We start from the raw sequence: 72,089 nt of genomic DNA on the forward strand, positions 1-72,089 counted from the left end.
CACATGGAATAGTTCGACTTGGCTGTCTGAAGGATCTCCACAAATGTGAGGGAATGTCTACTCCAGGTGCCTTGTTTGGGTGCAGGTCTTTCATCATCATGTGAAATTATTCTCTTAGTCTATCTCCCACCTAGTCTTCATCTGTCTCTTATAATATTGTACTCTAATTTCTCTTGTTATAGTAAACAGTTGAAGTAAGAGCCCGTATTCCAACTTTACTCTTTTGATGAATTTTATACACAATCTAATGTACCTTAGGTTAAAGGTAAGTTAAACAATCCCCATTCTTCCTGCTACAATAAAAATATTCAGAAAGAATATGTACAATCTGAATGCCTTGACACAGTGTATTTTTTGGAAAGTGGTCCATACATGAAGGTAGTTACCAGTCCTTTGTGCATTTAATAAAGTTTTTTTCTGCTCTGTTCATATAACACTAAGGTTTTTGGTTAGTCTATCTCTACAATAGGATGCAGCTGGCTTAAATATCCAGAAAGGATATGGAAATAACTTAATCCAACAAAAGTGACTGCTTATGGCAACCTTTATACTTTTGGGGAACCCTGCCTCCTTTTCACGAGTTTGTAAATGACTTTTTTCTTAACCTTCCTTAATGTGGCACAAATCAACTCTTCCATCATAACAGTTACCAGCAACAACAGAGTGAAACTGAAATAAGGTTGTGATACATAAGGAATATCAGTCACACATGTTACCTATGTGGATTGCTAGTGTTTGTAACAGAAGCCTCTTTAAGAAATTTAATAGATCTAAAAGGAAAACTTAGCAGCAGAGTGCAAAATCACATGACATTCAAGGCAAAGGTTTTTAGTTGCATGTGAAACATACCTTGAAGAATATACTTTGCTCCTGCTGATCTAAACCAGTTAAAGGGTTCAAAGTTGTACTGAAGTATCACCATTATGTACTACTACTACTACTAAATGCAGCCTGTTTTGTCGGCTTTGGTGAATAATAGTCAGTAAAAACCTTACTAATTTATATGAAGCTGGTATCTGTACAGATACCATTCGTGATCTTGCAGCTCTCTAAGAATGAAATTATAATGAAATCCCAGACCTTTAGCCACTTACAGGTGTTGATAATTAGGTATATTCTGCACACAATTTCTGATCTGTTATTGCCACATTTCCCATGAAATGATATCTTACACACACACACACACACACACACACACACACACACACACAACTCAGGTCACCAAGCTACAGAATTATTATACAGAAACAAAAAATATAAATATCAATCTATTTTATTGGGCATTTACATATGATTACACCTTATCACAATCAACATTAAAAATATTAAATGAACATAAATCCATCTGTCACACAGCAAAAAAATAAGCTTAAATGGATAATTCAAAATTTAACCTGACACAGAATAGCCTTAAAAATTGAAATTGTATCACGTGTCATCAGTGAAGAACTAAACATTTTTAAGTGTTGACACATGAACTGCAATCCAACATAATGGGTTACAAATACTCAGTTTAAGAATATAAAACATTTCTCCAACCACAGTTTTACTTCACTTGGCTCATACTGGAAGGAAATCCTAGGTTTACCACCTGACAGTGGATCAATACTGTGGCTATGGCAATCTCTTCCACAATCACCAACTGAGGAACTGTTTACAGTTTGTACAGAAAATTTGAAAACTGTTTTTCATATCAATCAGGACACTCATTTCTAAAGCACCTCCTTTAAATGTCTCAAAGATAGCTGAAAGACTATCTCTCTGCTTCTCCAGCAAATCAGCACACACACACACACACACACACACACACACACACACACACACGCTAACAATAGCTTGTAAAGGAAATACAAATTCACGTGCACGATGGAATGACATTATACAGCCAATAATTTGGCTCTAGATACATTTATTGATAATTTCACTGGGACACACATACCAGGTCTAATGAATACTACATTTTACCCCACTGAAAAAAATTATATTCACACATATTGGACCTTGTAACGTACAAATAAAGCATTGTTTGACGAGACTAGATTGCAGAATCATGCTGACGAGTGGCACAAGGAATAAAGCAATCACATGATTTATTACAAACATGGTATAGGTGCCAATGGAGGAGTGAAACCATCACTTTTTTCTATCAGAGCTGTTAGCAAAGAGATCTTTTGAAGAAGTACAGGGATAGTTGTTATATGCAATATACAAAACAACAACACATGATATGCCTTTATTTTTTTATAGCTGTAAAGAGTAATGCGGGTTATTTGGTTTTCTTTTTCATTCAAGTTGAAAATGCGAGATCCATTCATGAAGCACTAGCCATTTTCAAGGATTGGAATCCCATCTACTGGGTTACTGATTTCTTATAGTCTGAGATAAATGCAACTGATCAAGCATTTCCTCAGACAAAAGTGTACTTGTGCCTTTTCAGTCAAACAGGTTTGAGGAAGATGGCTGAATACATACCAAATGACATGAAGAGATTTCTGGGCATGTGGCAAGGAATTTCAGAATCACCAACAGAGAATTTACAGATCATACAAAATAGATAGCGAGGCTTCTCAGAGAAACGAATATGCATCACCGTACGTTTAACAGCAGTGGCTATTGGTACATGAAAAGTGAGTGGAAGCTTATGAGAACAAGGGCAATTTTGATACCATTGACATTACAAGTGGAGTTGAAGCCATGAACAAGATTGTAAACATTTTTTTCCTAAAATGGAACACAGATGGGACCTTCAATGGGGCTACTAGGGATATAAGGAATCAATTTCTTCCAAGCCTAATTAGAAAGTACTGTCTGCAGAATTCTGCCATCAAATCATAACAGACATGTTCCACTGTTTTTTCATTTTTTTTTTTTTTAAATGAAGTTTGTGAAACATGTCATACAGTGATATGCACCAGGGAAGTTGAGTTAACTGCAAGATTAGTGAATGTGAAGTTGGACAATGTTTTGTATGGAGAGTACAATGTTCAAAGACTGTAATTATGTTGTAAGCTTTGCTCTACCAAACTGCGCATGTGAAGATTTTAAGATATATAAATACCCATGCAAGCATTTCTTTGCAATCTTTATTTTCTATCCAGAGTGGGGTTTTGATAAAATACCAGAAAGCTGCAGGAATAGCCCATTAATCTGTCTTCACGAGATGTACAGGTTTGGTTTCAGAAGTGTGTCTGCAGTAATTTCACATGAAGATAGTAGCAATGAGGACACAGTTGAGGAAACACACAGAGCATCACACTGATACCTTAACCATTTCTTTGCAGCAATTTGAAGTGAAGGTGTTGTTCAAACAGGTTTATAATCTCACATACAACTGTATCAACAGTGAAACATTATGAAAAGTACTTGAATCACTCAGCAACTGTGTGCCAGATTTGCAGTTAGCAAACCCTGAAATTTGTGGTCTCCCCACAGCTGTGCCATCAAATTCCCAACAATAATATTAAGTAAGATGCCATTACTTTTACAGGGCCTGGCATAAAGACCCCTCTCATTGTAATGTTCATATATTTGTGCCTTAATGGATAATTAACTACTAAGGAATAGATCACATGGAGGTCATAGCATTCCATTTGAAGGATCAAACAATAAGAGCTATCTAAAAAATACAAATAAGGGAGATCTTTATGCCAAGTTCTGTAAGCAAACTTTGTCACACATTTGAATTTTTAAGTAGCAGTAGTGAAAAATATTTATCTGTGGAAAGTTAATAAGGTAGTTGTATTGACCGTGATTTGTATTTCCTTTACCCAAGCAACAATGTCTACTTCTCATTACAAGAAATTCTTGGATTGTTGAGAAACCTGTCAAAAATTACAATCAAGTTGCAAACATTTATGTGCCACAACAAATGGCAGTTTGATACACACGTGAAATATTACATGGATTGTTTTCCTTCAAGAATACTATCAATCTTCCAAGATATCCTTGGAATATAACAGTCTTGATGCAATCTGGTGTGAATTTTCCCATAGACTGAAGGCCAGAAATCCATCGTAACTGAACCTAACAAATAAATTAACAACAAGTAATTGAGTTATGCAACATGAAGACAACTGATACACATGATTTCAAGGCACAATTCCAAAATTTAGTACTCACTTCTTTTGGTGCCCAATGACATTGCTCACCAGCTGCAATGCCCAGAACTACTTTATAACTGAATTTAATAAACATTACTGGTACTCCAGTAACAGTAATTGCTTCTGTGTGGTATCTGCCGTAACTCTGCAAAGTTATTAAGAACATTAGAACCAAGGTGGTAGATATCCAATATGTAGGTAACTGATACACATTAAGCTTCCAAAGCAAATAAAAAAAGTCAATCCATACTTCATTTGGTCCCAATGGCATTGCTGACCAGATACCATATCAAGGAAACAGCACACTCTTCTGTCAGAGTGATACTGGGCAATCTCACATGTTCATTAACAGGGCAGTCTTTATCTTTTTCTCTGTTTCACGTGAATCACTAGACATGTATTGAAGCAAGTGAGAGCAAGTGCATTCTTACTTGGAAAAAGAAATGCAAAATCTTTTCTCCATCAGTCATACGACATCTCAATGCCACTAACATATATCTTATTTATTTTTTCCACCTTTTCAATTCTCAACATTGTCCCATATTTGAATTAACCTAATTTAAAGTTAAAATCTTTTACTTCATATTTTAAAAAGTTTGCAAGTTCTACACTATCATCTAGTTTAATTCCTCAGAAAAATCTTTTCTCTGGTGAAAATAAAAAAATCCAGGATGGAATGTAACAATATTATGAAAAGGATAGTTGTTGCTGCTCACCAAATAGTGAAGATGCTGAGTCACAGAAAGGCACAACAAAAAGACTGTCGGACTTATCTTTCAGGCAACAAGGGCCTTTTCTAAAGCGCGCGCGCGCACTCACTCACAAACACACACACAAATGTAGCAACTATCCTTTTTATAATATTTTATCTATTGCTACTTCGAAATTCAAATGTGCAACAAAGTTTAAAAGCAGAGACCAACATAAAGACCTCATAGCATTCCATCTCGAGGATCAGAAATGATGGAGCTTATTCGTATTTTACATAGACAAAGAGCTATCTAAAATTCAAATAAACCGTCATTTCATACCCTTCAAATGGAAAGTTATAATGTGTTTAAGAAAGTTCTCTTAAGGCTTTTGGCATCATTCTTCGCTATTGTTTGGAAGTTGATGGCACTGCTAATGGGAGACCACCAACTTCAGGATTTGCTAATTGCAAATCTTGCACACAGTTGCTCAGTGATTCAAGTACTTTTTGTAATGTTTCACTGTTGCTGCAGTTGTATGTGAGATTATAAATTTGTTTACACAGCTCCCTTGCTTCAAACTGCTGCAAAGGAATATTCTGTGTTTGAACAAGACCATCTGTATTTGCTGCCTCGACAGCCTCCTCAACCTCGACAGCCTCCTCAACCTCGACAGCCTCCTCAACCTCGACAGCCTCCTCAGCTACTTCAACTGCCTCCTCAACAGCTTCATCACTACTACTACCTTCGCAGGAAATTACTAAAGAGCCACTTCTAAAGCCCACCCCATACATTTCATCAAGACAGATTAGTGGACTAGTCTTATAGCTTTCTGGCATTTTATCAAAACCCCACTCTGGGTAAAAAATAAAGATTGCACAGAAATGCTTGCATGGGTATTTATATCTCTGAAAATCTTCACATGTGCAATCTGGTATGTCAAAGTTTACAACATAACTACAGTTTTTGGACTTTGCACTCTCCACACAAAATGAACCATCCGATCTCCTACTCACTGATCTTGCAGTTAACTCAACTTTCGCTGATGCATATCGCTGCATGACATGTTTCACAAACTTGTTTGTTTTTTTATGCAAAAACAGTGGAACATCTTTGTTATAAGCTTTGATGGCAGAATTCTGCAGACAGTACTTTCTAATTAGGCTTGGAAGAAACTGGTTTATTATAACCTTAGTAACCCCAGTTAAAGTCCTGTCTGAATTATGTTTAAGGAAGAAATGTTTTACAACCTTGTTCATGGCTTCAACTCCATTTGTAGTGTCAATGGTTGCAAATCTGCCCTTGTCCTCATACGCTTTCACCCATCTTTCACATACCGTTAGCCATTGCTGTTGAAAGTATGGCCAAGCACGCTCGTTTCTCCGAGAAACCTCATGCGTTCGCAACTCTTCTACGCGATCTCTAAATTCTCTCTCTGTTGGTGATTCTGAAATTTCTTGCCACATGTCCAGAAATGTCTTCATGTCAGTTGGTACACTTAGATTATCCTTTTTTTCAACCATCTTCCCCATGCCTGTTTTCGATGGAAAAGGCACAAGTAAACTTTTGTCTGAGGGAATGCTTGCTCAATTGCATTTATCTCCGACTCCGAGAAATCAGTAACCCAATAGAGGGGATTCCAATCCTTGTTCCAGTCCTTGAAAATGTCTAGTGCTTCATGAATGGATCTTGCATTTTCAATTTGAATGAAAAAAAAACCAACAACCAAATAGCCCACATTACTCTTCACAGCTATAAAAAATAAAGGAATATCATATGATGTTGTTTTGTATGTTGCATCTAACAAACAACTACCCCCATATTTCTTCAAAAGATCTCTCTGCCAACTGCTCTGATAGCAAAAAAGTAATGGTTTCACTTCTCCATTGGCTCCCATACAATGTCTATAATAAATCATGTGATTGCTCGAGTCTTTGTGCCACTCATCAACCTGATTCTGCAGTCTAGTCTCGTCAAACAATACTTTATTCGTACCATAAAGGGTCCGATATATGTGACTGTAAATAGTTTTCTCTGTGGGGTAAAAGGTAGTATTCATTTGACCTGGTATGTGTGTCCCAGTGAAATTGATTTCAACAAATCTATCTAGAGCCAACTTAATGACTTTGAGAGATGTCATTCCACTGAGTACTAAGTTTTTGATTTCCTTTACAAGTGAAGGATGTATGTACCCACTTGCTTCAACACTTTCAGTAGCATGTGTGTGTGCACTTGCTGGGGAAGCAGTCAAATAATAACATAGGTAGCTCTTCGGCGGGCATGGCAATGCCAAATCTTTCTGTAGACTTGCAAGAACCTGTAAGACAAAAATGTATCAATTATTTAATTAAGAGCATTAAAAACAATAGATTTTAAAGTATACTGTCAACTGATCATGTAAAATTTTCTCCAAGCAGAACCCAAACTGGATACTTACTTTTGCCTTGGTATCCCTGTGTTCAGTTGCTGAGTGCATACTGTAATCAGGATACACCCTTATACATTTCATATTTAAAGTTGCTGGGCAGTTGGATTTTCTAGTATCCATGATCCTCAATCTCTTACGAGGAGTCACATGGTCTTCCTAAAGAGGGTAAAGAACTACTATAAAATTTATATAATAAACTTTCCCTGTAACGAACTTGTTTTATGGAAAGTAAGTCTATCTTAACACAGCATGATATTACCAAGTGCTCAGGTACACTAGACTCTTTACTTTTATAGTATTTTGGTCCCAAAACACAGTGCCTTGACCAAACACTCTCCACTGCAAATGCACAACCAAAAAAGGGGATAGGGACATGTCCCTGCATTTGCTTGAAGAAATGCTTTGTTTTACCTGGAACAGTTAATATATTTCTCACAGACAAAAACACAAACATTGTTATTGTTAAATAATTCACATATGTTATTGTTAATTAACTAAATACAATGTGAGAAAACATTTCATTCATTTGATAGGTATTGTCAAAGTTCTGAATTGATGGAAGCAGATTGTCTATCTACTTTACATAGTACTGGAGCAAAATTTTACAGGATGTCACACCTATTGTATCTAGCAAAGAAATGGAACTGTCTGCCATGTGCAATGAGGATACCATACTGATTTCGGGCAACTGAAGTGCTTTATTGTGGTTCCAATAAATGTGGAATTAATATTCTTTGTAAACAAAGGAGATGTGAAGAACACTTATGTAGAAAAATGTAATTACTATAAATGTGGAATAACAAAAAATAAATGTAACTAGGAAGACAATAAAGCTAAACATGCCTGTCAATAGGTTCAATGAGCTGACTACTGTTTTACATATCAACACCACAATTATCGAAAACCATAGAAACCATTTCAACATGAACACAGCAGTATAGATTCATTAAAATTATTTGTTAGTTGGCATCTGTCACTTGTTGCTGAAGTGTTAGCACACCGGCTGCTGCTGTATTATAGGCAACAAACAGAGCAGGTCACTCAGCAAGTGCTGTTCAATTTAATTTTCATGTTAAAAAAAGTAGGTTTAGCTCAGTAGAGGCAGAGCACAGGTTGGGATTACAAAAGGATGGGAGACGTATACATGTAACTCTGTGCAGTGTTGGAAGTGGCCATTATGAAATAACATGAATATGAAATGCTCTGCTGACAACTGGTTTTGGAGTGACCAATGGCATAACTGTGGCAGATACGACATTTTATAGCCCAGAATTTAAACTCATTTGATAACCTAACCGTAACATGATGTGCAATATATCCTAGAAAATGGCTGTCAGCATTCTACAGAAGAACTGTTAATCATACTTTGTTCACAACAATTAATACACTGACCACGGGCAGTCGCAGCAGAGCCTCACACCTAATGCTGTTGCCTGGCCTGGCTTGATGGTGAAACATCCAACACTAAGCATGTGGCAGGAAACTAGCTGAAGCTATTCTCTATAAGCAAACTCAAGGAAAAAAAAAAATTGTATTTCAGTGCTAAAAGCAAACTAATTTCTTCCTTTCATTAATTATGGCACCTGAAACTGTCCTCACACAAGCTGCATGGACTGCCAAATTACCAACTGATGAGCAGTCCTGGTTTGTATTCAGTTACATGTTATAGGTGACAAGCTGATTTCAAATGAATTAATGATATGAAGAAGAAATATAAGGAATTAAAAAGTAAATACAATGTCGAAAATGACACAGCAGAGTGTTAGAAATAAAACTGCATCCAAACCTATTAACTGAATAAAAATAATGAAGTAATTTTGATAATATATTAGTATAAAAAATATCAAAGAATCTGTCAAGACTCAAATCCACAACTTTATATGGATCAGGAATGTTTCTTATCCGTTGCACTATGCCACCACTCTACATTACACTAATGTAAGATTATTTGGTCCCAACGATCATGTGCTGCCTTCAACCAGATCAGCCTTTCACATTATGTTACGATGCTAAAGCTAGCTCTAGCACCATAAAGATATTGTCTTAAAATGTTGTTTAAGGCCAATCTGGTTGAAGGCAGCAAATGATTGCATGGCGTTCAAACACATCAAGAAAGGAAGTCAGACAAGAAAATGGAAGTGGATTGATCAGCTGTTGTGGCAGTCAGGAAATGGCGAACAGAGATAGTTTGGACCTGACGCATTCAGCACTCTGGAGGAAACCAGCTCCAACAGGAATTGTCAACCAACTAATAATTTTAATCAGCCTATTATCAAATGCAAGTGTGTAAAAATTACTAAATGTATGGCTGTGAAAATGGATAAATGACAAACAAGTCAACACAGAGGAAAATAATTAATACAATTCTGCCTTGCATATCACAACTATTAACAATAACAAAAAGAGTCAATTCCATCAATTGTTAGTGCAGCTTAGAAAGAAATGTCCATTTAAAGTATATATACTATCCCTAATTCCAGCAAACTAAGTTCTTCCTTCAAGTATACATATATGGACTAAAATGGTAAACCACAGAAAGTAATTAATGCAGCAGTTCACTTACTTTTCATAACATCTGAAGATGGCTCTTTAAAACGACTACTTCTCACGCAGTATGAAAACCCCACAGTTTTCAGCTGGTCGAGAAGTGTTTCCACCTGAGAATAAAGTGACCAGTAGCATAAACTGAGGGTAACTACACTGAAGGTTAACTGGGAAACATGAATGAAGAGGGAAATTTTAGGCTTTACAAAATTCAGTTATTTAATGTACACAGCTTTTCATCACATCTGATGTTTTTGACAGCTAAAGTAAGTGTTATGTTATTAACCATGGATGAGTTAACAAAATTGGGAGTTCATTTGGTTGCTCTTTTGCTTTTATTCCATTGTTATTCACTGACCACAAATTATGTTACTGTTGACTTCAGTTAAAATTGTGATCATAAAATGTTCTTTCAGTTGTGATTATGATGATGAAAAATATTTTCCAAGTGCACATGAAGTTTAATGACCTAGTTTTGGGGTTAACTGATCAGTGCTTCAGTTAACCTCATTTCAAGCACACCTTGCCTTATGTCAACAAAAGCTTTATTAAGCATAATAATTATGCATACTATGAATTCCAGGTTTTATATACTAAGAATAAGACAATCACCAATCAAAACTGTCCAGTACAACTGATGAAAGTTGAAACTGGTTAATACATCCATGAAAAAGTTTTTGTAAAAATTCTCCTACAATTGAAAAATATCAGTTTTCGGCTGTCAAACTCTTAACAAAAGTGGAAGACCTCTGACTACATTACTTCAATACAACATCCATTAAGCTTAATCACAAAATCTGCAAGCATCTTGGCACATTAATTTGCAAAGGGATTGAAATCTGTGACAAAGACCTGGGAAAGAGAGCATGATACGACGAATTGCTCACAGAATTCATGAAACTTCCATTACGTACATGACACACTCCCCTCAAAGACCACAACTTATGATTCTGAATAATCATCGTATGAAAAAAAAACAGCATAATTTTGCATACTCTCCCACATCATACAAGCCATAAGCCATGACTTCTTGTCTTGAAGCCTTACTTAAGTTATTATATGATACAGGAAATTATCTAATGACAAAAGAGCAAAATCAATCACGATCTGGGCTGGTTAGCCATAATTCCTCCTTATCACCAACAGAAATAATACAGCACTTTTAAGACTTATTTGACTGATACACTCCAAACTTAAAAATAATTTGCCATCTATTTCTACTATAGGTATTCCTGACAAGGTTATAGATGCAGACCTCAACATTTCTCCTCCTCGAGAAGTCAACACTATCCAGCAGAAGAACTGAGATAATATCTCCAGAAGACATTTTGCCTCATCCCAAGTCCTATGTTGTGAGAGGAAAAACTAACAAAAATAAATAAATGACTTAATAACTCACTCCCATCAACATCATCTCCAGTAAAAGCCAGATCAATAGAAGAAATTAAAATAAAATCTAGCAGGGCAATAAGAAAAGAGTGTAGATGTGAAAGAACACCTGTAAGAGAGAAGTTTAACTTTGAGGGCTTCAAAGTGTCATAATGTTCTATACCCTATGAGGACCCATATTCACCAACAAGCATTTCTAAAGACTAAAACAGCTTACATTATCATCAAAATTTCAGTGTGGTGCTGAGAAAATTTTAGATCCTGACAGACTTTGTCTACCAATATAATCCAGCAATCCCAATAGAGTTCCAACATTATCCACACATACTTAAGCAGTGGTAATAATTGAAACATCGTAACATGTATTAATTAAGCAGACAGTTATTACTGAGCAATGGTGTGGTGCTGAGAAAATTTTAGATCCTGACAGACTTTGTCTACCAATATAATCCAGCAATCCCAATAGAGTTCCAACATTATCCACACATACTTAAGCAGTGGTAATAACTGAAACATCGTAACATGTATTAATTAAGCAGACAGTTATTACTGAGCAATGGTATCCTGAACAAAAAGTTCTCACTCAGCATCCATCAACAATACACCTTTGCTCAGAATTCAGTAGGGAGGCCAAACATGGTCATGTTTCAACATTTGCATAAAGTGGCATTCATTACAGTGCTATTGATGAAAAAAGTTGTTTCATAGTTGATGTCACTGACCTTGCTGAAACTTTGGTGAGAAACTAAGGATCTTACAGTCATTTGAATTACAGAGCTCCATATCCCTGCATAGACAGTTTTCTAGCTAATCTCTGAATTCAGTACCTCAATGAAATTCAGCTCAGTGCCAGCACAAAGAAAACAGCAGTAATGGATTTGTGCAATTATGCACTGGAGCTGATACTGCAATTAGATAGAACTACGTAAAATTCCTGGGAAAATGCAGGATACTTTTATGTGGAATACAGAGCCCACGCTCTGGCAATGACATTAGCTGCAAATATACTGCTTTTGATTTTCCTTTTGCATGACTGTTCCCAGGCCCTGAGTCCCATTTTCATGTGTGTGTCTTCTAAATTATGCCATTTACTCGAGACGACGTATGCGCTTGAGCTGCTGCAATGTTCAGTTTCTCTTACTGTAATACATAGATGACGAACTCACAAAACGGCGAATTTTGAAACAAAGTTGCCATTAACTTCCTAAACAGCGATCATTAATTACAATATTCCACGTGTATATGTTACAGTAAAGCTAATGTAACAATGCAGAACCTCACAACGAAAACAAATTAAAAAATTGCATAATACATAAAAAAACTCACATAAAAATTGGAATCAGATCGCGGAAAGCGACATATAAAATTTATTAAAATGAAATCTTAACTAGCAGCAGAAAAAATATATTTTCTAGAGTTCCTAATGTCTCTAAAGGCGCATATTTTTGCCAGCCAATTCTAACATAAAATTATTATTACCTCCTCCAACGAATTACAGTAGCCTGAAATCAGGCCATCCTCTGAAACTCTGAAATCTTTCAGAGCGTCACGAAAGATGTTTTCATACACCTGAGACATTTTGCTCGATAGCGAAAACACAACCACACAAGATACACGGTCAGTACTCAGTACGACAGTGAAGAACAAAGCAGACGCTTTTCCCGCTAACTCGATTCGACCACAGATCTCGATCAGTCGACAAGTGTGCAGCGCGTTTATGTATACGTCATTTTGACGTCACTTCCGACTGGTTTTGGACCACAATGATGTGTCTGTTAGGCTTCCCGCGCTACAGGCGGGCAGATAACGAAACATGCAAAATATGCTTTCAAATAAACCCAAAGGATTCTGACGGTCGAAACTATCACGAAGTGCAATAGAGACAGTTTGGAAACAATAACGATCGGTTGTGGTAGCTTCACTCGACGAACATATACTGACGAGCGTATCGTAATCGGTGATGGTCGGCTCAATGCGTGCGAATCGGGGCTTTTGCCGTCACGATACGAGTGGAGATAGCAACGAAGCAAGATGACTGCAATCGTTGACGGCCTCGGTTATATTGTCGATTGTACAAAATGGTTCGGCGGAAAATAACGTCCAAGTACTATTCAGACTTGCACAATAGTGAAAAAATTGACTATCCGAATGCGAAGCAGTCGAAACAGTATCGTCGATAAGAGCGCATTGTCTAACTAGTTGGATAGCATGTCTCTGTCCAGCACTCTAATGACACTTCGTACCTGAATTTAAATCCCGTGTAGAGTGTTGAATGCGCAGTTGTGGAGAACCAATCGTTTCAATTATATGTTCCATGTCCAAAAGAGCCATCTCTTGCGCACTAATATAGGGCGGAATACTGTAATGCACTAGACGAGTGGTACACTACACTGTTGTGACGTTGTTTCAGGTGTGAACACAGTTTGATGCGTTCCACATGAATATTCTTCGTCATAGCGTGGCATGGGAAACAAGGATGGAGGAAAATCTCTGTCAGTTCGCGCGAAAAAAAGTGTAGCGACGGAATGCGATAATGGCGATATTGCCACTGCGCAGTAATGGCTCGGTAGTACAGTGATAATCGGTAATCGGCGTCACCAACGTAGGAACTTGGGTACGGGCGGATGCGAAACTACATGAATCATATATTAGAGTTCACTACTTTATTTATGCCATGTATGTACACTATGTGGACTGCATGTTCTAACGTTAACACATGTCGAGCCCAGACCAAGATGCAGCAGTCTCGAAATCCTTCACTCCTACCATTCCAGAACTCAAGACAGATGACACCAAGTGTTACATCTCGCCATCATATTACTACATATATAGGGCGAGGAAAAATTCGCACACTCAGACTTTCCAGCGCTTTTCCTCGCATGCAAGCAATACAAAAACATCTTCACAAAATTTCGTACTGCACATATTTAGAGCAGTAAATGGACGTTAAATATTGGCAATCTGGCAACACTGTAACCACGAGCAGCGTAACTATCTCAATCAAGCTTTACTGTTAGTGCTGTGCAGTTGGCGCAATGGATAGTGTTTTGGGTTAGCATGCAGTAGATCGAAGGTGCGATTGTCAATCAAGACTTATTAGTTTTAATTTGCTAAATGTAGTATGCATGGTATGCTGTCTAGCATCTTAGTCGTCATACAGCGATTACATGTGTCTTGTACAAAACATTTGCAGTTATGTACTACAAACACAGAAACGGAAATACAATCGTTTCCATTGGTCAGCTTTTATAGAAAACTTCTGTACCTCATGCATACGAATTGTGTCTCCAGTGTATCGCCAAGATTCCAATTTATTTTGTGTGTAGCCTTCCCCAGTGGTCCCATCGACTAATACCGACTATTATTCTTGCCACATTCAGGCCCATTACATATAGTTAGATTTGAAATCTAGTAGATGCAATGGTGGGAAACAATTCGCGTCCACGACTTACAAAAGGCTTCTTTAAAAGCTGACCAATGAAAATCATTTGTACTTCTATTTCTGTCTTCATAACAAGTAACTGCAAATGTTCTGTAGAAGAGCCACTGTACTCGCTGTAAGACGATTAAGACACCAGATACCATTCTAGGCAGACTACCTTTAGAAAATAGAAACAAATAAGCCTCGACCTAAAACTGAACCCTTGGCCTCTTAAATGCTAACCCAGAATGCTACATATTGCATCAACTGCACAGCACTGCCCTGTTTGCTGAGACAGGCAGTTACTGTACATGCAATTACAGTGTTGCTGGGCTGCCGATCTGTAACGTCCATTTACTGTCTGAAGGATATGCAGGACGAAATTATGTGATATAATTTTTGTATTGTTAGTACGTGAGGAATCGCATTGGAAAGTCCGATTGCACGAATTTTTCTTCACCCTGCATAGTACTTTGACACTACAGCCTTGCAAGGGTGCCAGTTGTTGTTACCCACATTTTCCGGAATATTCGAGCTATAAAAAAACAGATGCCGTGTGAGCAGCTTTACTTTCTTGTAAGGAAAAACGAAGAGGCTACTGCAGACTTATTTTGTCAACATTATATGGAAATAAATGACAGACATTATATTTCCAGCTAATTTGTTACGAGTTGTTACAGTGTACAATAAAAATCTGTTTAGCTTCTCATTGTCAGGCAGAAGGTGGTTATCTGTGCCCGGGAACGTATTACAAATAAAATAAACGGAGGTTTTAAATAACGTCCATGCGAGTAATAAACTCGGAGCAACTTGACTCAGTACTTGGATCCTAAAAGAGAAAAGTTTCTTGTACTAGGATTCACAGAAGGAATGTACAAGGCTTAATTAGTATAATCGAGCAGCGTCCGACACTACAGCTGTTTCGTGCTAGTGCGGGGTAATGAAGTGTTCCCTTAGTGTGTCTACGCGCAGTGTCGCGTGATGTAACAGAAGATTCGTGGCTGTCGAGGTAGTTCTACGCTGACCACCAGAGGTGTTGAGTTCCACGTGCAATCACGGAGCTCACTGCGTCTGACAGTGGACCGCTGCTGTCAAAGAGTTCTGCGCCTGGTCGTCAGGAGGGCTGACTTTTTATACACTCCTGGAAATGGAAAAAAGAACACATTGACACCGGTGTGTCAGACCCACCATACTTGCTCCGGACACTGCGAGAGGGCTGTACAAGCAATGATCACACGCACGGCACAGCGGACACACCAGGAACCGCGGTGTTGGCCGTCGAACGGCGCTAGCTGCGCAGCATTTGTGCACCGCCGCCGTCAGTGTCAGCCAGTTTGCCGTGGCATACGGAGCTCCATCGCAGTCTTTAACACTGGTAGCATGCGGCGACAGCGTGGACGTGAACCGTATGTGCAGTTGACGGACTTTGAGCGAGGGCATATAGTGGGCATGCGGGAGGCCGGGTGGACGTACCGCCGAATTGCTCAACACGTGGGGCGTGAGGTCTCCACAGTACATCGATGTTGTCGCCAGTGGTCGGCGGAAGGTGCACGTGCCCGTCGACCTGGGACCGGACCGCAGCGACGCACGGATGCACGCCAAGACCGTAGGATCCTACGCAGTGCCGTAGGGGACCGCACCGCCACTTCCCATCAAATTAGGGACACTGTTGCTCCTGGGGTATCGGCGAGGACCATTCGCAACCGTCTCCATGAAGCTGGGCTACGGTCCCGCACACCGTTAGGCCGTCTTCCGCTCACGCCCCAACATCGTGCAGCCCGCCTCCAGTTGTGTAGCGACAGGCGTGAATGGAGGGACGAATGGAGACGTGTCGTCTTCAGCGATGAGAGTCGCTTCTGCCTTGGTGCCAATGATGGTCGTATGCGTGTTTGGCGCCGTGCAGGTGAGCGCCACAATCAGGACTGCATACGACCGAGGCACACAGGGCCAACACCCGGCATCATGGTGTGGGGAGCGATCTCCTACACTGGCCGTACACCACTGGTGATCGTCGAGGGGACACTGAATAGTGCACGGTACATCGAAACCGTCATTGAACCCATCGTTCTACCATTCCTAGACCGGCAAGGGAACTTGCTGTTCCAACAGGACAATGCACGTCCGCATGTATCCCGTGCCACCCAACGTGCTCTAGAAGGTGTAAGTCAACTACCCTGGCCAGCAAGATCTCCGGATCTGTCCCCCATTGAGCATTTTTGGGACTGGATGAAGCGTCGTCTCACGCGGTCTGCACGTCCAGCACGAACGCTGGTCCAACTGAGGCGCCAGGTGGAAATGGCATGGCAAGCCGTTCCACAGGACTACATCCAGCATCTCTACGATCGTCTCCATGGGAGAATAGCAGCCTGCATTGCTGCGAAAGGTGGATATACACTGTACTAGTGCCGACATTGTGCATGCTCTGTTGCCTGTGTCTATGTGCCTGTGGTTCTGTCAGTGTGATCATGTGTTGTATCTGATCCCAGGAATGTGTCAATAAAGTTTCCCCTTCCTGGGACAATGACTTCACGGTGTTCTTATTTCAATTTCCAGGAGTGTATTTCGTATGTGTTTGTGCATTCTGCCTACGCGATTTTCATTTCTTGTTTTCTTTTTCTTTCTTTAAGTTCCATATTTTTTATTTTGTTTTGTTCTGTATTTACGCTCTGGTTTACAATTCTATTAGCCTTCTGTTTTCACTGAATAAAGAGTTTCCTGTCAAGCTTAAACCTTTAGCGTTGTATTAATCAGAATTATGAAATCGATTAATTTTAATTGCTCCGATCCCGACAAGTGGTTGACTCTGACGTAATCCTCGAACTGAAGGAACTGAACAATAGTCATTTTTTCTATTGAGCTGAGGAGATGTCTGATGAACACAACGTACCGAGACTGTTGGTCCGTTTGCCAACGTTATGGCCCGATATCCCGTCTTAATAGTTTGCGCAGGTGGCAGCAAGCTTATGTTATGCTGGAATTACAGCTGATACCACAATTTCGCACTTATTGCGAGCTAGTTGGTCCACCGTTTCACTGCTGAAATGCAAGGCAAAATCACTTCACCCCCATCGGCGGATTCCTACGAGCAGCTCAAGATGGAACTAATATGGAGAGTCGCTGGTCCACAGGAAGATCGCATTCGACAAGTTCGTACGCAAGAAGATATTGACGGTTGTAAGCCGTCACAGTGTCTGAGGCATCTGTGCAGTAACGTGGACACACTCACTGTGTCAGACTGCCTATTGCACACAGTGTGGAGCAGCAGATTACCGCTTCAAATTAAGGAAATAGTAGCATCACAAAACAACATACCATCGGACGCTGTGGCGTAGTTGGCAGCTATCCAGATTAGCGCAGTCGCGTCGAAAGCAGCAATGCAACAGTCACGGTTACGGTTGCGCGCGCCAATTACGACTCACTCGTAGCAACAGTAGACGTATTATCCGCACAGGTCAACGCATTGTTGTCACAATGTGGCGTTCGAAATAATGAAGGCAGAGGGTGTCATCCAGGCTCCTCGCCTGTTTTCGAGCAATACTAAGTCTTTGCAAGGTGAGCAGCCTGTGTGTAGTTACCGTTGTCGACAATGCGTGAAAATGTACGTCGCCGTACTTCCACACAAATGCCGGCAGCTATCAATTGTATATGCAACAGATTGCCCATCACCATCCAGGCGCCTGTTCATTAGCGATTAGAGGTGGCCTGAAATTTCTCGAAGACGCTCATAGAACTTCAGGATCCTGGAATGGCCTTTGTTGGATTGCTGTAGGCCACCAACTGCCTTCTGTCTAACAGCTCTCAATCATTCGAGTATTGCGTCCTATTGAACCCAGTGAATATAGCTGAACGTAGGCAAACGTTGTCCATTCCCATGAAATTTCACTGCTGTAGATGTCATGGAAGTGATCATCGGTGCAGATCTCCTGGCACATTACAACCTCTTGCTGGACGTGGCAGACACCCAGTTAGTGGACAGTGTTACTGGTTTAACAGTCACTGGTTTTCATCACAGAGCAACCATCCACAGTGCAAAGCTCATGCAGGCACCTGAGGGTGAATATGCTTCACTATTAAAGCAGATTCCGAATTTGACCAGGTCACTGGGTGTCTAAGGAGAATCAACGCAATATAGCATATCACATTAACCCAACAGATGTACCACCATGTTTAGCATTGGATCGTATGGAATCGCGAAAGCTGAATTTGATGCCATCGTGTGGAGCGGCTTTATTAGGCCTTCAAAAAGTCCATTGCCTTGCAGCTGCTACCAAAAAAAGTAGGTCCTGGGACCTGAGTAGAGATTATCATGTGCTGATCACGAAAACAGTATTGGACCAATAGTAGTACGATAAGGACGGAATGAGGACAATTTTGATATCAGATTGATGTGAAAATTAACTAAATTGATCTAATTACCATGGCCCCTACCCCTACCCACCCCTCCCCCACCCATCCTATTGGAGGGACCAATTTTGGTGGGAATATAGAATTTTGATGGGCATTTCAAAAATGGTGGGAATTTCTTTGTCCCATGTCTGTACTGAGGTCCCACCCCACCCACCCCATCAAAAATGGCAGTACCCTTTCTGTGACTCAAACTCTGGCCTTTCTCAATCCCAAGTGCACCCTCCCCCCCCCCCCCCCCAAACATATGGAAATCCTCCAGATGCGGAAGAAGGAGGTTCAGTTAGTGTTATTAACTTATTTTGGTTGGGAAACTGAAATAAATATCGATCCTAATTACGTAATTAATCATAAAGACCAGTCCTTATTACGCAATTGTATGCATAATGCTAACCAAAGAATGCTTAAAATCGCAATGTTGCTCAAAAACTGACGATACTGTACAGCTGATGTTATCCTGTTGGGCAAAAAATTCACAATACAACTAGAAACTAGAGGCAGACACACTCAAATATTACCCTTCATCTACAAGTTGGCAGGAAGAAGACTGGGATGTAAGATATTATCTTTATTCTTTTTGGTGGGAAATATGTTCCGCTCATGAGATGCTGTTACTGGACAGAGAGGAGTTTGATAAGTGCGCAACTTATAAGGATACAGTTGCTGACTGCCTATCGCTGTTTGATATCAGAGTTCGCTACAAATGACTCCTGATGCATTGCTCGATATTCACCTTGCAACCCAGGTGCTCGAAATTCAAGAAGGTCAGTACACACTACAGTAACTGGTGGAAAGTGCCTTACTGTTCTAATTACATATCGCAGCAGTTGTGAAAAAAACCAGCACTCATAATCAACGGTTCATAACGCAGCATATCTTCTGGGGAAACTCGTCATCCCAAAACACTGCAACAGGAAAGATGGGTGGCAGCTGAATGTGCGTTCTCCTCGATTTACAGCTGAGAACTACTGGAATTACAGGAACTCCTACCTGCCCTCATCCTTCCCTCTCCATCGCTTGCTTCCTACATCCACCTATGGTGGGGATACAAGCCTTATCAAATGGCCAGTTGCTGATACCATGCATCGCACCCTACCTTGCAGCATTGAGCCATTGCCCCAGCAGAAGAGTTTGCGGTCACTGGCCACCTAGAAGCGACGATACAAGCATCGGTCCTTTGCCAACACAAAAGAATCATGATTGTTTAGTGACACTAGTCAGAACATGCACCTGTCGTTCTGAGCCTGTCAGCCAAGATCACTTTTGTTATTATGTGAATTCATATTTTACAAATATGATTAATAACAGAGACGACAGATGATGTAAGGGTGTACTATAAAATGATATTGGTTAGGTGACACTTTAAAAATGAATATAAGCATACCTAATTTATTGGTCTCACTGTGGCATTGTTCCATTATAAAGCAGGTGCCAACCCTCTTTGTTTTAATGTTAAATATGAGGGAATTTTAATCTATGGTTATCTACGGTTATCAGCCTGCAAGATCTGGGCAATCGCAGAGGGTGGGACTATTGGTAGTTGGAAGCTCCAACGTTAGGCGCATTATGGGGCCCCTTAGGGACTTGGCTGACAAGGAGGGTAAGAAAACCAATGTGCACTCCGTGGGCAAACCGTGTGGAGTCATTCCAGTTGTGGAAAGGGTCCTTCCGAATGCCATGAAGAGCACAGGGTGCAGCCAACTGCAGGTGGTTGCTCACCTTGGTACCAATGATGTGTGTTGCTTTGGATCAGAAGAGATTCTCTCTGGTTTCGAGCGGCTAACGGAAGTCGTAAAGGCTGCCAGTCTTGCTTGCAAGATGAATTTCGAGCAGTTAGTTCATGAGCCCACGCGAATAGTAAAAGGGTGTGAAAACACACTTGACCACTTAGCAACAAATTATCCTGAGTTAATAACCAGCATCAAAACCGATACAGAGATTAGTGAACACGGGGTTGTCGTAGCGAGATTGAATATTATAATACCCAAATCCTCGAAAAATAAACGAAAAATATACCTATTCAAAAAAGCAGATAAAAATTCACTTGACGCCTTCCTGAGAGACAATCTCCACTCATTCCAAATTAATAATATAAGTCTAGACCAGAGTAGTGGGGCAACCTTCATATCACGAAATGCTGCATTGTTGCCAAATTTATTCAAGATGGCGGCGCTGACGTCAACCAAGATGGCGGTATGTAGACTTTGCAACAGTGTATGACGTTATCTACGATGGCGGCTTTTGGTGGGAAAATAGGTCAATTGGGCTACATCCACTAACCTAAGCCTCCAGAAAAAATGACGGAAAGTTTGGATTTTGGTGGGAAAATAGGCCAATTGCGCTATGTCCACTAACCTGAGCCTCCAGAAGAAATTGGCTCCAAATTCAAATTCCAACAAGATAATGCATGCAAAACCTTACTTTTCTTTATTATTATTCATTATCATTCATTATCACTTATTATTATTTATTATAATAATAATTATTATTATTTATTATTATTGGCCGACCTCCACTAGGAAAATCGCTCCAAATTCCAGCACAATAATGGCTTCAAAACCGTACTTGTCTTTATTATCATTTATTATTATTCATTATCATTCATCATTTATTATTGTTTATTATTATTATTATTGGCCTACCTCCACTAGAAAATTGCGCCAAATTCAAATTCAAACACGATAATGTCTCGAAAACTGTACTTCTGTTTATTTTTATCATTTATTATTTATTCAAGATGTCCGATTTCGGTCGGAAGAAAGCCATTTGCGTTACATCCATGACAAAAAATCTGTCACAATTTCAAATTCTCACACCGTAATCTATCACATGTACGAAATAGCCCACATCCTACAAACTTTCGCGCTCATTTATCCTTTCACTGCGAAGCTATGAAAATCGCGTCAAATAATAAAGTGCACTTATAGTAACCTAATTGACATCCTTTAATCTTGTGCGTGAAAAGAAGCGCTTATGTCTTAATTTCAAGCAGTACGGCCATCACTTGTTCTCCAACACAATCAGTACACATCTTCGAGATCCCAGTTCAGTCGCCACGACGTCCTCGCTACAACTGAATTAGTTGAAATCGTCGCCACACCTGGCCCTGTCTCCCAGGCGCCACGGCCGCCGAGAGAGCGGCCGCATAATAAAGGCCGGTTCCCACTAGAGCGCGGCAGCGCGGCGTGCGGCAACGGCAGCGGCAAGCGTTTTCCGCGTTGACGCGGCGGCTCGCGGAATTGGCGTTCCCATCTGGAAGCGGCAGACGTTAGCGGTAGCCAATGACGGACAGCCACTGAGGTACGGGGCAGGACCCACTGAAACGCGCGGTGCGTTTGAAAAACTGTATCTAGTTGGGTGAAGACATACCAATTTTTCATTTTCTGTACAATGTACTCTTTCACATATTCCGTTATGCATGTTTTCTCATTTCACCACAAACAGATTTCATGACTACCGTTCATCATTGCTCACTATCTAGCACATTGCTTAAGAATCATGAAAGAATAATACATATTTGGAACAAAGTTTTCGAAACCAGATTTTAAATTATAAGACATTTCCCAGTGCAGACGCAAACCTACAATACTTTATTAGTTACGAGCTGCAGTTTACAACTAAAGAGACAGTAAACGGTAGCAAATTAAGGAAATGGAACTTGAATAAGTCAAGACCCACAGTTTTTCGATAATCTTAAAGTTAGCGTAATGCAACGACTGACTGAAACAGAGGAAGGAATCCGCTAGAATACGAATGGATATCTTTGAGAGAAGAAGTGGTGAATGCAGCAGAGTATGAGAACAGGAAGAAGGTACAGTAGAAATCGTTAGATAAAACGTGAAATATTAAATCTGACAAGAGGGAAAAATATAAAAATGCAGCAAATAAAGTAGGCCATTGGAAATAGAAATGTCTAAACATGACGTTGACAGAAAGTCCAAAATTGCAACGTGATTTTGCACTTGGAAAACATAAGGGAATGAAAATGAGAAAGAACAAAGAAAACATTGCTCAAAGGAGAAGCAACTGTCAAGAACTCATTTGGCAAGCCAGAACTAAGCAAATAAGAGAAGGCTACATAGTGGAAGGAATATGTAGACAGGAGAGGGGGAGGGGTTGTACAAACTAACATAAGTACAATGTTAGATTCCTGTGAGATGTCTGAACATGCAAGGCAATTCTGATCCTACCACTTAACTAAGTAGACACACTGAAGAACAGCGAAACTGTGTTTATAGCATTTGCATGTTTAGAGAAAGGTTTTGACAATCTTAATTAAAACATTCTTTGAAGCTCTGGAGATGTCATCGATAAAACACAGGGACACAAGATTATCTACAACTTGTACAGAAACCAAACTGCATTTCTAAGACTTCAATGACTTGAAAGGGAAGCAGTAATTGAGAAGGCAGAAGTAGAGAGGATATAAAATGAAGACTGTGAATAACAAGAAAAGCGTTCTGAAAAAGAAAATTTGTTCACATGGAATATAAATTGTAATGATTGGGTACTATTTTACGAAGGTATTTGTGTGGAGCGCAGCCTTGTAAGTGAAACGTGGGCGATGAACAGTTCTGTCGAGAAGACAATGGATGCTTTCAAAACGTGGTGATCAATAAGAATGCTGAAGATTAGATATGAGGATCGTGTAACTAAAGAAGAGGTACGGAATTAAATAGAGTAGGAAGAGGAAATTATGGCACAACTTTGACTACAAGAGGGGTAAGTTGACAGGACATATTATGAGGCATCAAAGAGTGAGGACAAAGGGGTTGGGTGATAGTATTCTGATAATAATCATTTGTTCAAATGCTATTCTACTATTTTATCTGTTAATGTAAGCAGTGACTTTAGTCTTCCATGCACTCCTCCACAAAACATTTAAACCAAAACTGAAATCAGCTGAACACCAAACCTTTCAACCACTGTCTGACAACTACTGGATTCACTTTCAACTTTCTATAACTATCACTGGCTAGCCCCACACATATACAGATATAAGGAGAACAGAAATAAACAAACAATTTCAGCATATAATTCTTTAGGTTGGCAACATGTACATAAACAAACCAAACAGGAAGGGGCATGAGGTGAACACACTGTAGTTACGATTTCAAATCAGTGTTTTCGGTAAAATGTCTACAGCTAGTGACAGAAGAAAAAAGAGCAAACATGAAAATGTGCTTATGTTCCATAACCTAAGTTTTAGTTCAACCTCCAGCATGTGACCAGGTGAGGGGAAACGTATAAGTCCGCCAAAAACTCGATTCACTGTAAGTAATCAGTTATGCATTTAAAACAAAACTGAATCATTCTAGATTCCACCGAAAATGCCTTAAAGGAAAAGGCGAAACGCGTCTTGAACCAATAAAGTACACTCGATAAAGAAAAAAAAAAAAACGTTTGTTACTTACCAAAGGAAATAATCAATAGCTGTAGATACTTAGCAAATTACATCTTATGACATACCAGCAAATTAGTTTCTGTTTAACTTCTCATTCCACACGCTATTAAATGCTGTTTAAAAAAAATCATCTATCCCTTCTGAAAAACTGTAGTTTCTTTCATATCTCGGTAGATAAACAGATTTTGGATATTTATCATGCGACGAAATACATGACTTTTTACAAGTTATCGTTTGCAAAAAAAACGCTTTTAGATTTCTTGAACCGTTTACGAAATTTGCAGTTGATACAACCACATGGTTTACGACGAGCAGGACGAAGTACCGGTCGCGTCGTGAGCGACCTGCGCACGGTCACCACACAGACCATCCGCCGACATATCACTCAATATCTCGAGAACGGTGATAGCTATCGTTCTGCTCTCAGCTTTAAAAGCAATTTCGATATGTTGACTAAATTTCATACGCAATAATGTATTACCTAAAATGAACTGTACGCAAAGTCCACGCAATGCGTTTTTACCTCTGCTCACTCATTAAAATTTCGTGTAAAGGTTTACGTAAATGCGATACAGCAAGTAACCACGACGAATATCGAAAAGAAATTGGGCCCTTTATCGAGAGAAGATATCAGGCTGTAACATGCCCAAGTATCAAATTTTTCTACCGAATAGTTTCCTTGGAATCGGATGATAAGTATTTCATAGCTGCCGCCGCGTCCGCGCCAGCGGTTCGGCGAAAGTTCTTGTGGCCCGGGGTTGCGTACCTGACGTCACGCTCAGCGCGTTCTGTGATTGGCGGCGCGCACCTGGGGCGCGTCACGCGGCAGCGGAAGCGGTTCGACATGGTCAAACCGCGACGCAGAGCCCGCCGCGCCGTGCCGCTGACGCCGTTTCCATGGCAACCACGCCGCTGACGCGCGGTTTTGACTCGCGGCAGCCCTAGTGGGAACCGGCCTTAAGGAAGCGGCCGCATCGCCCTACGTCCCGAGCGGTCCAGCGCTCTTGTGATCAACATGGTTTCGTGGACAGGGGAGTCTGCCCCCATCGACCAGTTGGCGCCAAAGCTGTTCGCTGGACACGTTCAAACCTGTCGATGCCGAACGTTCACCATCCACCACGTGTCTTTGTGCAACTGAGAACGCTATTCTACACTTTTGGCGCCAAAGTTTGTTTGACAATGGAATCCGCTATGACTGTATAACAGCACGTTTGGTCGCCACGAGAACGCTCGCTAACGCCGCTTTCACACTATACGGTTTTGACCGTACGGCAAAAAGCCGTACGGCTGTAGGTGTGAAGAAATGTATGGCGCCTTTCACATTATACGGCGACGGCAAAATGCCGCTGCCGTGCCGTGCTGCAGCCGTGTCTTGCCACTACAACAGACGGTCGCCGTACGGCAAGTTCGACAACAGTGGCCTACGTGACTAAGTGCATGCTTTCACACTGGACGGTTTTGAGCCGTACGGCGTCGACTAGTTCGTTGTAGTGTCGTTTTATTCATTTGTGTTTATTCTTGTTTACTGAAAAGTGTAGAAGAATGGATGAAATTGATACTGAACTTTTGATAACCTTGGTGGAAGTAAGACCTGTTCTGTGGGACAAAACTCTAGATGCGTATAGAGATCGTATTGCTACAAAGAATGCTTGGCGGGAAGTTTGCGTAGCACTGAAGCAAGATTTTGATGAGATGGAAGACAAAGATAAAAATGCGTTTGGTAAGTATTTATTTAATATATTAATATTACATTTAATACGTTTTAAACAGTTTTTATTTAACGTTATAAATTTTATTCTAAAAGTAAATCGTTTGTTTATAAGTAAATTACTGCTACCAGTCACGTTTTTTTTGTTTTGTTTATATTTTGCACGACGCGTTTCGGGAAATAATTCCCATCCTTAAGTGCGTTTTTCTCTAAGTTTTCATCATGTGTGGTGTCTTTTTATGTGTCAGGTCTTGCATTCTGTTTTCTTTACTGTAATTTATAAGAGAAACACGCACAAGACCTCACAAATAAAAAAACACTACACATAATGAAAACTTAGAGAAAAAAACGCACTTGAAGATCGGAATTATTTCCCGAAACGCGTCGTACAAAATATAAACAAAACGATTAAAAACGTGAGTGGTAGCAGTAATTTATTTATAAAGAAAACTATTTACTATACAGTCGCAGGCTTTCACAAACAATCTACAAAAAGGAAAAGGCTTGTTAATTTATATCTTTGACATCTGCCATGACACGCTTCCAGCATTTGTCATAAAATATTTACAAAGAGTGTTCCTTATGGCGTTGGCTGTCAGTCCTCCTCTTATGTTGGCATCTTGGGCTAAGTCTTCCAAACCAGTGAAGGATGTGGTGTCTTCAATTATAAATCCATCTCTCTGACGTACAAAATTGTGTAAAACAATGCAAGCTTTAACCATTTTTACTGCAAAATCTGGATGAACATTTAAAGGTCGGTGAAACAACCGCCACTTATTGGTGAGGATGCCAAAAGCACATTCCACATACCTCCTTGCTCTGCACAAACGGTAATTAAATACACGTTTCTCAACTGTCAAGTTTGTTCCCCCAAAAGGCCGGAGCAAATGCGTGTGTAGGCCAAATGCTGCGTCTCCCACGAAGAAGTAGGGTACTTTTGGACCTTCCGTACCAGGCAGACATTGGACGTCTGGAAATTCCAGGGAATTACTTTCTATTGACTTCCATAAACTGGACCGTCTGAACACTGAAGAGTCACAGTCTTTGCCATAACTTCCTACGTCGACATAAATGAACCTGTAGTTGGAATCCGCTACAGCCATCAGAACCACAGAAAAGTATTCTTTGTAATTGAAGTACATTGATCCGCTATTAAATGGGGCAGTAAGACGGATATGTTTTCCATCCACCGCTCCTAAGCAGTGGGGGAAATTAGCAGTACGTTCAAATCCAGCCGCTATTGATTCCCATACCTCTTTGGTCGGTCTTTGTATACATTCTTCCCGCAGTGATGACCAAATTGCTGTGCATACATCATTAACCACTTTACTTGCTGTAGAAATCCCAATTCTGTACTGGAAATGTAAGTCAGTGAAGGAACAACCGCTTGCCAGATACCTGAACAAAACGAAAAAAAATCAGTGACATTTAGTTTGCAGTGGACATTTTTTGTTACAGTTTTGCTTTTTTCTATACAAAATTAAAATGTTTTCATACAGTTTTGTTTCCTTTTGATGTAGGTATAGAAGTAATACGGAGGTGGACCAATCTACGAGACTCCTTTGTGAAGTCAAACATAAAAATTCAAGCTGCGAAAAAAAGTGGCTCAGCAGCAAAGAAAAAGAAAAAGTATGTATATTCTGATCAGCTGCAGTTTCTAAAAAAGCTGTATGATGCTCGAGAGACGGAGGACAGTTTTCAATCGGAACGCACCGCCAGACTGGAAGAAGATATAGAAACGCAGGGCTCCGTCGAAAATACTGAGAATGTTTCTGGGCCATTTGATACAGCACCCACACAACAAACATCCAAAAGCGAGTGCCATACAAACAGAAAACATAGAAAACCTGATGCAATCGAAATGAAAATATTACGAGCTCTGGAAGAAGACAAACCTTGCAGCAAAATGTCATTTTTACTTAGTCTGAAGCCTCATCTGGAAAAATTTGATGAACAGGATTATCTTCAGTTTCAGATGGGAGTCCTCAAAGTTATAGAAAATATATATGAAAGGAGAAATATATTGACAGCTCAACCTCCTCCATTTACCCATTACACACCTCCCATGCCCTATAATAATAGATTTCAAGCTTATTCTTATTCACCTATGGAAAATGCTGCTCCAATATCCTCTTACCATACGCATCAGATTCGTCCTCCTCCAGCTGCACCAAACCCAACTACTTTTCTCGAACAACCATTACAGACTTCTCAAGGTCGCAGTTCTTATCAACGAATTAATAAAGTGCCACCACCATACCCTTCGCCTTCCACAAGTAGCCATGAAGGCCCACCATCAACAACGCAGTTCTACAACGTTTTTGCAGAGAGCCTGTCGCCACAAAGTGACAGTACAGTCAGTCCTGCTACAAACTCTTTGGTTTCAACTGCTGATATTGATATTGACTTTTCTACTTCATAATCTGAGCGTAATAAAAATGTAAAACACAAATAAATAAGTAAATAAACAGAACTAGTTTTTATGTATTAAATTACCTTAACGTGATAGCCAGCATTTGAACAGGTTGGATGCAATTGCGGAATTGTGTGTTTTGTCGTTGTAACACATCCTTTAGTTTTCTATGTAATTCGTCAAACGAGGTAATAGACATTCGGAAATAGTTAAAGAATTTATTTCCGTCGTTCCTCAAATCTTCAAAGAGTGTATAAAATAAACCCACTTCGTCTCTTCTCTGGTTAATGGGGTGTACCCACAAAAGACGACCTTTTCTTTTGCGGCGACGATGAAGCAACCACAAAGCAACAACTCGTTTACGGTTCATCTTGATACACACATTAAGCAAACTGAATAGACACCAACAACTGGTCACGTCAAAAAGCCGTGTAATGTGAAAGCAACACAGGCACGGCTAAAACTCGTACGGCTTTTTGCCGTACGGTCAAAACCGTATAGTGTGAAAGCGGCGTAACTTAATTGACTCTCTCTCGCGCGCCTGTTATAACCGGACACTCGCCGCGCCTCCGCCCCGCTGACGTCCGGCCGCTTACATCACACACCCTCGATCGCCCCCTCTGTACACGCGATGGACATAGTCTTCTGTAAATATGCTAACTCCCACATAGCTCATATAACCTATCAATTAATTAAGTACTTAATTCCATTGCAATTTTAACCATATTAAAAAATTCAATTTACAATTTCATATATGTATGCAAAGGTGTTCAACTACCTACTTTCAACTACTTTTCGAGGACCAGACCGCCATCTCTTCCTAGGAACCCTCGCCGAGTTTGAATTCTGTCAGTAAAGAAATGTCACTTGCGCTTTCTCTACCAACCTAAGAAAATTGCACGTAAGGAAAGGGCACTTGTAATAACCTCATCCACCCGACCACCACTGCCTCCTAGGATCAGGCGCCAAGTGTGAAATCTGCCAGTCAACAAATCTCACTTCCCTCTTTGCTACCAATGTAAAAAATTGCTGAAAATGAAGTCTACCACCACCACCACTTTCTAGTGGGCGGTTGGTAAAAAGACTCAGCCCGCACTAGGGTGATGGAAGGAGGAAGGAGTCTATTTATTTGGGAGCAATTTATTTAGTGATGGCGTATATGTATCACAGAACACACGCTCTCACATGCCCCCCCCCCCCCCCCCCACAGCATACAGATCTGCAAACTACTCCTACATAACTCATGTATAACGCTCTACACACACGCTTGCTAATTGTAAACCGTCAAAAAGTCACTGTGCAGCCTACAGACATGTGAAGCACACCTAAATAATTCAACACATTCACGCCCATAGAACCGAACAACTCTTAATTTCTCTAAATAATTTTAAACTATCAAAAAAGTCACTGCACAGCATACAGACATGTGAAGCACACCTAAATAATTCAAAACATTCACGCTCATAGAACCGAACAAATCTTAATTTCTCTAAATAATAATCCATCTAAAATACCCTGCTCCCTAATTGTCAACTTTTTAAAATCATACACATGTCTTTATTTAAAAAACTAGAGATAGACAGCACCACCACCCTATGTAGTCGCCACTCAGTCCACGGTCCAGCTGACCTAGTACACAGGACACCCCCCCTCCCCCCCCTCACATCAGAATATGTCAATAGTTTTGCATATCTTTTTGAAACTTTTGCTTCTCATGGGTTTCGATATGTAAGGCTGACCTAAGGCAGGTTCTGAACTCCAGTAGTTCACTAAGCTTGGCAACACAACCACACCCATCAATTCTAGGCGCGCAGTCCAGAACCGCGCGACTGCTACGGTCACAGGTTCGAATCCTGCCTCGGGCATGGATGTGTGTGATGTCCTTAGGTTAGTTAGGTTTAAGTAGTTCTAAGTTCTAGGGGACTGATGACCACAGATGTTAAGTCCCATAGTGCTCAGAGCCATTTCAACCACACCCATCAAGATATTCATTCCAATCCAGGCCTCTAACTCCTCTACAGATAAATTTGTCCAGTTTATTGTTGACTCACTCACAGTCTGACCAGATTATCGTTTTTGCGCAAAAACCGCTCAGACTGCGCTGTGCTGCTGGGGGAAGTAAGGAAGGACTGCACGCTATTTATTTCGAGCCCCTTTATTTAGTAATGAAGTATATTTGTCACAAAACACCTGCACTGATCTGACTGTGGTCATCTGACACAGGCCACAAACATGTATACAATTCCTAATTTCACCACACAATAGCAAACTGCTCTTAAATAATGCAGTACGCAATATCCGCAGACGAGCTCTGTACTCTTAAACTCTCCAAATAACGCACAGCACAGTGCAGAGACATACTCGCAAAATAGTGCAACAGACGCGCCCAAACACCCTTACCCAATACCCTGCCCCTCTGCTGCCAAACCGACCAAAAGTCTCTGCCCGGCCTACTCCAAAAATGACCTGCTCACAGTCGCATTCGCGCCTAAAACCAGAGAAATTCATATCTCGCGAAGAGACCATGAGGATAAAATCAGAGAGATTAGAGCCCACACAGAGGCATACCGACAATCCTTCTTTCCACGAACAATACGAGACTGGAATAGAAGGGAGAACCGATAGAGGTACTCAAGGTACCCTCCGCCACACACCGTCAGGTGGCTTGCGGAGTATGAATGTAGACGCAGACATATGCGCCTTAGATTACGCTCCAAGACAGGTCGCTCGCGCGTGCGGTCGGTGGGAGGGGGGGGGGGGGGGTTCCAGAGCCACCACCCAAGTTCAGCTAACGCGCGCTCGTGACAGCCGACCAGAAAGGGCGCTCTCCTCTGACACATGTGAAGGCTGCTTTGTTCTTCTCATTATACCGCCAGCGTCTGTCTGGACCTGCCTTCACGTGTATTGTCAGAATAGCCCATAGCTCGTTTACACACACGATTAACGTCGCCGCGAAAACACTTACTACTCGCCTGCAATCGAGATGGTGACGGAAAACCAATCACTCTGATCTGCGCTGCAGGGACGTGTAATGATTGACAGCACTCTATTCATTTTTTCAAACAATTTATTTAACCACATACTGTATCTATCACACTATCACAAAACACCCACCCAGATGTGCCCTGGACCATGTTGCACAGCCTACAGACACGCACCCAACTCATAATTTCAGTACACACAATAAGAAACTGATACTAAATAATTCTTCACACTGATGTGTAGATACTGTCAGTACTCGTAAACTTCCCAAATAACGCATAGCAGAGCCTGCAGATCCGCTCGCAAAATAACTCAGCAGACGTGTGCAGGTACTCCCCACCGCAAATTGTTCACAGGATTGTGAAGTCACGCATCCGTCTGATTACAGACCGCCCGCAGCCCCTGCTCGGCTTCTGCAAGCGTGAGTTGGCGCGTTCGTCGCGCTGTCAAAGCATCCACAGACGTATGTCCAGGACTGCAATCCGTCACAACACCGAGCCGCGACCACCGAACACGGGTGAAAGTCAACTTTATATCAACGTAGCATAATTCCAAAGAACAGCCTCCATATGCTAGACACATCGTAGCAGCAGCACAAGTCTTTACCTCCTATGACACACTGCGCATTGTTCCTGACACTACATTTCTCGGCCCTTTAACTAAACATAATTACACATCCCTGCTCTCGCCTCGTCGCGTGACCAGCCATCTAAATCTTCTCAATATTATTCTTACTTTACAACATTTTTTAAAATAAGATCTAATTTACTCCTCCCACCGCACCTAACATCAGACCCATCCCACCGTCAATATACGCGAACGTCCTCAACCCGATCTTGACGCTTATATATCACCCCACAAACCATGTCCATCAATCAATTTACCATTCTCATCCCCTCTTTTCGAATTACAAACTTAGCCTCTATATAAACACTGATCAACTAATCTTTCTCGCACTTTCAATAGTAAAATTAATTTTACACAGACCCCGAAATACCAAACGCAATTAAAGAGTCAAACTTTTATACAGACCATCAAGCACATACCACACACACACCAATATTCAAAGCCTGGTCCATATTTACCCCCTCCAACTTGAATTAAATTTTATTACCATTAGCCCAACATTCTGACAGGTGTGCATGTACACAGACATACAGAAAACAGAGCAAGCGGTCTCCGAATGCGGAGGTGGCTGGATACGCCTGGGGTACATTTACACGCAATTTTAGAACACAGAACGACAGGTTACGTCGCGGTCGCCCGGATGGATCTGACATAAAATCGAAAGAAATGCGAAAACTGATTAGTGCGCATGTATAAACTAACCTAATATACACCGAAATGTAGTGACAATGAGGATGTACTTGCTTATCTTCTGGTTCCCAGGGAGCAATTTGTACATGGAGTCAAGTAAGCGGTAACAAGAGGAGTGTAGGGAAACTATGACATGGAGGCGAGCGGAACCAGGAAGGTAGTCAATTTTTTCTCCTTGAGTTCGTATTATAGTGTATGTCTACTGAGGTAGCAGCGATACACGCAAGTTGATTACTGTATTGGATGTTTTTCAGGAGGACAGAGAATCATTCACGTCTAAACTTACTCCTATCTGTGTTAAAGGATAACAGAGAGTGTATGGGATGATCGATTGAGATAGAGCTGTAACTAGGTACGATTTAAACGTTGACTCATTTATTCTAGAGAAAGACAAGTTGTTGAAGGTCAATTTTTTTCAGGTGTTCTATATGGATACTTTAGTCACGTGATACGGCCTGAGTTCTATTCATATGCAGCTACAATACTTTGAGATCTGTTACTATAGATCGATATGGTGTGCTAAGCTACAAGTTTACATCTCGAGAAATGTGGTGCACTTGGACGGGTTAGGACTAGGAAATCTCTGTTCAGTCAAGAGAGGTGGAGTGTAGCTGTATTCGTCTGCTCGGTTGAGGGTTAATTGGGTAACGATGTTGCGGAGTAGGCTGGTCAATGCCAAGGTGAGGATGGTCTTTTAACGTCAGAGGGCGATATTGCTCTGTGACTGCCATACGCAGAGAGATTGATCGAGTACTATGCGCGAGGTCTTAGAAATATGTATAGCATTGTCTGTTATAGTTTGATCGTTTTTATGTGTGCGAGAATTAAGTGTGAATGGACATACTGAGCAGTCATCTATGAATTTTCGCAATGATACTTGCAAAGTAGAGGAGGTATGGTTTAGCTACGATACTGAAATTACGAAAACATGCTATCACATGATTGGCCAGTTTTGGAATTACTGTAAAATTTTTCGCGTATCAGCTGTGATGGATAATATTACGGTAGATCGGTGGTGTCTTATCCATCCCATCTGTGCATTGGGTACGACATAATAATTGACTGACAATGCTTGTTTGAGTTGGGGAACAAATTTTGGTTGATGAACCGCAACGTCGGGGGTTGCTAGAACCGAAAACGGTAATCCCATACTTGTGTGCAAAATGAACAATCACTAGAAATGGAATACAGAGTTATCAACTATTCGGTCACTGCGACATATGAGTTTAAATGTAGAGGCGGTCAATCACTTGCGGGGGGTTGTTTGGAAAGTCGCCACAACGCCACCAGGCTCTTCTAATTTCCTTGTGTTGTGGCTGTCCTTTATTTAAAATGATTCAATGTTATGCTATCGACTGTAAGAATATGATTTATAAGGTGCAAGGTATAGTTTCCTGTGAGAGGCCGTGCATCAGTCTGTGTCAATGTCTGTTTAGAATAAGACACGGACTTCGAAGTTGCGGCAGAAAGACGAAATGTTCAGCAGCGTGGAAAAGCGTGTTAGAAAACACTGTTTGAACAAGGGTCAGAGGTAGCTTCTCATTCGCTTAGAGTATGGGAGATCTAATTTTAAAGTGGTCTCTGCAGCGTCTGTATATTTAATATGATCTTGTTCATATAGGCAGTTGCAGTTTGAGGTGTCGGTGAGCTGTTAGGAATTCTTGGATGGTCGCACTCTGAGTTATTCGGGGAGAGTATTGTGAATTCCGTTTGTCCGCGCTGGAGGTGGATCGCATTGGTGCCTTTGTGACTTGTAAATATGATGAAATTTTATAGTTGATAATTTTTTTTCATTGTTTGATGGTAGAGAATAAAGATGATAGGGTGTTGAGGATCTGTTGTTCTTGTATATAGTTTGGCACGTAAAACATTGTGCGCATTTCCAGCGAATGGTCAAAACAAGGTCCTGTTGCAGTAACTGATACTGTGCGAGGTGGCGCAGTGGTTAGCACACTGGACTCGCATTCGGGAGGACGACGGTTCAATCCCGTCTCCAGCCATCCTGATTTAGGTTTTCTGTGACTTCCCTAAATCGTTTCAGGCAAATGCCGGGATGGTTCCTTGGAAAGGGCACGGCCGATTTCCTTCCCAATCCTTCCCTAACCCGAGCTTGCGCTCCGTCTCTAATGACCTCGTTGTCGACAGGATGTTAAACACTAACCACCACCACCACCACCAGTAACTGATGTCGTTCTGTTTCTAGACAGGCTGCAGAAAGTAATGGGTATGTCTTTCTCTGACTTAAATTGCAGAGATCAGATGGGCGAAGATAAATGCATACTCATCTATGCTTAGAAAGGGAGAATGCTTTTTTATTATCAAGTGAGTTTTGTCACAAGTGAATATGCTTTTATATATGCGAGTGTTTAAGATTTGTGAGTGGAAATTGTCAGCGAAGGGTGAATGACGTTGAGTGCGCTGGCTGGGGGAGACACTATTTACATGTACAGTTGGAGATGCGCTATTCAGGAATCAATTTGTGCACTGTATGTCGTTAGACAATAGCAGGAGAGCAGGTATAGAGAGAGCCCACTTCAGCATGATGGTCCTGGGGCTGCATGGATGGCTGTTTAGATGGACAGATACGTGGCTTTGACATACCGCCGGCGGTGCTTTGACGCTTGCATTGTAAGGTGCAATGGGGTTAGTTTGAGCATTTAGTACTTGTTTTGGTGGTTATTGGATAAAGAATTGTAATATTGAAGCTCATGTCCTCAGCGGGAACACTGTGTAATTGAGTAAGAGTGTTTATGTATTTGAAGATATGTTTCGCGATTGGTGATGTTAAGTTGATGGTGCAATTTAGCTACCACTGTAAAAAATAGCTGTCTCCTGCTGAAAGAAAGAAAGAAAGGGGTGACCTGGCCGCCAGACCTGATGGATGAGTTATTAGATAAGAGCAAGTGATAGTTGTTGAATGATGCTATGTGTTCGGATATAGGAGTCTCTAAACGGCGGCGCGAATGAATGCGTACGTTGAATGGATGAAGTGTAATTCATGATGGAAGGAGTGAGACATTAGAACATCGAGGAAGAGTGAATTCGCGTTTTTCCTTGTTGTTCAATGAAATGTGATGATGATAACAGTACACAAACCTGCGTCGGCGATGTTTTCACAGGCCTTATGCACGCTGGTCGGGTATTCATTATCAGAGATAGCGACTGAGGCGTGTCGTTGATAAACGTTGTATGATGACTAGAGAAGATGAGTTTGTATGCTATCGTGAGAGGGTGCAGCTTGGGGACTTAGATAATTGGACGAGATTTCTTTTATGTGGAAATTTATGCAATCTATAGATAGTGATTGTTCCATAAAAACACGGGAGAACTGCCGGATATCAGTAACTTCCTGCCACGATATTTCGGCGCAGAGTCTTCTGGCCATGTTCAGGTGAATGCCACTGTAGTAGTACTGGCCCATACATCAAACTTTTGGAGCTCGATTATCAATGAATCTGTGGAGATAAGATTGTCTGATAACGAGACTCTCATCAATCGAGATAGCGGTTATCAGCTGAACTCTGCTTGGAATCCTGTTATAGAGAAACTTCGTAGTCGACGTAGTTATCTGCACAAAGATGGAAATCGACCTGACACCGATACGCCAGGCTTTCGCAGTGGAGGGCGCGAGGCGCAGCGCACGGAGCCGTTATGAACGCGCACGCTGAGCAGCGCATGCGCAATGTCACCTCAGAAGGCTTTAAATAGCGGAGCTCAGCGCGTACTCGCCAGTACTACTACACTGGCATTCACCAGAAGATGGCCAGAAGACTCTGCGCCGAAATATCGTGGCAGGAAGTTACTGATATCCGGCAGTTCTCCCGTGTTTTTATGGAACAATCAGTACGCCGGGAAAGCTTTAAACATCATATAGATAGTGATATTCGACAGGTAGTGACAACAGTTAAGAGCGGAAAAATATGTCCAAATCGAGCGCTGGCAGAATGTTGCGGCAATGGTAATAACTTTTTATTCAAGTTGGAGGTGGTAAATATGGACCAGGCTTTGAATATTGGTGTGAGTGTGGTATGTGCTTGATGGTCTGTATAAAAGTTTGACTCTTTAATTGCGTTTGGTATTTCGGGGTGTGTGTAAAATTAATTTTACTGTTGGAAGTGCGAGAAAGATTAGTTGATCTGTGTTTAGATAGAGGCTAAGTTTGTAATTCGGAAAGAGGAGATGAGAATGGTAAATTGATTGATGGACATGGTTTGTGGGGTGATATATAAGTGTCAAGATAGGGTTGAGGACGTTCGCGTATGTTGACGGTGGGACAGGTCTGATGTTAGGTGCGGTGGGAGGAGTAAATTAGATCTTATTTTAAAAAATGTTGTAAAGTAAGAATAATATTGAGAAGGTTTTAGATGGCTGGTCACGCAACAAGGCGAGAGCAGGGATGTGTAATTATGTTTAGTTAAAGGGTCGTGAAATGTTGTGTCAGGAACAATGCGCAGTGTGTGATAAGAGGTAAAGACATGTGCTGCTGCTACGATGTGTCTAGCATATGGAAGCTGTTCTTTGGAATTATGCTACGTTGATATAAATTTGACTTTCACCTGTGTTCGGTGGTCGTGGCTCGGGGTTGTGACGGATTGCAGTCCTGGACATACGTCTGTGGATGCTTTGACAGCGCGACGAACGCGCCAACTCACGCTTGCAGAAGCGGAGCAGGGGCTGTGGGCGGTATGTAATCAGACGGATGCGTGACTTCACAATCCTGTGAACAGGTTGGGGTGGGGAGTACCTGCACACGTCTGCTGAGTTATTTTGCGAGCGGATCTGCAGGCTATGCTATGCGTTATTTGGGAAGTTTACGAGTACTGACAGTATCTACACATCAGTGTGAAGAATTATTTAGTATCAGTTTCTTATTGTGTTTACTGAAATTATGAGTTGGGTGCGTGTCTGTAGACTGTGCAACATGGCCCAAGGCACATCTGGGTGGGTGTTTTGTGATAGTGTGATAGATAAAGTGAGTGGTTAAATAAATTGTTTGAAAAAATGAATAGAGTGCTGTCAATCATTACACGCCCCTGCAGCGAAGATCAGAGTGATTGGTTTTCCGTCACCATCTCGGTTGCAGGCGAGTAGTAAGTGTTTTCGTGGTGGCGTTAATCGTGTGTGTAAACGAGCTATGGGCCATTCTGACAACAGACGTGAAGGAAGGTCCAGACCAGAGCCGCTGGCGGTATACATGAGAAGAACAAAGCAGCCTTCACATGTGTCAGACGAGAGCGCCCTTTCTGGTCGGCTGTCACGAGCGCGTGTTAGCTGAACTTGGGTGTCCTGTTGGAACAGCAAGTTCCCTTGGCGGTCTAGGAACGGTAGAACGATGGGTTCGATGACGGTTTGGATGTACCGTGCACTATTCAGTGTCCCCTCGACGATCACCAGTGGTGTACGGCCAGTGTAGGAGATCGCTCCCCACACCATGATGCCGGGTGTTGGCCCTGTGTGCCTCGGTCGTATGCAGTCCTGATTGTGGCGCTCACCTGCACGGCGCCAAACACGCATACGACCATCATTGGCACCAAGGCAGAAGCGACTCTCATCGCTGAAGACGACACGTCTCCATTCGTCCCTCCATTCACGCCTGTCGCGACACCACTGGAGGCGGGCTGCACGATGTTGGGGCGTGAGCGGAAGACGGCCTAACGGTGTGCGGGACCGTAGCCCAGCTTCATGGAGACGGTTGCGAATGGTCCTCGCCGATACCCCAGGAGCAACAGTGTCCCTAATTTGCTGGGAAGTGGCGGTGCGGTCCCCTACGGCACTGCGTAGGATCCTACGGTCTTGGCGTGCATCCGTGCGTCGCTGCGGTCCGGTCCCAGGTCGACGGGCACGTGCACCTTCCGCCGACCACTGGCGACAACATCGATGTACTGTGGAGACCTCACGCCCCACGTGTTGAGCAATTCGGCGGTACGTCCACCCGGCCTCCCGCATGCCCACTATACGCCCTCGCTCAAAGTCCGTCAACTGCACATACGGTTCACGTCCACGCTGTCGCGGCATGCTACCAGTGTTAAAGACTGCGATGGAGCTCCGTATGCCACGGCAAACTGGCTGACACTGACGGCGGCGGTGCACAAATGCTGCGCAGCTAGCGCCATTCGACGGCCAACACCGCGGTTCCTGGTGTGTCCGCTGTGCCGTGCGTGTGATCATTGCTTGTACAGCCCTCTCGCAGTGTCCAGAGCAAGTATGGTGGGTCTGACACACCGGTGTCAATGTGTTCTTTGTCCCATTTCCAGGAGTGTATTTGGGGTAGGCCGGTTTGGCAGCTGAGGGGCAGGGTTTTGGGTAAGGGTGTTTGGGCGCGTCTGTTGCACTATTTTGCGAGTATGTCTCCGCACTGTCCTGTGCGTTATTTTGAAAGTTTAGGAGTACAGAGCTCCTCTGCAGATATTGTGTACTGCATTATTTAAGAGCAGTTTGCTATTGTGTGGTGAAATTAGGAATTGTATACATGTTTGTGGCCTGTGTCAAATGACCACAGTCAGATCAGTGCAGGTGTTTTGTGACAAATATACTTCATAACTAAATAAAGGGGCTCGAAATAAATAGCGTGCAGTCCTTCCTTACTTCCCCCAGCAGCACAGCGCAGTCTGAGAGGTTTTTGCGCAACAACGGTAATCTGGTCAGACTGTGAGTGAGTCAACAATAAACTGGACAAATTTATCTGTAGAGGAGTTAGAGGCCTGGATTGTAATGAATATCCTGATGGGTGTGGTTGTGTTGCCAAGTGTAGTGCACTACTGGAGTTCAGAACCTGCCTTAGGTCAGCCTTACATATCGAAACCTATAAGAAGCATAAGTTTCAAAAAGATATGTGAAACTATTGACATATTCTGATGTCAGGAGGGGCGTCCTGTGTACTAAGTCAGCTGGACCGTGGACTGAGTGGCGAATACATAGGGTGGTGGTGCTGTCTGTCTCTAGCTGTTTAAATAAAGACAGGTGTATGATTTTGAAAAGTTGACAATTAGGGAGCAGGGTATTTTAGATGGATTATTATTTAGAGAAATTAAGAGTTGCTCGGTTCTATGGGCGTGAATGTTTTGAATTATTTAACTGTGCTTCACATGTCTGTTGGCTGTGCAGAGACCTTTTTGACGATTTACAATTAGCTAACGTGTGTGTAGAGCGTTAGACATGAGTTATGTAGGAGTAGTTTGCAGATCTGTATGCTGTGGGGGGCATGTGCGAGCGTGTGTTCTGTGATACATATACGCCATCCCCAAATAAATTGCTCCCAAATAAATAAAGTAGACTCCTTCCTCCTTCCATCACCCTAGTGTGGGCTGAGTCGTTTTACCAACCGCCCACTAGGAAGTGGTGGTGGTGGTAGACTTCGTTTTCAGCAATTTTCTTACATTGGTAGCGAAGACGGAAGTAAGCTTTGTTGATATTTCTTTGCTGACAGAATTCAAACTCGGCGAGGGTTTCTAGGAAGAGGTGGTGGTCTGGTCCTCGAAAAGTAGTTGAAAGTAGGTAGTTGAACATCTTTGCATGCGTATATGAAATTGTAATTTGAATTATTTAATATGATTAAAACTGAAATGGAATTAAGTACTTAATTAATTGATAGGTTATATGAGCTATATGGGAGTTAGCATATTTACAGAAGACTGTGTCCATCGCGTGTACAGAGGGGGTGATCGAGGGTGTGTGACGTAAGCGGCCGGACGTCAGCGGGGCGGAGGCGCGGCGAGTGTCCGGTTATAACAGGCGCGCGAGAGAGAGTCAATTAAGTTAGAGAGCGTTCTCGTGGCGACCAAACGTGCTGTTATACAGTCATGGCGGATTCCACTGTCGAGCAAACTTTGGCGCCAAAAGTATAGCACGGCGTTCTCGGTCACACAAAGGTATGTGGTGGACGGTCAACTGTCTCCATCGACAGGTTTGTACGTGTCCAGCGAACAAGTTTGGCGTCAACTGGTCGGTGGTGTGAACTCCCCTGTCCGCGAAAACATGTTGTTCACGAGAGCACTGGACCGGTCGTGACGTAGGGCGATGCGGCCGCTCCCTTACCTGTGGCGCGGGGCTATGCGGCCGCTCCCTCGGCGACCGTGGCGCCTGTGAGGCGGGGCCAGGTGTGGCGACGATTTCAACTAATTCAGTTGTAGCGAGGACGTCGTGGCGACTGAACTGGGATCACGAAGATGTGTACTGATTGTGTTGGAGAACAAGTGATGATCGTACTGCTTGAAATAAAGACATAAGCGCTTCTTTTCACGCACAAAATTAAAGGATGTCAATTAGGTTACTATAAGTGCACTTTATTATTTGACGCCATTTTCATAGCTTCGCAGTGAAAGGATAAATGAGCGCGAAAGTTCGTAGGATGTGGGCTATTTCGTACATGTGGTAGATTACGGTGCTGGAATTTGAACTTGTGACAGATTTTTTGTCACGGATGTAACGCAAATGGCTTTCTTCCGACCGAAATCGGACATCTTGAATAAATAATAAATGATAACAATAAACAGAAGTACAGTTTTCGAGACATTATCGTGTTTGAATTTGAATTTGGCGCAATTTTCAAGTGGAGGTAGGCCAATAATAATAATAATTAATAATAATAAATGATGAATGATAATGAATAATAATAAATAATAATAACCCTCCGCTACACGCTCGATTTTTTTACCTCCGCTACATGCGCGTGGACTGAGAGTCTGCATTGCGTGTTATACCATTTTCATGGACAATTCTGACATTACAGTTGGCAAATATAATAAATTCGAGTCTGGATAACATAAATAAAACAATGAATTCGTAAACACAATGTATTTCAGCATCAGTAGTGTACATAAAATATTTTAACTCATAATTTACCTGTAAACCAATAAGACCATTTATTGTACTCGCTGAAATTTATGTTCATTCTGTTTTTTCACTGTTTTTCCAAATGAATATTAACCAACACTTACCTTAAGTACATTAGTTCAGAAACTTTTTCAGAAAACTATAGTTTACAGCCTCACTGTCAATTCGAGTAAATCACTCGTGGTAGTTGCCAATTTCACTGCACTCATTGCACAGATATGCACCGACATGTTCCAGGTATACAAATTTATTGCACACATTGCAGGAAAATCTCGTCGGTCTGTTTTTTTTTTCCTATCACAGAAGTTGCATCTTCCTCAAGCTGTTGTTTGTGGAGGTCTAGGAAGAGCTTCAGCTGCAGGTAATCCCAAAATTTCCTTGATACGATTCTTGATGTTCACCAGTGTACTTAGATGATTGATCTTCATTGTCATATAATCATGGAACAGTTCTTTGACAAGAACTTTTAGATAGTCTTTTCTGGGAATTGTTGAATCCGAATTGCTCTTGTAAATTGTGTATCCATTCATTAGAGCAATATTTAGAAGTGAGGAAAAAATTATAAATGGCCATCTTGTGGTAATTCTTGTCACAGAGTATGTACATTTCATCTCATCAACTTTATCCACACCAGATTTAGTCTCACTGTAAAATGTTATTATTTCTGGCTTGCACTTTTCCGAATCACTATCAAGTCTGTCATCATCATGTAAAGTAGACAGTACCAGAACAACCTTGTCTTTCTTAGGTTTATATGAAACCAGTGTCATATTCTTCCTAAAATTAAAAATGCTGGATTCCACAGGACGATCTTTTGCTACTGTCATAAATGGAGGAATTTCACGTTTATTTTTTCGAATTTTTCCAACCATTGTCAGCTCTTCATTTTCCAACAAGTCAGCTGCAAGTGGAATTGATGTGAACCAGTTATCACATGTTACATTTCTGCCAGATTTGGATATGCATTTCACCATTCTTTTGACAATAGCATGAGGTGTGTTATCACAGAGATAAGGCCCATCCACTTGCTTTCCACAATATATTTATAAATGGCTGGTATAAGACATCCTTGCATCTGCAAGTGCCAACATTTTTACACCATATTTTGCCGGTTTTGATGGAATGTATTGTATAAATCCACATCTGCCCCTGAATGCTTTCAGCATTTCACCTACTGTAACTAGTTCTGATAAACTATAATGTTTCTTGCAGTTTTCATTGAACTGATCTATCAAGAATCGAACAGCAGCTAATTTGTCTGCTTCCTTCCGATGAGCTCTTTTTCTGACATCATCAAATCTCAGACATGTCAGCAAGAAACAGAAACGGTTTATGCCCATTGAAAGTCTGAAGTACTCCACTCCAGTACCATCTGCAGCCCAGAGATCTAATAAATTTGTGTGTGATGTTCGTAGCACACCCGCCAAGAAAAGGAGTCCTAAACAAGGTAGTTAGTGTCTGCAGCATCTCTTTCTCTGGAATATTTAGAATGGATGGTAGCAATGTAAATATTAGTGCAGCGAACAATTTCTTCTAAAATGTCATCTGTGAAGAAAAGTTGTAAACAATCATTTGGACACTTGGCATTTTTTGCTTTGTCTATGACTCCCGGTAAATGCTGGACAATATTATGTTGAGGTCTTCTTACTCTCCTGTTTTGGATTAGAGATCGATGGCTCCATTGCATACAGTCTTTCCCAAAATGTAAGTAAAATTTTTCGATAGAATCACTTTTGTCCAGCGACTGTTCACTATTTGAATAGTGATCACTTTCGAATATTGACTCCAGATCAATACATTCTTCATTGCCAAGCTCTTCGTTGAACCACTGCAAAACCTGATCATCATTCACCGTTCCCCTGAAAAAAAAGTGTATAACTTATTTCACTAATCGGTGTTGGTCAATGAAAAGGCTCATAATTGTATGACAGTTTGGATAATAAATAAATAAAAAAGTTTCTAAATGTAACTGTCTATGTTATTATAAAGGAAGAAACCTCCTTACCTGAAATACATCGTAAAAGAACTGATGATAGAACCACACCACACAAAGGCACACACGCGGACTGACACTCTGCACCTCACGAGACTGCAGCTTCTGAGGATACTCATACAACTTAAATTGTTGCCAATAATTCGTTACAGTAAGAGCGGAAGGTAGAAAAAGCCGTTAATGGAAATCTTGAATTTATAAGTGATTGTTGATGGAAAGATAAAACTGCAGACTCACACTCTGCAGTGTGTGTAATGGAGGGATAAAGACTAGTACGGTTTTGCAGCCGTTATCGTGCTGGAAATTGAATTTAGAGCGCATTTTCTAGTGGTGGTAGGCCAATAATAATAAATGATAATGAATGATAATGAATAATAATAAAGAAAAGTAAGGTTTTGCATGCATTATCTTGTTGGAATTTGAATTTGGAGCAGATTTCTTCTGGAGGTTTAGGTTAGTGGACATAGCACAATTGACCTATTTTTCCACAAAAATTCAAACTTCCCGCCATTTTTTCTGGAGGCTTAGGTTAGTGGACGTAGCCCAATTGACCTATTTTCCCGCCAAAAGCCGCTAGCTTGGATGAGGTCATTCGCTGTTGCCAAGTCTTCATGCCGCCATCTTGGATGACGTCAGCGCCGCCATCTTGAATAAATTTGGCAACAACGCAGTGTGTCATAACATGTAGGTTGTCCCACTACTGACCAGATGTGGCTTAAATTTAAAGAAATAATATCAGCAGCAACTGAGAGGTTTATACCAAATAAACTAACAAACGACAGAGCTGATCCTCCTTGGTACACAAAATGGGTTAGAACACTGTTGCAGAAACAACGAAACAAACATGCCAAATTTAAACAGACGCCAAATCCCCAAGTTGGTGATAATTTACAGAAGCTTGAAACTTAATGCGGAGTTCCATGCGAGATGCATATAACAGTTTCCACAACGAAACTTTGTCTCGAAACCTGGCAGAAAATCCAAAGAGATTCTGGTCGTATGTGAAGTACGTTAGCGGCAAGAAACAATCAATGCCTTCTCTGCGTGATAACAATGGAGATACTATCGAAGACAGTGCTGTCAAGGCAGATTTACTTAACACAGCCTTCAGAAATGCCTTCACAAATGAAAACGAAGTAAATATTCCAGAATTCGAATCGAGAACAGCTTCCAACATGAGTAACATAGAAGTAAATAACCTCGGAGTAGTGAAGCAACTCAAATCATTTAATAAAAGCAAGTCCTCTGGTCCTGACTGTATACCAATTAGGTTCCTTTTGGAGTATGCTGATGCGTTAGCTCCATACTTAACAATGATATAAAACCGTTCGCTCGATGAAAGATCCGTACCCAAAGACTGGAAAGTTGCATTGGTGACACCAATATTCAAGAAAGGTGGTAGGAGTAATCCACTAAATTACAGGCCCATGTCGTTAACGTCGATATGCAGCAGTATTTTAGAACATATATTGTGTTCGAACATTATGAATTACCTTGAAGGAAACGGTGTATTGACACACAGTCGAAAAGGGTTTAGAAAACATTGTTCCTGTTAAACACAACTAGCTCTTTATTCACATTAGGTGCTGAGTGCTATTGACAAGGGATTTCAGATCGATTCCTTATTCCTGGATTTCCGGAAGGCTTTTGACACTGTACCACACAAGCGGCTAGTAGTAATGTGACTGCATTTGCTATTTCCTGTCAGAGATGTCACAGCTCGTAGTAACTGACGGAAAGTCATCGAGTAAAACAGAAGTGATTTCAGGCGTATCCCAACGTAGTGTTATAGGGCCTTTGCTGTTCCTTATTTATATAAACGAGGTGGGAGACAATCTGAGCAGCCGTCTTCAGTTGTTTGCAGATGACTCTGTTGTTTATCGACTAATAAAGTCATCAGAAGATCAAAACAAACTGCAAAACGATTTAGAAAAAAATATGTGAATGGTGCGAAAAGTGGCAATTGCCCTTAAATAACGAAAAGTGTGAGATCATCCACATGAGTACTAAAAAGAAACTTACACGATAAATCAGTCTAATTTAAAAGCCGTAAATTCAATTAAATACCTAGCTATTACTATTACGAACAACTTAAATGGGAAAGAACATATAGAAAATGTTGTGGGGAAAGCTAACCAAAGGCTGCGTTTTATTGGCAGTACACATAGAAAACTTAACAGATCTACTAAGGAGACTGCCTACACTACGCTTGTTCGTCCTCTTCTAGAATACTGTTGGATGGTGTGGGATCCTTACCAGGTAGCATTGATGGAGTACATCGAAAAAGTTCAAGGAAAGGCAGCACATTTTGTGTTATCGCGAAATATGGGTCAGAGTGTCACAGAAATGATATGGGATTTGGGCTGGAAATTATTAAAAGAACGGTGTTTTTCGTTGCGACGGAATCTTCTCACGAATTTCCAATCACCAACTTTCTCCTCCAAATCCAAAAATTTTTTGTTGACACCGACCTACATCGGGCGGAACGATCACCATGATAAAATAAGGGAAATCAGATCTCGTACGGAAAGATATAGTGTTCATTCTTTACGCTCGCTATACTAGATTAGAATAATAAAGAATTATGATGGTGGTTCAATGAACCCTCTGCCAGGCACTTAAATGTGATTTGCAGAGTATCGATGTAGATGTAGTTGTAGTTTACATTTGCGAGCACTACACTGAGCTCTTCAACCCTACTCAATCACTGTTATGCTGTATAGCGTGACAGATGTGTTGTGTGTGAAGCAGAAAGTTTCTTTCCATGTCCTGTTTTCTACTGCTATCTTCATTTCCACATAGTTTGTACTTTAGCTTACAGGTGTTGTGTACTTCTGGTATAGTGTTAAAAGAAAAGAAAGAAATTCCTTGACGTCTATATTTATGTGCTGCTCCATGACTCTGCTGTCAATATCTTTTTTCTTGGCTTGTGTGTAACTTCTGTGTTTTTTTCTTACAGTAAATGTGTTGTTTTTCCGTATCCAGGGTGTAATTACAAAGCTAATAAAATGTTTTCTTGCCTTTAAATAATATTTTTCATCAGGTTATGGGCCCAGTACACGTGTAAAGGCAAACAACACAGTTTAATTAAAACAATATTTGAAATGAGCGTATGTCTGTAAAGAAACATGACTGCTAGCGGCGATTATAAGGTCAGCATTGATAAGCTTGAAGGACCTATTATTTAAAGGCAAGAAAACATTTTATTAGCTTTGTAATTACACCCTGGATACGGAAAAACAACACAAGTTACACACAAGCCAAGAATAAAGATATTGACAGCAGAGTCATGGAGCAGCACATAAATATAGACGTCAAGGAATTTTTTCTTTTCTTTTAACACTTCCTCCAAAAGAAAAAATCATGAAATTATTGCTTTGTCTCTTGCATGCCAATTTCTGAACATAGAAATTTAAATCGAACTCGTTCAAGAGATTTCGTCACAACTGGTTGTGTCCATCAGTGTGTTCCAAGAAAATCTCACCGTTCAGATATCTTTCACGAACATAGAAATGTCGGACCTCTATATGTTTAGAACGTCGATGATATTCTGGATTTTTTGCCAACTTCAATGCACTAGCATTGTCAATGTAAAGAACTGGAACCTGCCCCGACATTTCCACTAATTCTGATAGCAGACGACGTAACCAAACTAACTCTGTTGCTCCTTCACTAGCTGCAATTATTTCCGCCTCGGTTGTGGATGTGACCACTACTTTCTGCAACTGACTTGTCCATGACACTGCACCACCTGAGTACTTTGCAAGAATTCCAGTTGTTGAGCGCCTTGTCCGGTTATCACCTGCGAAATCTGCATCAGCGTAAATCTTTAACTCTTCTTTTTTATTATATACAATTCCAAAATTTAAGGTCCCTTTCAAATACCAGAAAATGCGCTTTACTCTATTCCAGTCTTCAGTGGTTGGTTTCTCCATAGCTCGAGCAGCTTTATTGACTGCAAAAGTGGTGTCTGGACGAGTTACTGTTGAAAGGTACATGAGACAACCAATTGCTTCGCGGTAGGGTACAGATGACGAAACTTCTTCGTTTTGATTATTGTCCTCACGTCCAATAGGAGTTGAGATTGTATTGCATTCTGCCATTCGAAATCTTTGCAGAATTTCTTCTGTGTATCTCTCTTGACTTATCATTACTGCTCCATCTTCATATTGCTTTATTTTTATGCATAGAAAATTGTCAAGACTGCCAGTTGTTATTTCGAAGTATGTTCAACCCTACTCAATCACTGTTATGCTTTATAGCGTGACAGATGTGTTGTGTGTGAAGCAGAAAGTTTCTCTCCATGTCCTTCTGTTTTCTACTGCTATGTTCATTTCCACATAGTTTGTACTTTAACTTACAGGTGTTGTGTACTTCTGGTATAGCCTAACAAGAACTTCAGTAAGTAGCAGTAGATGGATCTGCTCTTGTTCTGCTTCTGGTTATTCAGTGGTGTAAGTTTTGAGTCGTCTGTTTGTGTATGTGAACAGTTAGTGTTATGGCAAAAATGGCTTTTGCCTTCATCAACAAAAATAAAATCTTTGTAAGGTGGCAAAATGTTCATACACATTGTGATAGGTATCTTATTCCAGACTGCAGTAATTCCTTTTAATCACTGACTAATGTTAAAGTAACACATTACTATTTACAGTAATGCAACATGTTTAAAATGTGTTGTAATTGACAGTATGCACTTGCTGAGGTGCACAGGGTGATGTTGCAGGGCACCATGCTTGCCATTATAGAGGAGGGTTGCATGCACCTGTGAGCTAAATTTCATACTTCCCTGTCGCACTAGAGGACTGAAAATATTGCAGAGGTATTTTGATTTCAGTATAATGTTACTATAGTTTTAGTTTAGTCACCGAGTGTAAGTATGACAATGAACTGGGAATATTTGCATATACCTTCATTCCCATGTAAATGCAACAGTACATTTATTAACACAATCGTATTGGTGACTGATTCTTTATGTTAATACAAATTTTGATTACAAAACTGAGTAGTGTAACCTAAAAAAATGGTATGCAATGAATTGTGGAAGGTCATTGTCGCAAATTAATTCACTGATGCATTTTGATACATAATCATAAGACATAGAATGAATATCAAACCACATCAAACTAAGCTGCCTTATGTATCCAGTTTCATGTGGTTTGTTTTTGTATTTCATTCTATGTCTGAAATTGTATCGAAGCACATCAATATTTCAATTGCCAAGCAAGATCTTCCACAATACATTGTGTGCTAACCCTAAACGGTTGCCTTCGTTGTAAATAGAAGCGCTTCTCTATCAGGTGAAGAAAAGTATAACTATTCTTAGAGTTTTTAAAGTTAATTTTAAAAATGACTGTGTCAAACTACAACAATTGATCAATTTGTTCTCATGTTTTAATATAACAGCGAAAGTACATGAAGACATTATAGCTTTATAAATGGATCTGAAGCAATAATTCGAAGTAATTGTTAGCAGGCACAAATTTGAATATGTCAATGAAATCAAAGTTATATTGATCTTAAATATTTAATCTGAGAAGGATCTATTGGTCAATTATAAACACACAGAGAGAGAAAAGGCTAATTAATGCTGACAGCAGAAGGATTCATAATAACATTGCAAAAAAGGATTAAGGAGTCACTTTTTCAAAACCTCATTATTTTCCCCTAGTACGACAGGGAAGTATGAAATTTGGCTCACAGGTATATTGAACCCTCCTTTATAATAGCAAGCATGGTGCCCTACAACATCACCCTGCAACTCGACCAAGCTTCAAACAGCAAAACAAACTAAAGAAAAGCCAGAGTTCAGAAGATCTAGTGAGGTGTAAGCTGTATTAATGACGTCACATCGGCATGAAATTTCTCCACACTTCTGCCCAACGCCACCGTTGACATGTCACTCAATGGATAGGGGCCATCATACCTCCTCTTACCCATATCTCACCCTTCCGCTTGACACCTCTGCGATGGAGGTCAGACCTGCAAAGCTCAGCATTAAAACCGCACCATTTTCTTAGGGGTTGTCAAACACATGAGTAATCCAGGGAACAGATAAGTAACAGACATCCATGGGAGGTAACTAAGTCTGCCACACAATTTCAAAACGAATATATACCACTCAGATGATGACACTAGCTATGAATATGAATATCACTAAAAGAGAATTTCAAGTAAATAAAGACTTTATTAAAACAATTAAAAGCATATACAAGCCATTGCACATTGCATTCTAGCAAAAGCTGAATGGAACATTACCTTTTATCTATTGTTGCATAACTACCTCAACGTGAATTTCATTTCGAAAAGGGTGGGAACTACAGATGTTGTAGCATAGAAGACAAACAACTGAAGTCATACAGAAGATACATCATCGTTTGCCAGTGACATCAGTCTGTTTATTAAAGAAATGAACAAAACTGACTAACAGGAAAGACTCACAGTGGAAACAGCTGACCTGAACAGATGATCTTGGAATAAAAGAATGATTATGAACAGTAAAAAACAGTTTTAATAGACTTCAGTCATAAAACGAACTAATTAGGAACCAACCTAATAGTAGAACTTCAACAGCATAAGGTAGAACTAACGCCCATACTAACGTTTTAGAAACACAACTGAATTAACGTTTAAGATCAAAGAATCATACAAAATTGTTAAACAAAAAATAAGTCTATATTGTTATCTTGTAAGTACATTTATAGATTCATGTGATATTGAATCAATGTTATGTGTCTACTTTCGATTCATTTGTAGCATATGAAAATATATTAGTGTTTTGGGTGAGTCTAGTCTGGCTAAGCTCCCATATATATTTCAAAAGAGAGCAACTAGAATAATGAAAGGGGCGAAACATAGAGAATCATGTAACCATTTTTTCAAGCAATTTGGAATAACGACCATTTGCCTGTATTTATGAAAGTACTTTTTCCTGAATGCACACAAGGAATTCTCTAAGTTTAACAGTCAAGTCTACAGATACAAACAGCGACTATTTTTTATAGAAAAACAAACACAATAGCCATGAGTAAAAATGTGCTTATTTTCAGGTAAAAATTCTGTTTGATGCATTATTTGAGGAAGTAAATAGAATATCAGAACTCCAGATACTTAAAAACCAAGTAAAATTGTTCATTCATATCTGATTCTATGGTATTCACGAGAACACACCTCATCAGCATCAAATGTGTCTTGTTTCCATCGTTAAAGTGAAATGAAGTGCTTATGTTAAAAAATGAATGTATTTGCACAAACATAATAAAACATAATTTTGTGTGCTTCATGTTATGCACAGGAATAATTTACATATAACTGTGAATTTTTTTATATGTTGTTATCTAGGGCAAATGATATATATTTTGGAAGCCTTAATAAATTGGAGTAAACTAATCCTGCAGAATATGATTCCAAAGCTGTTAGCAACTTAATATTTAAAAGTGATAATGTAAACTTTTAATGAAGCATATCCTACACATTACAAGAATGATTGCAAGCAGAAATCCCCTACTAAAACTAAAGATCTATGGAATTGATATAAAGCCCAAATAAATAAGTATCTTGTTCAATGATAGATCATGTAACTGTTGTGCTTATAATGAAATGTACACAACATTAAGGATGCATCGTGAATGGGAAATCAATTTAGCTAACTGGAAAGCAGATTATTAACGCATTCTTAATTGACCAAACATATGTAATGCAGTATGGGTTGGTTGTTTTGGGGAAGGAGACCAGACAGTGAGGTCATCGGTCTCATCAGATTAGGGAAGGACGGGGAAGGAAGTCGGCCGTGCCCTTTGAAAGGAACCATCCTGGCATTTGCCTGGAGCGATTTAGGGAAATCACGGAAAACCTAAATCAGGATGGCCGGATGCGGGATTGAACCGTCATCCTCCCGAATGCGAGTCCACTGTCTAACCACTGCGTAATGCAGTATGAGAGGTCATTAAAACAAAGATAAACTGTCAAAAGAAAACCAGTTCTATTTTGATGCCACAGGATGTATTAAACATACATTTTTCCATCATCTTCTAAGAAATCAACTTAGAAGAAGATTTGAACAAATCTGAAGCACAACTGCCAAATATGGACAATTATACAAATGGTAGTTTTAGATGGACTAATGTAAGTCATGGACAAGTCAATGACTCAATAGACAATTAAGTGGTATATAGTTTAAGGCAAATGGACTGCAGGTAAATGACACAAAAGTTGAAGACATGTTGTTCAGTCCAATTAAATGTGTTGAAACTGGAAAACAATTCAGTAAAACGTCTTGGTTTTCATACTGAGGATACTCATACAAACTATACAAGACTCTCTTCGGTAGCATACCTGTTGCACAGATGTAGAGGTCATATTAGTAAAATGCTCTGCTATATACATACATTGTATTTGTCCATTCACTTATGACCCTTCTAATTTTTCTGTAGGGAACTTCCACTGGTGCAAAAATAATATTTAAATTCCAAAAAAATCTGTTACATTTACTACAGGACTTGCACCCAAACAAACTTGCATGAATGACTGTAAGGAACTTAATATTATGGCAGTATGAAGTTTACATTTCTACACATTAGCCACCCATCCCAGGTATGGACATGTGGCACTATATCTATCTCTGGATGAGTTGTCTTGCATAATGGTAATGAATCATATACTTAAAATTTCCTTGTTAATAAGTGTACCTATTAGTGAAAATTATATCAAGGTATCTTTAGTAATTTTTGAGATTAGCCTTCACATATGGACAGAAAAATGCTATATGGGGCTTTAATCTGTAATATTTATTGATACAGTCGTTTGGTCTATTCGAAGAAAAATATCAATTTAATCTTCAGGTGGTAGTACGTCAACATGGCGCAAGACATGCACACAGAATTGTTGTTGTGAACCACTGGCACGGACCACACAAGTCTGAATGTTGAGTTTATGAAGATAAGCAATTAATTCTACATTAACTGTCAATTAAATTAATATTACACCATAAGGAAATTAATTATAGCCTATTTCATATTATCTATTGAAGGTTCCCTCGTTTAAAAGTATTTCTCGAAAAAAAAAAAACAGGAAAGTAACTTAAGGGCTTGTTTCTGCGTGCTTCAGATGTAGGTTTACATACCAATTTAAGACGTTTGCGTAAATATAAAGTGAAGAATTTAGGTTGTTTTCGTTACATATATATTTAGTTGTGCCACACCTACTGAGGGAATTAAAGGTTCTGTCTTTTTTTTCTTTTCAAAACCTGTTAAGTCCAAGTCGTGCATACACAATCTTAGGCCTAATTTTTTGGGTTTACAAGTTTTGAGTTTTAACGTTATTTTAAGGATATTAAGTTACTTTAGTAATAGTATATACATATATCAATGTTCCACATAACTTTAGTGAGTCTTATAATCTGTAGTTAATAGAATATTACTGTTATTGTCTAGTAATTTTGTAAAAATGTTGTAAACAACCACAAGTGAGAAGTGTTTGAGCTGCCATAGATAAGTTAGTTCTGGTGTTCTCTGCAGCTGTTTTGACAGATGGTTACACTGGGTGGGATGGGTGCATGTAGTGCCATGGGAATTGGGGAAGTAAATGAGTCTCTTCCATGGTACTGCAGAGTATGTTCAAGGGATAGGATAACAGTTGAACAGGACAGGAAGATTAACGCTCTTAATACTGAACTCGATATTGCTAGGGAGGAATTGATAAGATTAAGAGGGGAGAAGGATGAAGAAAGAAGAGACATGTTAGCAAGGAACAGATTTACCTTGCTACTTCAGTTAACTAAGGAAGATGCTCAGGTAAATGTAAGTGTAGTTAACTCTCAACATACAAAAGTAGGAGGACAGTTCTGTTGTTAGGTAAGAGATCTTGCAGAAAAAATTAGGTTTGAGATGTACCATGCCACAAGTTTTTTCAGGCCCAGTGCCAAATGATAGAGGATGTAGGATTATTGTGCAAAGCAGGGTCATGTTGTTATAGTGGGTGGAGCAGGAAACAGTATTGATATGGATCAGAGCTACAATATTGAGTGTGACCTGGTAAAAATAGCATCTGCAACGAACATTACAAATATTGGCTTGGTTCCTTCTTTCATGCAGTATGACTGGCCCCAATTGAACAGCTCTTTCAGGAGGGTCATAAAAAACCAGTGAAAAATAATTTTAATATTTCACAAGATTCTCATAAAAGCACAGCGAAAAGTAATCTTACTATTTGCACAAGTATATCAGGGGATTAAAAAGCAAAGTAGATTAACTTGTTTGTTTAGAAGATTTAGAAACTGAGAGTGGAATGTATGTACACGCCTCTCTGAACATCATGTAGTCACAGATATCGAAAAGGTAAAAATGTAGGTGGATATAAACTTTCAGAACATGAAAGTAGAGACACTACAGAGAGAGTAGGATTTGCCATAATGTTAAAATTTATCATAGTGTGAAAAATTTTAAAACTAAAAAAATTTGTGTAGAGCAACATACAGAAACATGCATGTGAACTTAAACTAAACAATGGTACTTCTATAATTGTAGCTGTGTATATATGGACAGAAAGAAGCAAATTATTGTTTTTGGGGATTTCAATGTAGATTTTCTGAAAGTGTCCGATGGAAAGCTTGACCTTGAAGTATTACTTGGTTCTTTCAATTCTATGTGAGCTATTCATTATCCTACTTGTGCTGTACAGGAAAGCAGCACATTGGTAGATAATGTTTTTATACATCAAGGTAAATATAATCAAATAAAAACTTTTTCTCTTAAGAATAGTCCATCTAGTCATGATGTACAGCTAATTACAGTATATGGCATACAGTAATGCAAAACAGTACCCCAAAATAATGCATTCAATTAATGATTTAACAATTGCAAATTTTAGGGAAACCTTTCAATAGAAACTTGATGCTGTTTTAAAATTTAACCTATTTCATGATATCCCTAAGAAAACAGTGAAACATAGTTGTAAGAAACCATCTAAAACACCATGGCTCACTAAAGGGATAAAAATATCTTGTAAACAAAAAAGGGAAATGTATCTTATAGCTAGAAGAAGCAATGCTGCAGAAACAGTCAAACATTAGAGAAACTACTGCACTATATCAAGAAAAGTTATTAAAAAGTCCTGAAGTATGTGTGTTATATCTAAGATTAACACCACTGATAATAAAATGAAAACAATTCAGAATATTGTTACAAGGGAAACAGGCCTACGAAGAGCACAGGAAGACTGTATTTCTATCAAACACAATGAAAAGTTAGGTAACGAAAAATTCAGAAGTAGAAAATATTTTTAATAATCATTTTAAGTGTTGTAGAAAAAATAGAATCCAGCTATTCATCAGAAACTGCAAGGCTTTATATTGTAGATGCAATAGCTATACAATTTGACAAAACTGAAATTCAACACACCTCTGTTACTGAAATTAGGAAAATAATAAATTCACTCAAAAGTAAAAGTTTGCATGGAATTGATGGCATCTCCAACAGAGCACTAAAGCTTGTTCCCAACAGATAAGTGGGATTCTCAGCCACATATGTAGTAGGTCACTGAAACAGGGCATTATTCCATATAGACTGATATGTACTGCAGTTCAACCATCACATAAATAAGGGGGTAGGTCTGATGCTAATAACTACAGACCATTCTCGCTTCGGACAGCTTTATCCAAAACTCTTGAAAAAGTGATGTATTCAAGAGTAGCTTCACATTTTTGTGACAATGAAGTACTAACAAAATGCCAAATTGGTTCTCAGAAAGGCTACTCAATAGAAAATTCTACATATGCTATCAGTGATCAGATATTAAATACTATGAATAACTGAACATCATCCATTAACTTATGAAATTTGTTATTAATTACCCAGCCCAATTAAAAAATAATAGCGAAATGCTAGTTACAACATTAGAAGAAATGGCAAATTATACTGCCACAGAAATCTTTCGTCTTTTTGCCAAATAGCATTAAAAGTCTAACAGATAGTCAACCAACATTTAAAAACAAACCAGAAGAATTTCTGAATGACAACTCCTACTCAATAGATGAATTTTTAGATATGAAGTAGTAAGTGATTTTATATATATACAATTTAATGAATGCTTATGTTAAACTGACAGGTTCCACATCCTTACAAAATGTCGTATCATGATCTATGGAACAAGTATTAATACAATGTAATGGCATACACCTGACCAGACTAGCAAAGATCCACCACCCCTATAAACCTCTCGACCTTATATTTTTAAGTAAATTGTCACAAAGTGCTTATGCTGTATGTATTAATAAACTGAAAATTAAAACTTAATTAAAAGAAAAGAATAAAAAACTGAAGGCAGTAGAATGGAAGATCTACTTTTATGATAATAAGTACTACAAACATTTAAATGCAATATTGTATAATATACAATATTACACAATTGAATATATATTGTAAATTAATGTTTAAAGTCTAGTGAAGAAACATAAAATGTTACTGTAATTGCATTATGCTCAGTTTACACTAGCAAGTTATAGAAGCAACTTACTTGCGCGGAGGAACTTGCCGCGCGATTTGTAAGTGTAAACACATCGCCAAGTCGACTTGCGACCATAGCAATTTATTGCGCAAGTGACTTGCTGCACGTTTTCCGCTACCAGTGTGAGCACCACGCAAGAAGTATCTGCAAGTAACTTGAAGCTTTTAGGATGTATTTCTATTTCCTGCAAGTAGGAAGCGCAAGTTATAGTAAGTATGTAGTCTGCCTAACACCCATATTTAACATTTACTTAATGTGGTGACTTAATTTTATGCAAACATCTTACGTATTATATGCAAACAAATTTTAGAAATGGAGGAATAACGAGAATGGATGAAGCAAGATACAGAACATTTTATTTAAGCCGTGCAGAGCTACCCCGAAATACGGAACGTGCATAAACGGGACTTCAAGAACAGAGTGAAGAAGATGAGCGCATTAAATGAAATCTCGTCGATATTCGACACATCTGTGAAAGAAGTACAGAGAAATTGCATAACTTGAAGACACAACCCCTTTGCCACCTGTATCCACCACCTTGTTGTTTTAGGAGTCTAGAAAAAGACGATGTGTAATTATTACATGTTCTATTTAATTAGCTTGTCACTTTCCATTTTATGAGCATTAGAAAAAAAACATTTTTATGAGCATATCATTCTGCAAAATGCAGTTTATTTCAATAAAAATTTAATTTCATTGTTGTGTTTTCACATACCATCAAATAATTTTTCCCTTTTCAAGACGTCAAAAGTGGCTCTAAATATCGTGCTGACGGGAATATGAAACAAGTACATTAGGGTCTTGTATGAGTCCCCTACAAAGAAAAGATTTCAAAATTCAAACTTTTTTTGGTTGTATGTTTCACATGAATAGATGAAATGCTATTTTATTCGTAGCTCACCTGTATCTATAAATAGTAGAGCGACTAGCAAACGTTCCTTTGCTGAAATAGCAGTACGGAAGTTTGTGTCTCGTTTTGATATTACGGGCGCTATTAACGTCAACAAATACTCCAGATCATTTGAGGAGATTCTGCAAAAGTTTTCAAAAGTATCCATGCTCTCGATAGTAAGTTCTTGCAAAAGATTATTATAGGCACCATTATGCGATCTTCTTATTATGCACTCTCTAACCCAAATACTTTTCTTTTTCACGTTTTTCATTACAATTACAAGAGCTGCAGCATATATCACCCGCCTACTTGTCATTTAATACTTCGGCTGACACTCGCAGTGGTACTGAAAGCATGTGTAAACAGTATCAGCAAGTTGTTGACGCAAGTTTCTCGCTAAAGTACTTGCGGAAGAATCTTGCTTAATTCTTACGCTGCTGTGTAAACACAGCTGCAAGCGCCTCGCAGTAACTTGCAGCAATAACTTCTGCAAGCAACTTGCTAGTGTAAACCCAGCATTAGTTAATTATTGAAAATATATTAGTGTAGCCTGTAAAGTCTAATGTAATATAATTATAAAACTAATTTATGTTCATAAATTAGTTCTATAATTATATTTGTACGTTAACTTTGATGACACCGATTGCATGTAAACGCTCAAAGATGAATAAATCTGTTCTATTTTGTAGTTGTATAGGATGAGATGTGAGGATGCTAATAAATTTGAACTGCAGGAAACGTTATATTTAAGCAACTGTGACCTGTCAGAAGCCTTCCTAACTCTAAGAATAAAATGAGATCAGATAGAAGCTTTCTTTTCTGATGTCTGTACGGTGTTTACATTTCCGAGTTGGTTATCACGAATTATGGTGAAAATGTGCATGTAAAGTTTTTAACGCCGATGGAAGTTTGGCGTCAGGTGTACCAAACTCTTTTGGTGTTATGGCAACGCAAGCATGTTTGGCAACACTGACTAGTCGTCACGCGTGTGTTTATTTGATTGACATTGCTGTCAGAAGCAAAAACTGTTTGGGTCATAGTACAGGACTGATAAACATACCATTTGATACATTGTTGGTGAATTAAATATGGTAAGAGTAGTCATACAAAACAGTGTCTATACAATGTGCTGTGTCGGGTGATTGTTAACTACATACATAATAAATTACAATTGTTAAAGCATACACGGTGTTGTGGATTTTAGGAAAAAGGCGAAACAACTAGAGAAAGTTTTAGGAAGGGGGTAAACCATTACCAAAAAATATTATTCGTCAGAAAAGACGACTTACTGTTGGGACAAACTTTGTATTTGATGTTATGTATATATTCCTTCATCCAAGAATCACCTCGCAATGATAAACTGTATGGTTTGTCATAACAAAAAATGAAAAGAAATAGCGCCGGTGTGCGTACTCTCAGAATGTATATATATTTTTCTAAAGGACAGGTGATACTTACGTAATGTGTCCATGCATGTATGCTACCTTAGGTAGTTGCCTGAGCTCTTAGAGTCCATTCTGTCGAGTGTGCACAGTGAGGTGCTTATAAAACATCCATTTGTTGTTAATTCCATTCGCGAAAAAAAAGAAATCGCTAGTGTGATTGTGTGTGTGTTTCAGATAGCGCAAATGAGTGCGTTTCCGGAGGAATGGATGTAAGACCACATGTAATTTATTTGAGTTTCCGTATCATAATATGATGGTTAAACACAAAATAAACTATTCGTTTATAACTATATGTTACAGTTTTTATACCGTTTCAGGACCAAAATGAACATCCAAAGCCATGGGAGAAACCTTGGACGCCTGACGATTTACGACGGAATAGTACATGCTGGTCGTTAGCAGGTGACGCAGGTCTACTCAAATATCTACAAGAATTCTCGCAGGTACTTTGAATCTGTAAATAATACGGCAAGGTACATTCCTAAACGAAAATGTTGCACAAGATTTGAGTAAAAATCTAGTGTGCTCATTGCTATTATTGTGCTTTTCCCTGTGCCTAATGTTTGCATGTTAGCAGTACCAATACCAAAGTATGGTAGGTCTTAATGTTTTTGATAATTACTTTATGTGTAGAAGAATGCACAGTACAATTGTTATATATTTACCTGTAGTGCTGTAGTTTCATTTTTGTGATGTGGATATTATGAATGTATTCAAGATTTAATTGAGCAATACCACTTACTTACTCTGTATAAGATTACAAAGGCAATTTTTTTCATGATGTACTGCTACTGAGCTTTGGAGTTACTGAGTAGGGTAGGGGTTTTCTCTCATTTGTCATATAACCAGCAGCTATGTGGTACTGGATATTTGTCTTCTAGAGTATTTATTTCTAAGATTCTGTCGACCATGTCAATTAAAGCTACTTGGTGAACAGCTGAGTCAAACATGCATATCCCGTAATCCAAAGACCAGGAAAAAACAGATTTTTGATAGTGTATCCAGATAAATAACAAAATACAACAAAAGTAGCTGAATGAATGTGAATAACTCCTGTGTAGGATAAGTGTATGCCCTCAAGTTTTTCAGTTTGGATTTTGAACAAATGGGATTTGCCTCTCAGATTTTTCTATGTTGGTAAAGGGTTGTTGACAATGGAACATGCAGACTAGTGCACACCTTCTGTATGGGTTCAACTGGAAAGTGTTTCTTTGCTTAATGTTTGGTGCAACAGTAGACCTGCTGCAGTTCCAGTTGAATGAGTGTGTCGATATTGTTAACCACTAATTCCTTGACAAAGCATAGGCCATTTGCAGAGATTTCAAGATTATGGTTCTGAACAATACCTTGCATGAAGTTGAGGAACAGATATTTCAAATAATTCTGATTGTTGTTTTGTGTGCCAAGAATATTCTTTGTAATACTTAGTATTGCCTCAAAATATAATACCAGTGGACATAATATGAGAAAATGTGGAAAGTTAATCAGCTTTCCCATTTCAATGTCAGTGACAGGTGATATATTTGTATAGTGAAGACAGCAGCATTCAGTTTCAGAATAGTTTGGTACTTCCAACAAAACTTTTCATCATATGCCTGAAGAATTAAAAATGTTTGAAATATATGAGTATCTCAACCATCATCATTACCAACTTTTGAATATAGGCCTCCTCAGTGCAGAAACTCAACATGGCATTCATTCAACAAGTCATTGGAAGTCCCCTGCAGAAATATTGAGCCATGCTGCGTCTATATCCGTCCGTAATTGTGACTGTAGCTGGTGCAGGATTTTGTGCACGAAGTGACCTCTCAATCATACCCCATAAATGTTTGATGGGATTCATGTTGGGAGATCTGGGTGGCCAAATCATTCACTCAAATTATCCAGAATGTTCTTCAAACCAATTCGGAATGGTTGTGGGCCAGTGACATGGCACTTTGTCATTCATACCATTATGGAGCCACCAGCAGCTTGCACAGTGCCGGTGACTTGATCCGTGGCTTCGTTGGTCTCTGTCACACTTGAACCATACAATCTGCTCTTACCAACTAAAATTGGGACTCATCTGACCAGGCCACAGTTCTCCAGTCATCTAGGGTCCAACTGATACTGCCACGAGCCCAGGAGAGGCATTGAAGGCAGTGCCATGCTGTTAGCAAAGGCACTTCTGTCATTTTGCTGCCATGGCCAATTAACACCAGATTTCACCACACTGTCCTAATGGATACATTTGTCATACATCTCAGATTGATTTCTGCGGTTATTTCATGCAGTGTTCCTTGTTTCTTAGCACTGACAACTCTACTCAAATGCCACTGCCCTCGATCATTAAGTGAAGGCCATTGGCCCCTACATTGTCCTTGATGAGAGGTAATGTCTGAAATTTAGTATTCTTGGCACACTCTTGACACTATGGGTCTCAGAATATTGAATTTCCTAACAATTTCCAAAATTGAATGTCCCATGGGTCTAACTCCACCTACCGTCAAATTCTGTTAGTTCCCGTCATGCAGTCTTAATTACGCTGCAAACCCTTTCACACAAATCAGCCAAATGCAAATGACTGCTCCACCAATGCACTGCTCTTTCATACTTGGTGTACATGATAGTACCGCAATCTGTATATGCTCGAATCACGATTGAAACACTTTTGTTACCTCAATGTATATTTGCTGGTCTTGAGATTTATACATCCATGGTGCTCCTGTGTGTTTTCAGAAGTTATTAAGAACATAATACAACCCATCACATTAGACCAATGTTTTTATCAATGAGGCAACTATTTTTGGCACTACAAAACCACAATGGCAACTGGAAGAATATACAGAAGTAACATTGCATTTGATACAAGGCATCAACTTTGATCTGTGATATCATCTTATTGGCAGACACATATCTCATCTGTGTCCAGTAAGGTGACCATTATGTCTTTCATGCTTCCACAGCAAACTCACAAGATCAATAATTTTTAATAGACAGATTTATTTGAAATAACACCTTCAGTAATTTGGACTTTTATATTGGAACAAATGATGCCCTCTGCTCACAAATACCCGGTCAAAAATTAAACAAGAAACTATTAACCCCACTTTACGTAAATCCACCAGAAATACCACAGAATTGGTAATGCCATCTTCAACTAACCGATATAGGTAAACTGGACTATATGGTACCAACTACAAACAAAGTAGTGTTAATAAACTGCTAGTATCGATAAATTCATTTAAAAGCAATTTACAAAATAGATAAATAATAAAACAAAAAAAAACTTGAACACATTTCACTTGTCTATCAGAAACACCATCACACAAATAAATAGTAATAATGATAAAAAAAACACCATATTGCAGATTGCCAGCCCAGAGTTCTCAATCACCAATCATGTCCTATGGACCTTCACACAGTGCCCTAAAGGCATTACTGCATGAAACTGTTGTCAGAATATGTAATTGAGCCATCTTCAGCACTTTCATTCCCTTTCAACACTGATGACACTTAACCCATAAGTAGTCCTATCGGGTCAAAACGATGTGAGAGATTTTTCTTTCGCTTAATTTCTTTGGCACGTGACATTCAGAAATTTGCCAGGGGCATATATTTTCCTGTATTTTTGAGGGGTTTCAGATAGTGTATTTGGACTCGTCGTTGGTTTCATTGTTTTTCACTAAACTGTCATTCTTGAATGTATGACCCAATGTGACTATTAGCATTCTGACATTATTGACCATCTGAATTGAAGTGAGTGTTTGCATTCCTCTGTTTTCATACCTTAGACCCAACGTGGCTGTGAGTGTTTGGCAGTAAAATACAGGTGCTACAAAAGTTTGAATAAGTGTATTTCTTCTTTTCTGTTAAGTAAATCGAATTATGTACCAATTTTCTTTTTATATTACATTTTTTCCCCTCTTAGTCAAAAGGAGATTGATGTGGCTGTTCTTTTTTTCCTGACACGGAATTCATAAAATATTGAGTGATGAAGAAATTGTTGTGGAATTATTTCGTGAAAATGATGACTAGTCTATGGGAGGATTCTCTGATTTTGGAGACAACATTGTTGAAGAATGTGATTGCTGTACTCGTACAGACATCCCTACTGCTTATAGTAGTGATTTCCTGGAAAGAGATTGTAAAACTAAAAGGAACAAATGGCCATTTAGTTAAAGGGACTGTGTTAAAAGAGTGCAGTATTATTGCCATACATCTATCTGGTCTAAAGGTAAAGCAAAGGGAGCAAAGACACCAGAGGAAGACTTCTTCCTTTATTGTGATGAAAATATAATTGATATATGTGCTGTGTACACTAACAGGTACATTATAAAAATTGCTGCAAATTTTTAGATGTGTTGTGACACTCAAGTTACAGATATCGTTGAATTGAAGGCATTTATTGGCTTTACTGTTCACTGGAACCTGCAGAGCTTCTCATCTCTGTTTTAGGGGTGTGTGGGGGTAGCACGGACTTGAAATGTTTTCTGTGACCATGTCTTATTAGAGATTTTTGTTAATGCTTCGCTGTATTCGTTTAGATAACCCCAGTGACCGAGATGAGAGAGACGTCTGACAAGTTGGCTGCTACTCGTGACTTTCTGGTGCTAATAGGGAAAAACTTTACGAAAACATACACCTGAGCAGATTATTTGACAGTTGATGAGCAACTCATTCAATTTTGAGGTCATTGATTGTGTAGACAGTGTTTGCCTTAGTAGATTTTAGGACTTCATGCTTGTACACATTTGAGGTGTGTGTAGGAATGCAGCCTGATGATCCATTCAGGCTGTCTGATAATCCTTCAGATGTTGTTCATTGTCTTTTTGCTCGCATTACAAACTCGAGAAGAAACATAATAACTGATAAATGGTATACCAGTGTCCCCACTTGCTGGGTGTGAAGCTATCTATACTTGAAACATTGCGAAGAAAAAAAGTCTGAAATTCCTACTGATATCCTGCCAGGTAAAGACAGGGATGTGAGTTCAAGATTGTTTGGTTTCAAGAAAGAAAAGTGCATGGTTTCTTATATTACAAGGAAATGTCACCCAGTGATACAAATATCATCAATGCACAGTGATGCCAAGATAGATACAGAGACAGGTGCTGGAAAAAAGGGGGAGAAAACAGAAACTGTGACTTTCTGTAAATTCATTGCAGGAGGAAGTGACACACATGACCAGCTATGCAACTATAGTACTGGCTGAGGAACAAGGAGATGTGGCCCCTTACTGTGTTCTTCAACTTTTTGAATGTTGCTGCACTAAACACGTATATCATTTTCAAGAGTAAGACTAGTCAAAAGGTGCAAAGAAGAATATTTGTGAAGAAGCTAGCAAGCAAACTTATCATAGAGAGTGTCGTCGGTATTATTGGTAACAGCCATATGTCCTGCAGTGTTAGGGCCAGAATAAAATTGTTCCTGGTGGCCAGAGTCACAGCAGCAACAGCAGGATCTGCTGCATCTGCCCAAGTACAATTGACAGCAAGCATTCAACAGTGCTTGCTACTTATGTGGAACATTTATCAAGTTGCATTCCAAAATTATTGGAACAGAATACTTAGCTCACATGAGTGTTTTGATCATCCAAAAAGCTTTTATTATTAGTGTACACCATTTTATAGTATTAGGTTACACTTATTTTGTCAATAATATATCATAGTGTCATTAAAATATGATAAGTACATACTGTTCTTATTCATTCATGTTCAAAGATTTTCTGTAAACCATAACGTTTCTTCTGGTCTAAGACTAGACATAAGTGCTCAGCTTAACTTGTGCCCAGACCATACTGACCTAGTGCAAATGCTTATGTTACTTTTTGTCACACAAGAACGTAAGGGTTAATGTTACCTGTCAAACTACCATATTTGTGCAGAAAACAAATCACAGTTCGTTTATCTTCCATCACCTCGTTCGACGCATAGCTATTATAAAATCAAATCCATAAGAAATTACCCGACAAAACAGTATGTTACCAGTAACACAACCAAAAGTTTTCCTGGCATTGATATCAACAATAGTATGTGCTACCATGAACAACACACTTGATGCAAAGCATATTCGTCCTGCCTACTACATTTCAAATACAGCATCCATACATGACGTTGCATGATACATCATAAGTATGAGGCATGTCCAGGAAGTAAGTACACTGTGATCATAATGGGCTATGATTTTTTGTTTTTTGAGGTTTGCCAACACTGAGTGGTAGAGGGAGATCCCTTGCCCAGAGTGTGCATTGCAGGAACACGTTAGTACTTAGACTCGTGTTGTAGTGTCCAGTTGCCTGGAAGATGTTGGTAAGCAATCCCACCAAGTGCAATTCATGCACTGTTATCCGCTTCCTACTCTTGGAAGGAATAATAACTACCAAAGTTGTTTCTCGAATCGAAATGGTTTACAGCATAGGTATTATGAACAGAACAACTGTGTTTATGTGGTGTAGGGAATTTAGTGGAATTAGAACAAATGTTTATGACAAACAGAGAAGTGGTAGACATTCTATTTTAACTGATGAGATTGTATAAAAAAATTGAGGAAACTGTTTGTGAAGACTGTGGATTGACAGTGGATGAAATTTCTGCAATGTTTCTGTCACTGCCGAGGCCTCTTTTATACAAGATACTCAGAGAAATGCTGGGATACAGGAAACTGTGCAAAATTGGTCCCAAAATAGCTGACAGAGCAACACAAGTAAAATCAGATCACTAGCAGTCACGAGCTTCTTGAGCAACTTGAATTGAAAGGTGAGGATTTTCTGAGCTTTATCGTGGCTTGAGATGAAACGTGGGTGGCTCATTACACACCTGAGACAAAAGACGTGGCATCGATTTCCTATATGCCAAAAAAGTCAGTACCACAATTTTAGGGAAAAATATTGTGGACTCATTGTTTTAAGACATTTTGGTAGAATTTCTGCCATGAGAGAGAGACCACTAATGCACAACGGTATTGTGAGATCCTAAAAATCGCAGAAGGAGCATTCAAAACAAACAGAAAAGAATGATAACAAGATGAGTTTCCTTGATGCATGACAACGCCCAACCTCACACATCCTTAGCCACCAAAGTGCTCTTGGACTTGTTTGGTTGGGTTGTTTTGAACGATCCACTGTATTCTTCTGACTGAGTGCTTTGGCTTATCATATTTTCACCTCCCAGAAGGCACATGAGTGGAATTAAATTTTGAACCTACAATCTGGTGCAGAAAGAGATTATGAAGTGTGAGAAGGAACTGGCGAGTGAGTTCTTTGAGGAGGGCATAAAGAAGCTTCTGCCACAGGAAACTGTGCAAAATTGGTCCCAAAATAGCTGACAGAGCAACACAAGTAAAATCAGATCACTAGCAGTCACGAGCTTCTTGAGCAACTTGAATTGAAAGGTGAGGATTTTCTGAGCTTTATCGTGGCTTGAGATGAAACGTGGGTGGCTCATTACACACCTGAGACAAAAGACGTGGCATCGATTTCCTATATGCCAAAAAAGTCAGTACCACAATTTTAGGGAAAAATATTGTGGACTCATTGTTTTAAGACATTTTGGTAGAATTTCTGCCATGAGAGAGAGACCACTAATGCACAACGGTATTGTGAGATCCTAAAAATCGCAGAAGGAGCATTCAAAACAAACAGAAAAGAATGATAACAAGATGAGTTTCCTTGATGCATGACAACGCCCAACCTCACACATCCTTAGCCACCAAAGTGCTCTTGGACTTGTTTGGTTGGGTTGTTTTGAACGATCCACTGTATTCTTCTGACTGAGTGCTTTGGCTTATCATATTTTCACCTCCCAGAAGGCACATGAGTGGAATTAAATTTTGAACCTACAATCTGGTGCAGAAAGAGATTATGAAGTGTGAGAAGGAACTGGCGAGTGAGTTCTTTGAGGAGGGCATAAAGAAGCTTCTGCCACAGCTCGCCACATGCATTGAACTACATGGTGAGAATGTGGAAAAACATTCAACAAGTGCATCAACAATATGTTGAATCCTGCCTTGATGCCAAATATGTGGGGTCTAGGAAGCCTGCCTTCTCGGATCACTAGACAACATTCAAACAAATCATATTAATGAGTTTTATTATGAAATGAGCAATGACAATAATTAACTTTGACAATAATACAGAAGTGTCACAAGCAAAGAGTGACATGCAAATAAGATATATCTTCAGTATATACAATTACTAATATAAGTGAAGTAATGCAGTTGAGTCTTCTATTCAGGTCACTATATACGGGGTTATTACAAATGATTGAAGCGATTTCACAGCTCTACAATAACTTTATTATTTGAGATATTTTCACAATGATTTGCACACAGATACAAAAAATCAAAAAGTTTTTTTAGGCATTCACAAATGTTCGATATGTGCCCCTTCAGTGATTCGGCAGACATCAAACTGATAATCAAGTTCCTCCCACACTCGGCGCAGCATGTCCCCAACAATGAGTTCGAAAGCATCGTTGATGCGAGCTCGCAGTTCTGGCACGTTTCTTGGTAGAGGAGGTTTAAACACTGAATCTTTCACATAACCCCACAGAAAGAAATCGCATGGGGTTAAGTTGGGAGAGCGCGGAGGCCATGACATGAATTGCTGATCATGATCTCCACCACGACCGATCCATCGGTTTTCCAATCTCCTGTTTAAGAAATGCCGAACATCATGATGGAAGTGCGGTGGAGCACCATCCTGTTGAAAGGTGAAGTCAGCGCTGTCGGTCTCTAGTTGTGGCATGAGCCAATTTTCCAGCATGTCCAGATACACGTGTCCTGTAACATTTTTTTCGCAGAAGAAAAAGGGGCCGTAAACTTTAAACCGTGAGATTGCACAAAACACGTTAACTTTTGGTGAATTGCGAATTTGCTGCACAAATGCGTGAGGATTCTCTACCGTCCAGATTCGCACATTGTGTCTGTTCACTTCACCATTAAGAAAAAATGTTGCGTCATCACTGAAAACAAGTTTCGCACTGAACGCATCCTCTTCCATGAGCTGTTGCAACCGCGCCGAAAATTCAAAGCGTTTGACTTTGTCATTGGGTGTCAGGTCTTGTAGCAATTGTAAACGGTAAGGCTTCTGCTTTAGCCTTTTCCGTAAGATTTTCCAAACCGTCGGCTGTGGTACGTTTAGCTCCCTGCTTGCTTTATTCGTCGACTCCCGTGGGCTACGCGTGAAACTTGGCCGCACGCGTTCAACCGTTTCTTCGCTCACTGCAGGCCGACCCTTTGATTTCCCCTTACAGAGGCATCCAGAAGCCATAAACTGCGCATACCATCGCCGAATGGAGTTAGCAGTTGGTGGATCTTTGTTGAACTTCGTCCTGAAGTGTCGTTGCACTGTTATGACTGACTGATGTGAGTGCATTTCAAGCACGACATACGCTTTCTCAGCTCCTGTCGCCATTTTGTCTCACTGCACTCTCGAGCGCTCTGGCGGCAGAAACCTGAAGTGTGGCTTCAGCCGAACAAAACTTTATGAGTTTTTCTACGTATCTGTAGTGTGTTGTGACCATATGTCAATGAATGTAGCTACATTGAATTTATGAAATCGCTTCAATCATTTGTAATAGCCCTGTACATAAAAAATTACCTTGTATGTTGAAATGGACACCTTGTACTAAATATTCCAGGTGACTCAAGTTTACAGCCATGTGTACAGAGGGGTCTAGAAAAATGTAGCCACTCTGATAGTCAATAGTAATGGAACAAAATGACATACCTTACAATTCTTGTGTGGGGGGACATATATTTTACGCATTCAAAGTGACCCCCCATTAGCAGCCAAGCAACATTGATGCCACTAAACTGTTGACTGAACTATGGTGTCAGTGTGCCAGTGTGATAGATGCAAAGGGTGCCTCAATGGTTTGTCATAGCTGTTTCAGAGTAGCTGGCTTCTGTTTTTAGAGGTCCCCCATAGGTAGAAGTCAAGACATACAGGGTCTAGAGACTGTAATGGGTACTCAACAGCTCCTCTTCAACCTCTCCATCATTCAGGTAGATTTTCATCCACGTAAGCTCTGACTTCTGTGGTAGTGAGGCGGAGCACTATCTTGTTGTAGATAAAATCTTTCATTTCCAAACACCTCTTGGATGCCAGGAAAAAATCAATGTTTTCAGCGTATGAAAATACAACTCACCAGTTACAGTACTTTCAAAGAAGATTAAAACGTTTGCCCACATGAACGTGAGGATTTTCAGGCACCTGGTATGTCTGTGTCCACGTGATTACTCTGCTATTCACAATAAAGTGCCTGGCATAGGATTCATTGAACCACTTTCAAGCTTTCTCTCTACTGTTCCACACTCAAACGGCGCTTGGGAAAAATGAGCACTTAAATTTTACTGTGCGAGCTCTGATTTCTCTTATTTTATTGTGATGATGATTTGTCACACAGGTGTGGCGGTTTACAGTACTGGTTAGTTTGAATTGTGCCTATTCAGTCCAGATAACCATCCCTGCAAACTGTTCATCCTCGTGCAGCATGTCTTCAAACCACTTCCAGTACTCTATCCTTCGATCCAGGTTGCTCTCATTCATAGCACGCAGCAATCTTTGAACATACACTTTTTCCAAACTGTATTGATGGATAGGCAGAACGAAACTCTGCCTGTACACAAATAAAGTTGTGTGATGGCATGTACTGCTGGGAGTTTGTAGGATTATAACTCACTCAAATACACTGAAGACCGCTATTTATAGCTAAATCTGGATATGCAAGAATAACAAAAAACAATGGGACTGTGACTCATTTATCTACATCTACATCCATACTCCGCAAGCCACCTGACGGTGTGTGGCGGAGGGTACCTTGAGTACCTCTATCGGTTCTCCCTTCTATTCCAGTGTCGTATTGTTCGTGGAAAGAAGGATTGTCGGTATGCCTCTGTGTGGGCTCTAATCTCTCTGATTTTATCCTCATGGTCTCTTCGCGAGATATACGTAGGAGGGAGCAATATACTGCTTGACTCTTTGGTGAAGGTATGTTCTCGAAACTTTGACAAAAGCCCGTACCGAGCTAATGAGCATCTCTCCTGCAGAGTCTTCCACTGGAGTTTATCTATCATCTCCGTAACGCTTTCGCGATTACTAAATGATCCTGTAACGAAGCGCGCTGCTCTCCGTTGGATCTTCTCTATATCTTCTATCAACCCTATCTGGTACGGATCCCACACTGCTGAGCAGTATTCAAGCAGTGGGCGAACAAGCGTACTGTAACCTACTTCCTTTGTTTTCGGACTGCATTTCCTTAGGATTCTTCCAATGAATCTCAGTCTGGCATCTGCTTTACCGACGATCAACATTATATGATCATTCCATTTTAAATCACTCCTAATGCGTACTCCCAGATAATTTATGGTATTAACTGCTTCCAGATGCTGACCTGCTATTTTGTAGCTAAATGATAAAGGATCTATCTTTCTGTGTATTCGCAGCACATTACACTTGTCTACATTGAGATTCAATTGCCATTCCCTGCACCATGCGTCAATTCGCTGCAGATCCTCCTGCATTTCAGTACAATTTTCCATTGTTACCTCCTCTCGATTCACCACAGCATCATCTGCAAAAAGCCTCAGTGAAATTCCGATGTCATCCACCAGGTCATTTATGTATGTTGTGAATAGCAACGGTCCTATGACACTCCCCTGCGGCACACCTGAAATCACTCTTACTTCGGAAGACTTCTCTCCATTGAGAACGACATGCTGCGTCCTGTTATCTAGGAACTCCTCAATCCAATCACACAATTGGTCTGATAGTCCATATGCTCTTACTTTGTTCATTAAACGACTGTGGGGAACTGTATCGAACGCCTTGCGGAAGTCAAGAAACATGGCATCTACCTGGGAACCCGTGTCTATGGCCCTCTGAGTCTCGTGGACGAATAGCGCGAGCTGGGTTTCACATGACCGTCTCTTTCGAAACCCATGCTGATTCCTACAGAGTAGATTTCTAGTCTCCAGAAAAGTCATTATACTCGAACACAATACGTGTTCCAAAATTCTACAACTGATCGACGTCAAGAGATATAGGTCTATAGTTCTGCACATCTGTTCGACGTCCCTTCTTGAAAACGGGGATGACCTGTGCCCTTTTCCAATCCTTTGGAACGCTACGCTCTTCTAGAGACCTACGGTACACCGCTGCAAGAAGGGGGGCAAGTTCCTTCGCGTACTCTGTGTAAAATTGAACTGGTATCCCATCAGGTCCAGAGGTCTTTCCTCTTTTGAGCGATTTTAATTGTTTCTCTATCCCTCTGTCGTCTATTTCGATATCTACAATTTTGTAATCTGTGCGACAATCTAGAGAAGGAACTACAGTGCAATCTTCCTTTGTGAAACAACTTTGGAAAAAGACATTTAGTATTTCGGCCTTTAGTCTGTCATCCTCTGTTTCAGTGATGTGTTTCATTGATGTGTTCGTGTCTTTCCTTATAATAACGTACAGTCGCTGTGCACAGTGGTTATCAGTGGAGTCATAATTGGTCAAGCAAATTAGCCCATGGGCAAGATAGGCCCTCCTCTCTTGTGGTTTCTATGCCACCATCTTCTGGAATCTCCTCCCCACACCCAGCTGGAGCAGCGGCATCGTCCTCCAGCATCTACCAATGACAGGGCTCCTGTTACGAAACCCTCTCTCCAGAAATCTACAGAATAGCAACCCAGTGCCAGCCACTGGCTGAAGGAATTGCAGACTATGAATCCTAAGGCTTTCTGTTCCTCTTAATTCCTACCTCAAAGAGTATAAGCCCTCACAAGAGTCCCGACTCTCTAAAGTAGTTACAGAGAAAAAGAAGAAATCATGAGAGAAGGTTACGCTGGTAATCCTGGATCTGTGAGATCGCCCTCATGCCATCTGACTCTGAAAATTTGTTCATCAATGTTGTTCCACCTCCACTGGTGACAGATAGTGATCCTGTGGTGTTGCCTTGTCCTCTTGGCCCCTTCACTCCTAACCACGATACTGTTATTGTAATAATTTCATGGAAAAGCAGTGGATATTACTCTCTCCTACCAGAACAGCAACAACTAATGTCTTCCTGTTCTACAGTCTGTCTTGCTCTCCAAGAAATGAATTTCATTGACCATGCTTCAACCTTTTGAGTTTACTGTGCGTTCTGTTGGAACTGTACTGGCCTCTGTGCGAGCATTTAGAGGGATCTCTGTAAGTTTGTTCATACATGTTGTGCGTCTCACTTCACTCCATTAATCTAGACCCATACGTTCCTATTTGCACTGTCCCTCTTCCCCTGTGGTGTCTCCTCTTCCCAATCCATTCCTCCACTTCATTGGGTGCCACACTACCTCTGCAGGACATTGAAAGCTTAATGACAATTGGAGTCTTGTTTATGCGGATGACCACATGGTACATCACCCCTGTGTAACCTATTACCTACATTGTCAAGTAAATTATAGTATTGTGTTTATAAAATGTACCTGCCTCAGCCTTAGTGTTTGTTATGGATGAGCCAGCTTCTGTACCTTCAGATTATTGTAGCTGTGGTATTTTATTTTGATCATATTGTAATTACAAATTTCATGTTATGACTATAGAGCATGTATAAATATTTTGTTGATCAGGTTAAATGTATGAGACCGAACAGATCAAAGTAGAGATTCTACATCTTGCCTTCAG

General features: G+C 40.0%; 2 protein-coding genes across 5 annotated transcripts in view; one reads left to right on the forward strand and one right to left on the reverse strand.

Moving 5' to 3' along the window:
- Nucleotides 1-1,257: 1,257 nt before the first annotated feature.
- On the reverse strand, nt 1,258-12,806 carry LOC126100588 (uncharacterized). Of its 4 annotated transcripts, XM_049911212.1 has the most exons (8): nt 12,630-12,806; nt 9,781-9,874; nt 7,477-7,628; nt 7,227-7,373; nt 5,458-7,106; nt 4,351-5,421; nt 4,120-4,245; nt 1,258-4,023 (listed from the first exon to the last, which is right to left on the reverse strand). In XM_049911212.1, the coding sequence occupies exons 1-5, from the start codon at nt 12,726-12,728 to the stop codon at nt 6,288-6,290; spliced, it is 1,311 nt and encodes a 436-aa protein (XP_049767169.1). In that variant the 5' UTR covers nt 12,729-12,806; the 3' UTR covers nt 1,258-4,023; nt 4,120-4,245; nt 4,351-5,421; nt 5,458-6,287. The 4 variants fall into 4 exon arrangements, with proteins under 4 accessions (XP_049767169.1, XP_049767168.1, XP_049767170.1 ...); XM_049911211.1 differs by having other exon boundaries at nt 4,351-7,106; XM_049911213.1 differs by having other exon boundaries at nt 4,351-7,106; nt 7,227-7,390.
- A 44,998-nt stretch (nt 12,807-57,804) lies between these two features.
- The window catches only part of LOC126100529 (WASH complex subunit 2), a 235,777-nt gene continuing 221,492 nt past the window's right edge, over nt 57,805-72,089 (forward strand). Inside the window, exons 1-2 of the mRNA XM_049911143.1 lie at nt 57,805-58,105; nt 58,777-58,902. Coding sequence (XP_049767100.1) covers nt 58,103-58,105; nt 58,777-58,902 — 129 coding nt within the window. The 5' untranslated portion in view covers nt 57,805-58,102. The remainder of the gene's footprint in view (nt 58,106-58,776; nt 58,903-72,089) is intronic.

The sequence above is a fragment of the Schistocerca cancellata genome, chromosome 9, assembly GCF_023864275.1.
Source record: "Schistocerca cancellata isolate TAMUIC-IGC-003103 chromosome 9, iqSchCanc2.1, whole genome shotgun sequence".
In the NCBI taxonomy this organism is placed as follows: domain Eukaryota; kingdom Metazoa; phylum Arthropoda; class Insecta; order Orthoptera; family Acrididae; genus Schistocerca; species Schistocerca cancellata.

Coding starts and splice junctions, on each gene's coding strand:
- LOC126100588 (XM_049911212.1), bottom strand. CDS start 12,728: ATGTCTCAGGTGTATGAAAACATCTTTCGTGACGCTCTGAAAGATTTC. Junction 9,875..12,629: donor ACTGTAATTCGTTGGAGGAG/GTAATAATAATT, acceptor CTTTATTCTCAG/GTGGAAACACTTCTCGACCA. Junction 7,107..7,226: donor ACAGGGATACCAAGGCAAAA/GTAAGTATCCAG, acceptor TTTGTCTTACAG/GTTCTTGCAAGTCTACAGAA.